At 36.2% G+C, this 72089-nt stretch overlaps 2 protein-coding genes, 1 long non-coding RNA gene and 1 pseudogene across 5 annotated transcripts; 3 read left to right on the top strand and 1 right to left on the bottom strand.

Moving 5' to 3' along the window:
• Nucleotides 1-763: 763 nt before the first annotated feature.
• LOC145961992 (proto-oncogene tyrosine-protein kinase ROS-like) lies at nucleotides 764-10228 on the bottom strand (annotated as a pseudogene). Its single transcript, XR_014435786.1, has 7 exons — nucleotides 10188-10228; nucleotides 8045-8677; nucleotides 6387-7820; nucleotides 2898-3035; nucleotides 2497-2714; nucleotides 1759-2232; nucleotides 764-1527 (listed from the first exon to the last, which is right to left on the bottom strand). The product of XR_014435786.1 is annotated as a proto-oncogene tyrosine-protein kinase ROS-like (transcript).
• A 27339-nt stretch (nucleotides 10229-37567) lies between these two features.
• LOC145961893 (uncharacterized) lies at nucleotides 37568-45785 on the top strand. Its single transcript, XM_083082492.1, has 3 exons — nucleotides 37568-41925; nucleotides 41999-43254; nucleotides 45760-45785. Exons 1-3 carry the CDS (start codon nucleotides 40847-40849, stop codon nucleotides 45783-45785), a joined length of 2361 nt encoding a protein of 786 aa, XP_082938618.1. The 5' UTR covers nucleotides 37568-40846.
• Nucleotides 45786-51191: 5406 nt separating this feature from the next.
• On the top strand, nucleotides 51192-53632 carry LOC145959847 (uncharacterized). Of its 2 annotated transcripts, XM_083079039.1 has the most exons (3): nucleotides 51192-53027; nucleotides 53105-53366; nucleotides 53442-53632. In XM_083079039.1, the coding sequence occupies exons 1-2, from the start codon at nucleotides 52935-52937 to the stop codon at nucleotides 53363-53365; spliced, it is 354 nt and encodes a 117-aa protein (XP_082935165.1). In that variant the 5' UTR covers nucleotides 51192-52934; the 3' UTR covers nucleotide 53366; nucleotides 53442-53632. The 2 variants fall into 2 exon arrangements, with proteins under 2 accessions (XP_082935165.1, XP_082935164.1); XM_083079038.1 differs by having other exon boundaries at nucleotides 53105-53632.
• A 10310-nt stretch (nucleotides 53633-63942) lies between these two features.
• Nucleotides 63943-66395, top strand: LOC145973617 (uncharacterized). Its single transcript, XR_014439517.1, has 5 exons — nucleotides 63943-64064; nucleotides 64571-64814; nucleotides 64906-65012; nucleotides 65207-65304; nucleotides 66205-66395. It is a non-coding gene; the product is annotated as an uncharacterized LOC145973617 (long non-coding RNA).
• Nucleotides 66396-72089: the final 5694 nt, after the last annotated feature.

The following is a 72089-nucleotide window of genomic DNA, read 5'->3' as shown; positions in this document are numbered from 1 at the left end:
TGATATAATATACTTAATATATAATATAATATAATATAAAAATTTATAATATTAATTACTTTATTATTTTAATTCTACTATTGTAATTTTATATACGACAGTTTTTATTATGTACCAGTGCATCCAATCAAATTCCCTCTTTCTCCCGCTATAAATCAATTACTCTATTTCCAAAAAAAAGTGATAAACACTTTAATTACGTGAAATATAATTGAAAATAATTCTGTGATGCTTCGGTCTCCTTTGTGACTTATTTAGTCCATTCATATATTAAATGATATACATTGTTATTTTCAAAAATGTTTTTATATTATTAAAGAGACATTCTGCATAAGAATATTTTTAATAATTTAAACTTTAATATAACGGTCTCTTTTTAAATTCGTGCATAATAATAGATGTATTTTCAATCATTTTATAAATTTATAAAAACATTTTACTCACCAACAAAGATATATGTACGTACAAGAATTTTTTCGAAATGATACATCGTACTTGTGTGTAAATATATATTTATACATTGTTAGCTTTATTAAATAGTTAATGGAGATAGAACGATAAATGTAGTTCATTTTTACAACTGCATACTTTAGTGAACATCAATATAATTTGAATATATAATAAGTCATTAAATATAAAGATAAAATTTATGTATATACTTATCTCGAATGATGTAAAAAATTCATGCATGATAACTGTTATAAATTCAAAAATACTTATATTATTATATTTACATATTCACAACTAATTATAGAGGATATTATTCGCGTTTCCTCTTTCACTCATAAATTTTACAATCAGTTTATAATTATCGGTCATACATAATGTCGAAAATTAATTATATTTCCATGTTGAAAAAAATATTGTTTATACATATATATATAATCGCAATCATTAGGTTTCGCTTCGATTACTCAAAAACACAAATTAGATATATCATTATATTGCATTGTTGCACAAACGTACAAAATAAAAACGGATGTGATATTTTTTTAATAATCAAAATTTTATGGAAGGTAAAATTAAAAAATTTCTTTTATCTTCATTAATACATCTAATATTAAGATTAAACCTGAAAATAACAGAATCAATTTAGAAATATTCTAGAAATATTTTTCCTACATTAAGATTTATTGAATCGTTCGGAAAAGAAGATAAACATTAATTTAATTATATCGGATAAATAGTATCGACTGGACTCAGTAAGGCATCTTCCATGTTCTCTCTTAATGCTATAATATTTTTCAGACAAAATTTGAAATTTGGTCTAGCATCCGCTGCACTCCAACAACGCAGCATCAACTGATACAATGGTGACGGACAGTTAAGAGTCATCGGCAACCTGCCTCCAGCACGTACATAATTTATCACTTCTTCATTAGTCTTGGCAGTGTAAGGTCGCTTACCCAACGATGTAATTTCCCACATTAATACCCCAAATGACCAAACATCGCTTTGAGAAGTAAATATTTTGATCATCAAAGATTCGGGTGCCATCCAGCGAGTAGGAAGGAAACATTCTTCATTCTAAAACATGATTTTAACAAAAATTTAATTTTCTGGTTCAAGTTATTCATTTTTAGAATATGTGTAAAATGAAAAACGTTCATTTATCTCTTGCTATACATAAATAAAAACTATTTATATTTTATATTACTTAAAGAAACAATGCACAATACTATTATGATAAAAAAATGGAAAGTATTTTCAAAAGAATTCATTTTTTAATCAATAATTTTTTTTAATAATTGTATTTACTACGCGATAATAATCATTCTTGTAGATATTTCTAGCTAGTCCAAAACCTCCAATTTTGATGACACGATTCTCGCGATTTCTCGCGGATACTAAGCAATTTCGACACGCTAGATCTCTATGTACGAAACGCAACTTTTCCAAGTAGCAACAACCTTGCGCAACATCTTCGCACATGGCGAGCAAATCCTGCAAACGCAGAGCATGCGTATCTGACGCTTGCAAATTTCGACAATCTCTCAAATATTTTGACAGATCACCAGTTTCCATCAATTCCAATATTAGTATCGGAGAATCCCCATCTAAACAAACGGCCAACAATCTTAATATATATTTGTGTCGAAAATGATTCATAAGCTCGGCTTCCTTTAACAATTTCTTTTTCTCATGGGAAGAAGCATCATTTCGAACCGTTTTTATTGCAACGGATATCTCTGTGCCCGATCTTTCTAAGTTCTTCACATTTCCTTGATACACCTGCGAAATATTTCACACAAATTTACATGCGTCATTAGAAAATGTATATAGTTTAATGTCAAGTAATATTATATTTTACTTTATATTAAATAATTCAACGAAAAATATATAATAAAGTGCATGTTTGTTGTCTCATCTAAATTTTATATTACTTATAATCTGTTATAAAAATTCATGTAATTTATATCTTTATTAGAAAATACATATCTGGTTTGTTGATCTAGAAATTAATTTGAAATATTGCTTGAAAAAATTAATTTTTACCATTTCGAATGCGCCGCTACCAATAAGTTTTGTAAATGTAATTTGTTTACGTGCGATTTTAGTTATCGCACAATCATCCGGATTATAATGTAACATAGGATTGTAAATCATATTGAATTGAGTGTTTCGGCAAGGTACTTCATGTAGAATCTCCAATTCTACATCGGTCATTGTTGAAGACAAAAATTGTTCATTATTACTTCTGTGTTGACGATACACTGTTACAAAATTTCGACTTAATTATGTAATAATACGTATTATAAAATTTTTCGTTTTTTAGTAAATTTATTCATTTAGTTTTATATAAGTAAATTACTATTTTCAGTAAATTCTTAGATATTATATCAGATATATATGTATAAACTACAATTCAAGTCGATACCTACATCAAATATACTTACAACAACAAAAGTAGCAGACGCAGATTATAGTAATTATAACGATAAAATTTAACATCAATAATAATATAATATCAATAAATATAATCCCAGTAAATATGTAATATTCTTTCTCTATTATTCCAGGAGTGCTCGAAATATCTATATTAAGCAAAAATATAATTTTAATATCTTCGTGTGTGTAAGTTTTTACAAATTTATTTTTACTTATGACTTTATTACAAAAATTTAATTTTTTTAAATTTTAGGCCTATTCATATCTAAAAAAAATTAGCACATAATATTATAATATCTATGCCAGCACAGAATGTTCAACTACTTTGCAACAATATTGCAATATTACAAATTGCAATGCAACATTACGGAAACATTGTAGAAATATAAATTAACAAAGTATGAATTAGATATTAGCAAAATGATATTTATATTTTGAAAACAGTGTAAAACTATAAAACTCTTTAATTTATCTATAAAAATAATGTAACAATATATTTTTTATATTTGTATAAATGCGATGAATTTTACTTTTTTGCAGAAGTCAAATGAATTAGTGACCCAGAAATAATATCAGTCGAGTAAATGTAATTCTAAGCTAAAGATAAGCATTGCTATTTTTTTATTAAAATATAGATAACATTTTATATTAATGTTACAATATATTTTCTGATATATTTTCACTTTATGTACGAATACGATGTTAATCTTCAAAGATAATATATTTTTTTATTATATTAAGAATAGATACTATTATATCTATCATTATATTTTTCTATGCATTTTTATGTATTTTTCACATGCAAATATATATAAATATAACGGATTTTTTAAATTTTTAAATAAAAATATAATTAGTAATGTTTAATTAGTTCTATAACTAATGTTTATATACAGGGCGATCCTGAAAAACGTTATGTCTTTAAAATGACGTATTCCTGACACCATTCTAAGACAATTTTTCCTTTACCAAAATTTGATTTGAAGCGTAGTTTTTGAATTATGAGCAAAAATAGTTAGTAAATCACGCGTCGGGTACAGAAGGCAGGCAGGAGCGGCGCGGCGTGCCGCGAGCGCGGGCGCAGCTGACCGCCCGACGGGTGATTATCACCGCATGAGTCGCTAACTATTTTATCTTATAACATAAAATTATGCTTTAAATAAAATTTTGGTAAAGAAGAAAATGTCTTAGAATTACGTCAGAAATACGTGTTCCTTAAAATAACGTTATTTTAATAATGAAAAGTTGTTCCGGATCGCCGGCCGTCCGACGTTGCAATCAGCTGATTGCTACACGCGATGTGGCGGAGTGTGTGCGTAAGAGAGAGAGAGAAAGAGAGAAAGAGAGAGAGAGGGAGGGTAGGAGGGACAGACATTCTTACACACGCACGCACTTTTTTCTCGCTCTCTTTCTCTCTTTTACGCAACACTCATACACTCTCTCATTCAGTCTCTCACTCACTCACTCACCTGCTTACTCACTTGCTCACTCACCTTGTAGCAGCGTAGCGAATCTTCATGCTATGTATTGTTGTTATCTGCTGCACGGTTATGATTGCTAGAGATGCGCGACACATCGAAATTTTTTCGATTATTAGTCTCACATTCGATTGACACAATACAGATTACACGATAACGAGTTTACTGTTTATTCACTCACTATTGATTTATCGATACCAAAAATTACTTTCAAAGAAACGCGAATGCAAACAGCACATGACTCGACGCGAAGCGACGGATCGCGGAGACTGCGCGACCACAAGAGTTATGTTGCCAGAAACGCGACACGCGACATCTAACAAACGACTTGAATGTAATTAAAATTACATTATTCTTGCGATTGACTTAAATCTTCGCATCGTGAATGCAATAATTTCGAAAACGTAATAACATACAACACATGCTTTTTAAAATAATAATTATTTATTATAATTAGAAATAGTTATTATTTATAATAAATAATTAATTTTTTAAGTATGTCATTATACGTTTCATGTTTTCTACCGCATTCGCAATGCGAAGGTTTTAGCCGATCGTTCGTCTTATCTCGCGTCAATCACGCGCCACGCGCAAGTCGTTTGTTAGATGTCGCGTGTCGCGTTTCTGGCAACATAACTCTTGTGGTCGCGCAGTCTCCGCGGTCCGTCGCTTCGCGTCGAGTCATGTGTTGTTTGCATTCGCGTTTCTTTGAAAGTAATTTTTGGTATCGATAAATCAATAGTGAGTGAATAAACAGTAAACTCGTTATCGTGTAATCTGTATTGTGTCAATCGAATGTGAGATTAATAATCGAAAAAATTTCGATGTGTCGCGCATCTCTAGCAATCATAACCGTGCAGCAGATAACAACAATACATAGCATGAAGATTCGCTACGCTGCTACAAGGTGAGTGAGCAAGTGAGTAAGCAGGTGAGTGAGTGAGTGAGTGAGTGACCGAGAGAGTGTGAGTGAGAGACTGAATGAGAGAGTGTATGAGTGTTGCGTAAAAGAGAGAAAGAGAGCGAGAAAAAAGTGCGTGCGTGTGTATGAATGTCTGTCCCTCCTACCCTCCCTCTCTCTCTCTCTTTCTCTCTCTGTCTTACGCACACACTCCGCCATACACACATCGCGTGTAGCAATCAGCTGATTGCAACGTCGGACGGCCGGCGATCCGGAACAACTTTTCATTATTAAAATAACGTTTTTTTAAGGAACACGTATTTCTGACGTAATTCTAAGACATTTTCTTCTTTACCAAAATTTTATTTAAAGCATAATTTTATGTTATAAGATAAAATAGTTAGCGACTCATGCGGTGATAATCACCCGTCGGGCGGTCAGCTGCGCCCGCGCTCGCGGCACGCCGCGCCGCTCCTGCCTGCCTTCTGTACCCGACGCGTGATTTACTAACTATTTTTGCTCATAATTCAAAAACTACGCTTCAAATCAAATTTTGGTAAAGGAAAAATTGTCTTAGAATGGTGTCAGGAATACGTCATTTTAAAGACATAACGTTTTTCAGGATCGCCCTGTATGTATAAAGTACCCATTATAAGAGTATATAAAACATTTAAAATAAAAAAAGTGATTCGTAAGCAAGAGTTTAAAGTAATTTTGTATAAAAATATAATATTTTATGTTATATGATTATGTTTAAATATAATTTTGCAATATATTATCTTAGATATGATTATCTTAGATATTGCAAACTTCTATTTATATCAAGCTTTTTAATTTAATTATATGTTTCCAAGATATTTATCCATCAAAAACAAAAATATTTTATACGTAATATTATTAAATGATTGCAATAACATTGCATTCTTTTCAATATATTACACTGTAATATTGCTACAATGTTTCATTGCAAAAAGCGGACAACTTAACTTTATCACATCTTATAACAATGACTCAGCAGAGTTTCGCAATCGATTTGCAATATTGCAATGTTTCAATGAAATTATTCTTCAATATATATGCAACCTTATTGTGCTGTATGGGTATTTTCATTTGCTTACCACGTTTGCTACCAAGTGTTGAAAAAATAAATCTTTCATCAGCCGGCCATGTAAAATTTTCCTCATATTCGAGGTATCTCAATATCAAGCAAAACTTGTATAAAGTACCTGATTGTAAATTTCCGATATGATATATTATTTCTTTGTATAATTCATTTTAATATAATTCGTTGTTTGCCACTTTTCTGTTGCAACGTCTTTGTACTCTAGTGTAGAAAAAACCGTCAGATTAATGTTTGAAATCCATGAGATGTTCATGCTATTTATGTTGGCCCCGCTCAAAGTAATATTGTTTGGTTCTGAGTATATGTGATCGATCTTGCTTAAACTCTCGTTGTAGAAATCGCTGAAATTACTTGGATACACACGCACGTATATCAAGTAATCTTGTACTGGTAGCGATAAGTTAATCTTTGTGAAAAATCTGCCGTTTGCCATACGTTTCGGCACATTGATAAATTGTTTGCTCTTTTGTTGCGTGCCGTTCACTAATGTAACTTACTTCCAATGCACTTCGTCACGGCCTCGCAGTTCAGTTTCTCGAGTGGCATCCAATGAACTACTGCTATAATAGGCGTCAAAGCTAGAACACTTATGTTTTCTGGTGCATTAAGCTTACTCGAATTAGCTTTTATTGGTATCACATTCGAATCGAATGGATTTATTGATAATTGATCAAAATAAAAATTGCTTAAAGTAAACTTCAACTTGTACTCTGTAAATGGTATTAAGTTCTGAATCTCGTAATATCGCTCGTACGTCTGCACATTGAATTCCTCAGACTTGTTGAGATTGTTGTCTAAACAGCTTACGGAGATAGTATATATAGTAGTTGGTAAATTATATTTTTTGCATCCACTCTTTACAACCGGCTCCGGAAGATTTACAATGATGGTGTTTGTCGTTGCAGTCACATTCTCAAAATTATAAACTTTTTCGTAAGGTGTCAGACATCTCATTGGAAGATATGGTTGTAAATATTTATCAAAAGCATAAATTCTATTTAAAGAATATTTATCTGAGTCTATTATTATCTTTTCATCATATTCGTCTACATTTATGCTCTTGAGACTTGCGTATTTCTTTTTCAAAACGTAGATATAAGTATATTGAAGCCGATTTTATGCTAAAATGTAAATGTTTGTTTTGTCAATCGTCATAAATCGGAAATCATCACTTATGTTTTTCGTGTGTAAAATCGTATTGCACATAGAAAGGTTAATGTTTGTGACAGTTATGTGATAAAAACCTATCCAGTAAATTAACGACTCCTCATTATTCATGTTATCAATTATTATATGATTAAAAAATAACGCAGGAAATTGGCAAAGGGATGAATTCATCTGAATAATTTGCACGTTTTTTCCATCGAAATGATATTTCATCATATCATATTCTTCATTCTTCCAATTGTATGATATGCCATATAAAATTCTAAAAAATATATAATTATTTTACTCATTATAAAACATTATTTTAACAAAAACAGAAACTTATATGTACTAAAAATTCGAAATTCTTATAATTATATAATAACTTATTATTATTTTTTACTTATGATCTTAATTATAAAACCATGTAAAATTATAAAAAAATTACAAATTTGTATAAATCTTTAATGGAAAATTATTTTTTCAGGTGAACGGTAGTAAACGTACCCCATAGACGGTGATAGCATTAAATAGTCAACAATAGCTTCTGCTTTGAAAATCTCATCAAATTTAATTATGCCATTTTCCCACATTGTTAAGTCAAACTTTACAATGAAAGAGTAGCCTCTATGGTGATAGTTTATATATAGATTTCTTGCTACCCAGTCAAGACAGAGATTATATAGCTCATGATAAAAGCCAGCTATTTTTGTGATATTATTTTCAGTAATCTCCAATGTCATTAGATTATTTTCGTGTGTCCAGTAAATTCTATGTTCTTGTGCCCAGTAAGCGACATTTCCTATATCCGATTGTTCAACGAGATTATTAATAGTCTTTGAATCTAAGTCCAATATGTGGATGCCAGCATTCGTTTCTAATAATAATTTAGGTATTGGATTTTCATGCGTAGTCGATACATCGATTAAATCCGAGTAAGGCCCAGCAATAACTTCAGTATGTGCACGTACTCGGAAATAATATGTCGTATTAGGTTTAAGATTGTGCACCGTGTGCTCCAATTTTGTAGTTGTGATATTTTTATCGTCGCAGATTTTAATCTCTTTTAAGTCCTCGATGAAAAAACATTGCACTGTGTATCCTTGTGTTATTTTATCGGTAAATTCAGATTGGTTCCATCTGTAAAAAAATAAAATTTTAGCCATTTTATATTTAACAAAATTATAACAGAATTAATATTTTGATATAGTTATGTCGTTGAATTTAAGAAAAAGAGAGAAAAATGAAAGAATACAAACTGAGAATTTAGATTCTTTACCTCAATGTCACAAAAATGTCGTTTACTTTTTTTGTGAATTGACTGTCGAATTGTACAAATGCTCTGAGAGATTGTTCAAACTGCTTTCTAGAGATTTTAAGATCGTACATATTAACATAATTATATATAAGATTAAGTGGATTATCTCAGTAAATCAGAAAGAACAATTTAATGTGAAAATACTCTGGTAGAAATTGCCTTGCCGGCGCCATAACACTTGTCAGCGCCATGTAAGTTTGCCACGTCACAGCCTTATTTTCAAAAACTGAAAGGATCCACACCAGAACCATGGTCGCGGCCGATATATAAATGGCGTAATATTATTATAAAATTAAATGGCCGCAGATTTGGATTTGACTGGGCTTCTGATGCGGTCCATACTTGCGTCACATCAGATGCTCAGACATCTTTTCGCTTTGTCAAAAAAGATAACATAAAAAGGACACAATATATGACACGTGTTTCTTCACTTGCCGCAACGCGGCGACACCAGACTTAACTAAACTCGTATTCAATTTTTTATGAAGTGTGTATAAAGGACTGGTACACACATGAGATCTAAAGTATATTTTTTTTCTTTTGTGAGTAGTATCGCCGAAAAGAGAACGCTGCTCACACGTACACGATCAGAGAGCCATGGCTCTCTGATTGTGTGCGAGTGAACCGCGTTTTCTTTTTAACATCACTTTATCAATTTAATTTAGTTTAATTTCTGACAAACTGAATTTTAAAAAAATTATTTAATAATGTGGTTTTCTTGTGGGATTCAAAATTTTTTTCCTTGTTGGATTTCAGAATTTTTTCCAGTTTTAGTAATATTTTTAGGCGACTTGGTGCTGTGTAGGAAGTTTTTTATCAATAGTCAAATAGTTCAGAAGTATTTTTTCGTAAAGCAATATTACGCTTCCACATCTGTCCTATAACAATACCTTACTAGGACTATGTTAATGCCATGTTAGTACCACACAAAATTCATTTCAATGTGGCGCCAGCGGGCAAAACGTGACGATTTCGAGGATGGCGCTTACCAGCGTGTCATGCCAGCTCCTTAAGTGGCAGTGTGGCACGCTGGCCAGTGCCATATAAACGCTCGATCAAAATTTCTACCAGGGTAAAGCAAAGAGAAAAAATAAATGTAAACTACAAAATATGGAAATTAGCACAGTATTGACCTTTAAAAAAATAATATAAGAATTTTTTGCGTCATTTAAGATTTAGAAAAGTAATCGTTAATTCATGGCAAAAGCGAATAAATAACTTTTAATAAAATGAGAAGTACTTTTCGAAAAATTCCTGTAACTTCAGAAATCAGAAGTATAATATTTGCAATTGCTTTGAAACAAAGTAGGAAATTAATAAAATTGACTTTACCTTAAATCATGACAATTTTTATGTACAATGTTATGTTCATATTATGCTTTTCTATTTCTTTTTGGGCGCAATTAGAATTTATATTCTTCTCACTACTGGACAAAGCTGCCAGATCTCCGCCGCAAGCAACATGCAACACGGCGTGGAGGGGGTAATGAGGATGTGAGCGTAAGCGTACGTGTGAGCTCGGCGCTTCGGCTAGCTTCGGATAGTAGAAGAGGACAGAATACAGTCTTCTGTCTCCTTCCTACCAAGCTGGCAACGAAAGACGGGCGACGCGCGACACTGCTCGCTTCTCGATATCTCAATGCGTGCGACAGCGTTAAATGTTTTTCCCTTATAGCTTTTATATTATACACATATTTTTTAACTGATAAATATTAGGCCCTGCGCACAATAGGAAAAATATTAAATATTAAATATTAAATTTATAGAAAGAGAAAAAGAGAAGAGAAGAGTTTCTTTCTCTTTCTCTCGTTCTATAAATTTAATATTTAATATTTAATATTTAATATTTAATATTTAATATTTAATATTTTTCCTATTGTGCGTAGAGCCTTAATCTATTTAATATATTTTTTAACTGATAAATATATTATACATTTATCAGTTGTAAGAAAATATCGATATATTTTTTCATGTGAAAAATTAAATGACATAATTCTTATAAACAAATGTATATATATATATATATATATATATATATATATATATATATATATGTATATATATTCATTTTTAAGAATTATATGATTTGATTTTTTAATATGAAAAGATATATCATATTTTCTTACGATTAGCAAATATATATAATATATTTACCAGTTATAAAAATATCTAATATAACTAGCTAAAAGAGAAAAACGTTTAACGTCGTACGTATCGAGATATCGAAACGCAAGCAGCGTCGAAAATTTATATGCTCGTTATGTATCGAGCGGAAAGAACGAATTGTCAACACTAACAGCGTAGCGAAGTGGATAAGGCGCCTGATCAGTACGCTGCCTGTCGCTGGTTCAAATCTTACCATTGAGTTTTTTTTATCTTATTATTGTGCTATATATTTTTATTATTTTAACAGACAAATTAGTAGATAGATAGATAGATAGATATTTATTGTTCCCCTTGGGGTTACAATCTTTTACAAAAATCTACAAAAATAATCCCACACAATATCTTGTTCGCAATCTGCCCCGCCCTTACATATTACCGCAAACCTATCCATACGCGCTTCGCATACAATACAATTGCTTATGAGCGCCATGAGTGCAGATTGTTTTTCTCCACCCATAGCTGCTCCGCATACACATCGCCTTTGGACTTCCGTTTCCTCTTGCTCTTTTCTCCATTCTCTGCTCCCACTAACCCCCCTTATCTCATTCACTCTCTCCCTCTCTTCTTCTCTCTCTCACTCTCTCACAGCCTCTCTCTCCCCCCAATCCTCCCTCCACCCTCTCCCCCATTCTTTCTCTTTTTATTCTCCTCATCCACTCCTCTCCCTCCCCCTCATCCCCCAACACCCATCTCACATTTTCCTGCCAGCCTCCTTCCACCTCCTCCTGCCTCCCACACCCCTCCCACATGTGATCCCATGTCTCCCTTTCCCCCCCACATATCCTACAAACCTTCTCCTCCTCCCCTTCCCAATACTTACTCTCTCTTACCTCACTCCCCAACCTAAACCTCGTCACCCTTCTCCACCTACTCTCTCCCCAGCCCTTCTTCAGATATCCTGGAATCCCCTCTCCCTTAACCTCCTTATACCATCTATTATATTTCGAGTCCTTTATTTTTTCCCACCTTTCCCTTCTCTGCCTATCTTTTTCCCTACTCTCTATTTCCTCCACCAAGATTCTCCACCATCTCTTTTCCCTTCTATCTCCTCTATCCTCATTCCCCTGCTCCCGAAGAAATCCTTCCTTTCCTCCTCCCATCTCGATTTTGTTTTCCCCTCTCTATATCTTTCCTTCATCTCTTCCCAACACCTCCTCGCCATTTCACTTCCTCTCCCTTCATTCATTTTCTTTTCAAACGCCATGGCCCTTCTCCTTGCCCTACCCCACAATTTGTCCCTTTGCAATTCTTCCCTTACTAAATACCCCGGTGTTCTTCCCTCTACCCCCAATACCCATCTCAAATACCTTTCCTCCAGTCTTTCCATTTCTTCCCTTTCCTTCCAACCCCATATTTCCGCCCCATATCCCAATATCGTCCACACCAGCCTATCAAATATCCAGAGTCTTCTTCCCCAGTCTCTCCCAAACCTCCTTTTCTCAATTCCCCATACCTGTCCCATCACCGCTGCCGCTTTCCTGACCCTTTCCTTAACATGAGCCTCCTGCCCTCCATTCCTTTGCAGTGTATATCCCAGGTATCGGAATTCCCTTACCTCTTCCACCTCTCTTCCCTTCCACCACCATTTCCTTTTCCCCACTCTTCCACCTCCCTTCCTAAATCTCATTATTTTTGTCTTTCCGGTATTCAGTTCCAACCCCTTCCTATCTAAATATCCTTCTAGCCTTCCCATCATACTTCTCATCTCGTCTTCCTCTTCCGCCATTAAAACTATATCATCCGCGTACGCTAGGGAATACACCCTCCCCTCCCCTAGTTTTATCCCTCCCCATTTTACTTTCCCCATTTCCTCCTCCAAGTCTGCTAACAATATATTAAATAAAATTGGGCTCAAGGGACACCCTTGCCTTACCCTCCTTATCGTCCAAAAACTTTTCCCGGTTTCCCCTCCTACCCTCACCCTGCTCGCTGTAACAGACAAATTAGTATTTTAATTATAAAATATATTTAAAAATCATTGAATTAATTTTTTTTTATGAAATAAACATTTATTTATAGTTCTCATTGCATAGCAAATAAATTAATTCAATGATTTTTAAATATATTTTATAATTAAAATACTAATTTGTCTGTTAAAATAATAAAAATATACAGCACAATAATAAGATAAAAAAACTCAAAGGTAAGATTTGAACCAGCGACAGGCAGCGTACTAATCAGGCGCCTTACCCACTGCGCTACGCTGTTAGTTGACAATTCATTCTTTCCGCTCGATACATTACGAGCATATAAATTTTCGACGTTGCTTGCGTTTCGATATCTCGATACGTATGACAGCGTTAAACGTTTTTCTCTTTTAGCTTGTTATATTAGATATTTTATAACTGGTAAATTTATTATATATATTTGCTAATCGTAAGAAAATATTATGATATATCTTTTCATATTAAAAAATCAAATTGTATAATTCTTAAAAATGAATATATATACATATGTATATATATATATATATATATATATATATATATATATATATACATTTGTTTATAAGAATTATGTCATTTAATTTTTTACATGAAAAAATGTATCGATATTTTCTTACAATTGATAAATGTATAATATATTTATTAGTTAAAAAATATATTAAATAGATTAATATTTATCAGTTAAAAAATATGTGTGTAATATAAAAAGCTATAAAGGAAAAACATTTAACGCTGTCGCACGCATTGAGATATCGAGAAGCGAGCAGCGTCGCGCGTCGCCCGTCTTTCGTTGCCAGCTTGGTAGGAAGGAGACAGAAGACTGTATTCTGTCCTCTTCTACTAACCGAAGCTAGCCGAAGCGCCGAGCTCACACGTACACTTACGCTCACATCCTCATTACCCCCTCCACGCCGTGTTGCATGTTGCTTGCGGCGGAGATCTGGCAGCTTTGCTACTGGAAGATATTTTTAGATTTGATTTCTACTCTCTCTTGTATTTAAATTATATTTACACTTTTTCGTCATAAATTTTGTTATTAATGTTTTATGCATTTTTTTGCAACTTACCGATAGATTCTGAGATGATAGAAATACTTGCAAGTGTAACTTCATCGACTTCTCGCTCATTTCTCACAGTACTATCAGAATGACTCCGGTCAGATTTGAAATTTAGTATATGATGATCACTTTTCTCGGACATTGAAATATCCTTCATAAAGTATAACATACGAAAAGAATTAAGTGAATATCGTTGAAGTGGTTGTTTCTGGTGCTTTTAATGATAAATTATATAAATTATAAAATTAAACGAAAAATTGCCATTCGTTTTTTGTTTGCTTAATAATACCAGTTTGATATATACACTGAAAAAATTGTATTCTCAACTTAAGAATATGCCACTTATCTTTAGAATATATACTAAAATAGGCGCCAAGAGGATCTCCTCTTGGCGCTATATTCTAAAGATAAGTGGCATATTCTTAAGTTGAGAATACAATTTTTTCAGTGTACTATTCCTAAATAATATATATTGAATGTGATGTAGTTTTATTCATATCGTAAAATCTATTATTTATTTATTTCTTTTAAGACATCTTGTATATCAAACATAACTCATATCAAAAAGAAAATCAATCAATAGGTTAACAAGAGTCAATGAGGATTCATAACAGCTTTTAGCAAATAGTACAAGCGAAAGTGTAGCTCTTTGCAATTATTAAAACAATTTTGTCTAACGATTTGATTCTTTCTCATGATAGGTTAGTTAACTCTTCTCAATTTTACCGTAACTCAAATTTCCTTTCAAAAATTTACCGATATTATTAAAAAAGTTATATTAATGTTTGTACTTCAAGAATAAAAAGGTTAAAAATATTGTTATTTTACAGTTATTAAGTATTAGTCATAGAAATTATATAAATTCTTTTATTTATTTATAACCTTGTCAAGTTTTTTCTCGATTGTCGTTATATTTTTAACAAACAAATCCTGGAAATAATAGTATAAACCGATAGTATAAATAATGCCTCGATAAGAATATGTGCATATAATTATATATACTCATGGACAGGAATATAGAAAAAATATATAATTTATTATCATTCATTTTTAGTCACACTACTAGCTGCAATAACATTCAATTGTTTCTTAATCAAGCGAAAAATATTTCTTACTTGCGTATTTAAATCCGGACACATGGAAACACTTTCTTTCTGGAGGCTGTTTGAAGTGGTATAATCGTTCGGCGTGAGAGTTGCCTTTGTTAGTACTAAACCTTTCAATAAAACACATAATATTGTTCCAAACATAATTTGCATTTTCATAAACGTGTGCACTCAATCAGTTCCCGTTAAATCCTCAGTTAATTGTTTTTTTCACTCTACTAATTCTGATGTGCTAATCGCGAATTGATATTAATTCATATATATATGTATATATATATATATATATGTTTTCGATAAATTCCTTCAAACTCAGTTTTAACGTATCACAAATTATTATTTTCTAATATTATTTTAGATTTTAGATTTCTCTTTATGGTCGATTACATTATATATCTTAAGATTAAATTAGGGAACTCTTAGTAAGCAAATAATTTCTATTTTTTTTTAGGAGAACAAATGACAATGCGAAATGATACATATTTATTTCATTATATCGCGCGAACACTGGAATATAATTATTATCAGCTTTCCTTTTTAATTTATTATATTACAAAAGCAGTCGATAAAAAGATAATAATCGCAATCAAATTACAACGATCAAAGAAGTTATAGAATTACAGATCTTGTAACATTTTCATCCATATATTTAAACGCACGCAGCATGTAATCGAATTCACTTAAATATTTGCTATATCTTTTTATTATAAATGTAATTATGACAATTTGTTTGTACGATTGTATTACTACGTACAATTGTGTTACTACGTATGTTTTTCAAAATCCACTATTCGTACACAATTTTCTATGATATTCATATGATATTCATATGATGCAGTTTGAATCAAACGATAAGTAACGCGGTAGCGTGTTTTGGCTAGCGATCACAATAGTAACTGACTTCGAATGGTCAATCTGATCATGTGTTGCCATGACGTCTTATTAGTTGCATTTCGTGGTAATTTATTTATTTTTCTCTGCGGAGATACTCGGCGTTATTCCAAAAAGAATTAAAATCTTTAAAAATTGTTTGACAAAATAGTTATATATATAAAACAAAAATAATTCTATATATAAATAAAAATAGTTATATATATATATATATATATATATATATATATATATATATTATATATATATATTATATTATTATATATTATTATATATATATATATATATATATATATATATTATATTATTATATATTATTATATATTATTATATATATATATATATTATATATATATATATATATATATATATATAAAATTGTTTAATAAATTTTATTAAACTTTTTATATTAATTTATTTCTGAGTATCTTTTCTTTGGCATAAGAGGCACGTTTACTATATAAAAAGATATTCTAATTACAAGGAAAGTAATAATGGATTAAAAAAAGTGATTTATATGTTTTCTGTGACATTCATATAATGCAGTTTAAATCAATACGTAACGCGGTAGCGTTTTTAGTATAATTCTAGTAGTTTTAGTATAAATAAATACAAATTTCCAATAGCACATAAATAACTAAAATAAATAAAATAATTATACGAGTTATTATTATCGTTATTTGCATTGATTAACCTTATAATATAATAACGTATATAATATAATTTTACTTAATATTAATTTAACATAATATACTTAATATAATATAATATAATATAATATAATATAAAAAACTTATAATATTAATTACTTTATTATTTTAATTATACTATTGTAATTTTATATACGACAATTTTTATATGCACAGTGTGCATTAGTGCATCCCATCAAATTCTCTCTTTCTCCCGCTATAAATTAATTACTTTTTCCAAAAAAGTGATAAACACTTTAATTACGTGAAACTAATTTTGTAATGCTCCGGTCTCCTTTTGTGACTTATTCAGTCCATTCATATATTAAATGATATACATTTTTATTTTAAAAAAGATTTTTATATCATTAAAGAAACTTCTGCTAAGAATAATTAAGAATAATTCTGTTAAGAATAACTAAAAATAATTCTGTTAAGAATAACTAAAAATAATTAAATAAGTATTTATATAATGGTCTCTTTTTAAATTCATGCATAATAATAGACGTATTTTCAAATATTTTATAAATTTATAAAAATTTATTTCCTCCACAGCAATGATATATGTATGTACAAAGATTTATATGTATAGTTTGAAATAGGAAAAAGCGCCAAAACATAATATAAAAAAAGCTTGAAAAGAAAATTACAATTGTATGTTAACATTTATGAATTTACAAAATAGTTAATATTACATTAAAAAGTGCAGATCTTATATAATATATAAAATACAAAAGTACACATGTTGAATATCTAATAAGTATCGTAAGAAAGCAAACATTCAAGTATTAATACATGCATATCCATCTACAATTTCTTCTTCATTAATTAAGTTATTTATATCAGTTAGATAATACTTATAACAATAATATTTATTGGATTCAATATATCATTTTTTCTATGTCACTTCTTAGAACTATAATATTTTCGAGACAACATTTGAAGTTTGATTTCATTTCCGCTGCATTGCAACAAGACAGCATTAATAACAAATGGACAGTTAACCTTTAATTACGCATTATCAATAGATGACGAAACGTTTTATAACACATGGTTGTCGTCAATAAATAACTTTAAGATATGCTATGATGCCCCAAGTAGCACACATTCGTTTTATATGTATACGTTTCTTAAACGTATCCAATATTTTTTAACCGTAAAACATTAATAAGAAACGTTTCTATAAAAACGCTTTTAAAACCATAGTTATGGAAACATATTTGTCACGTTTCTAATATAGACAAAATAAAATCTAATTTTTATTAATTTCAAATTATATATACATATATACATACATACATACATATATATATATATATATATATATATATATATATATGTATGTATGTATGTATATATGTATATATAATTTGAAATTAATAAAAATTAGATTTTATTTTGTCTATATTAGAAACGTGACAAATATGTTTCCATAACTATGGTTTTAAAAGCGTTTTTATAGAAACGTTTCTTATTAATGTTTTACGGTTAAAAAATATTGGATACGTTTAAGAAACGTAATTATATATTGTACATACATATGTATATATATATATATATATATATATATATATATATATATATATATATACATATGTATGTACAATATATAATTATTACGAAAACTATAATAATTTCTATTTACAAATATACATTGACATCTGAATAGATAGACGGAGTATTAGCTATCGATTAAGACGAGGGAGGCTTTGATATTCGCGGTAAGAGGGGACTCTATGAACTTCGGTTGAATTCGATTATTCCGGATAATGATCGGTTAATAATTCGACTCCAACTTCTTTCATTAACATCAAAGTTCAGCTCACATGTATTGTGCGAAGTTGTGTTGTGATTAATGTCATATTATTTTTATATTTATTATATTATTTTTAAATTTATATAGTATACACTACTCAAAAGAATCTAGGGAACACTCTTCAAACCCTAAAAATTGGGCTATTTTCAAACCGCTGAAACTCGTCGAAAAATCATCGTAGAAAAAAAATTAAAAAAGCATTTTGAAGCATGAAGTTTCAACTTTAACGCGCTATCGGTGGTTTTTTAAAAATCTTTTATCTTCCTTATTCTGCGCTTTAAAAAGGAACACACTGTTTAGTTCCTTAAAATTATGTATTTTTAACACGCTGCAACTTGATGAAAGAAATTTTTTTCGAGAAATTCAACTCAAGCTCTATAAATTACAACATTTTCTCTGTAAAATGCTTTTTTAAAAATCTTTCTACTATTTTTTTTGACCGAATAATGCGATTTTGAAAATAAACATAGCAGAGATAAGGACCCCGCAGTTCGTCACTCCTGCAGTATTTAATGACTCCAAACTCTCTCTGCTCTCTCTCTTTCTCTCTCTCTGTGTGTGTGTGTGTGTGCGCCAGCACGCGTGCGCGCGTGAGTGCATATGTGTTTAATAGCGTGTGTTACCTCCTCTCTGATCAATTACCGCTTGTAGACGCTCTTCTTCATATTGATTTCGAAGTTATGTAGCTCGGTCAAAAAAAATCGTAGGAAAGTTTTTAAAAAAGCGTTTTGTAGATAAAATGTTGTAGTTTATGGATCTTGAGTTGAATTTTTTGAGAAAAATTTTTTTATCCAACTGCAGAGTGTCAAAGAAACGTAATTTTAAGGAAAAACACAATGTCCTTTTCTAAAGCGCAGAAAAAAGAAGATAAAAAATTTATAAATCTAACGATAGCGCGATAAAGTTGAAGTTTCAAGCTTCAAAATGCTTTTTTTATTTTTCATCTACGATGATTTTTCATCGAGTATCGATGTCATATCTAAAAAATACTGGTTTATTTTCAAAATCGCATTACTCGGTCAAAAAAAATCGTAGAAAGATTTTTAAAAAAGCATTTTACAGAGAAAATGTTGTAATTTATAGAGCTTGAGTTGAATTTCTCGAAAAAAATTTCTTTCATCAAGTTGCAGCGTGTTAAAAATACATAATTTTAAGGAACTAAACAGTGTGTTCCTTTTTAAAGCGCAGAATAAAGAAGATAAAAGATTTTTAAAAAACCACCGATAGCGCGCTAAAGTTGAAACTTCATGCTTCAAAATGCTTTTTTAATTTTTTTTCTACAATGATTTTTCGACGAGTTTCAGCGGTTTGAAAATAGCCCAATTTTTAGGGTATGAAAAGTGTTCCCTAGATTCTTTTGAGTAGTGTATATTATTTAATATTATTTAATATATAATATTTATTTATTTATATATTAAATAATATATATAAATATTATATACAGGGTGAGTTTTAATGGTTGTGTCAATCTTTTTATCATACGGGAGGTTATCGATTGCAATTTTAATAAATTGATTGATACATAGATGTCAGTTAATTGAATCGACCGTATCGAAGGCCGAAATATAATGTGTACAATTAAAGCAAGTTAAAAGCTGAAATTATGTAGTGTGGATTTATTATTATTATTAAAGCTATGCATTTATTATTATTATTATTATTATTATTATTATTATTATTATTATTATTATTAAATATATATGTTATTACATTTATTATTATTATTATTATTATTATTTTACTGTGATCAAATTAGGGATTTATTATTATACATATTTGATATATTAAAGCGGAAGAAATACATATTTAAAAATTCAATTCAAATTTAACACTTTAACGTTTTATGTAAAACTTTATTTCAAATTTCGCATTTATTTTTATGATAAATTTTTATTGTTTTATATGCTAAAAATATGCAGCAAAAAATTTTCTTCCTTCTTAAAATAAAATTACGCAATTGTTTCATAAGAATGTATTTCTTGTAGAACAATTGCGTGATTTTATTTCAAGAAGGCAGAAATACTACATACCTTTAGCGTATAACAATAATAAAAATTTTTATCATAAAAATAAATGCGGAATTTGAAATAAAGTTTTACATAAAACGTTAAAGTGTTAAAGAACTGAATTTTTAAATATGTATTCTTACTGCTTTAATATATTAAATATGTATACGTAGCTTTAATAATAATAATAATAATAATAATAATATAATAATAATAATAAATATAATAATATATATATTTAATAATAATAATAATAATAATAATAATAATAATAATAATAATAATAATAATAATAATAAGTGCGTAACTTTAACAATAATAATAAATCCATACTACATAATTTTAGCTTTTAACTTGTTTTAATTGTACACATTATATTTCGGCCTTCGATACGGTCGACCCAATTAACTGACATCTATGTATCGATCAATTTATTAAAATTGCGATCGGTAATCTCTCTCATGATAAAAAGATTGATACAACCATTAAAACTCACCCTGTATATATATATATATATATATATATATATATATATATATATACAGGGTGGGCCATTTTAATCTATGCACCCAAATTTCTTTGTACCTAAGACAGATACGGAAAAATGATTCAGACAAAAGTTTTATGGTTTCGAGGGGGCCATAAGATGGTATCATTGGTTTGACCTTGAAGAGTTATTTGAAGGTCACATGAAGGTCACCTTTAATTTCTTAAATGGAACCTACTATTTGTCATTGCACATTCTTGTAGCTTATCTCGAGAGCTTTCCAAAACACTATAATTAAGTACTTTTTTGTTAAGTACTTTTTGAGTTATGAGGCTTGAAATAATTTCTTAATTTTACATAAACCGTAAAATATCTTGTAAAATATTCATTTTTCGATTATCTTACCTTAATACTTTTATGTACAAAATAATGAGAGGAATCAATTGGTGTAAAGAAAAAACATAGTTGTTTTTAAAAAAAATATGTAATTGTTAATTGCAAATTACATATTTTTTCTTAGAAACAACTATGTTTTTTCTTTACACCAATTGATTCCTCTCATTATTTTGTACATAAAAGTATTAAGGTAAGATAATCGGAAAATGAATATTTTACTAGATATTTTATGGTTTATGTAAAATTAAGAAATGATTTCAAGCCTCATAACTCGGAAAGTACTTAATGAAAACTAACTTAATTATAGTGTTTTGGAAAGCTCTCGAGATAAGCTACAAGAATATGCAAAAGCATATAGGGTGTCCCATTTAAAAAGTTGGAGGTGACCTTCACATAACCTTGACAACGCTATTCGAGGTCATAATAATGTTGCTGTGTAATGCGCCACATAAAACCCTATAACTTTTGTATGAAACATTTTTTTTAAAAATGCGTATTTTTCGAAATATTAAGGGGTTTCCACACTTTTGGCAAACCCTGTATATTGTTGCGTCCCTGATTTATCGATCCCTGAGCGCCTACTTTCCTGCGATCTCCCGTGTATCATCGCTAAGTGGGCTGTTTATTAACAACCGTCGTGTTGTTGTTTTCCGGCACCATATTGGAGTCCGGAGCCAGCTGTCGTGCTGAGCGGACGCGTTTCGGTTCGCGGCTCTCTATTTCATAAATCTGTGTTCTCCGAGTTATGTGTTGTGTTCTCTGGTGTTAATAAAGTTCCTGAGTTCTATTTATAAATACGTGTCATTATTTTCGAGTGTCGCGAGATTAGCGTGAGCCGATCGGTTGTGTCGCGCGCGATTCGAGAAATACCGTTCCGCGGGCGCAACATTTTGGGGGCTCGTCCGGGATAGACGGACATGCAGTGTTTTTCTAGTGCGATGGCAACGCTAGCCGCGAAGAGGAGGAGGCGCGAGCAATCCGAGCCGCCGTCAGAACCGCGACGGAATCGGCGGCGACGGAGTCGGCGGCGTCGGAGACGGCGAGGGCAACGGAGACGACAGCTCTGCAGACCGTTCTGCTTGAGATGCGGCGTATGCGCGAGGAGCAAGCACGGCGAGATGAAGAAATCGCCGCAACGCTTCGCCGGCAGGACGAGGAGCTGCAGCTTCTGCGGGGGAGCCGGTCTCAGCCACAGCTAAGTCCTTCCTATAATAGATCTTGCGGGGATGTAGCGAGTAATGATTTTCGTGCGAGAACGGGCTTTAAATTGAACCCCGATATTTTTGACGGAAAAGTTCCGCTGCGAGATTTCCTCTCCCAATTTCTTCTGATTGCGCGCGCTAATAATTGGGATGATTCGACGAAGACGATTGCTTTGGCCGCGAGTCTAAGGGGAAAAGCGCGTACGGTCTTAGAGAACGTAGAGAATTTCGAAAGTCTGAGTTTCCCGGAATTGAAATCGAAGCTTGAACTTCTTTTCGGAGAGGGAAATTTGACGCAAAATTACTATTCTCTTTTCACGAATCGCAAACAAAAATTCGGGGAAGATTTGGCTTCTTTCGGTGCCGAGTTGGAGAGATTGTCGCGATTAGCCTACCCGGAGTGTCCTTTCGCGGTAAGAGACAAAATTGCGTGCGCACAATTTGTTTCGGCTCTTTCGGATAACTTTTTTAGGAGAACTCTACAATTAGAGGGAATCACCTCACTGAATTTGGCCGTCGAGAGAGCAAAAGCGGTTAAAATCGTTCAAGGGGAGAGTTTTGATAGAAAAAAGGAAAATTTCGGGAGGTTTAATAAAAATTCTGAAAGCGGGGATTATCAGAAGGCGGAGAGGAACGACGCGCGAAAAGAGAAGGGAGAAAAGAAAAACGAGGAAAAAAAAGAGAAAATCCTTCGGGAGGGAGATGGCGAAGGAATAATTTTTCCTCAAAAGGGAAGGAATGCTGGACTTGTGGGAAAGCAGGACATTTCCGCGCAGAATGTCCTGAGGAGAGGGGAAACGCGGTTTAGTCGAGCTGCCCCGATTGTTAATCGTTTCGTAGATCTAAGCATTTGTAGAATAGAGCAAGATGATTTTTATTATGTTGGAAAGGTTAATGGTAAAAAGTGTTCTTTTAAGATAGATACGGGCTCCGATGTTTCAGTCTTAAATAAGAAGTTGGTAAATAAAAATATTAAAATGATTCGAATTAAAAAATGTAATCTGAAGTATCCGACGGGAGAAAAAGTATTAGTCGAATTCCAGGTTGAAATTAAAATAGAAATTGGAAAATATTCTATTTTGATTCCCTATTTTGTTCGTTGCCAAAATAAATAATGATTGTTTATTGGGAGCTGATTTTCTTCGAAAGATTGGTTTGCAAAATATTTTTGATCGTAAATTCAACGAATCGAGATTGAGTGAAAAGGAAATTTTTAATTGTTCTCGGATTATTGATTCTCCTACGGTTCCTTCTATCTTGAAAGAACTTTTTGAAAATAATTCTGTGAATTTGGAAATTGCTCAAAGGAAAATTTTTGCTAACTTCTTGAATAATTTTCATGATGTATTTTCTGAGGAGATCATGGCGGGTAATTGTCATATTGTTGAACATGTTATTATCAATGTGAAAGACTCTTCCCCCATAAAGCAGGTGCCACGTCGAATTCCTATACAAATGAGGAAAGAGGTAGATAAAATTCTTGAGGATATGAGAACGCAAGGAGTTATTGAGGAATCGCAGAGCCCCTGGGTTTCTCCAGCTGTTATGGTGAGGAAAAAGGATGGTACTTTGAGATTTTGCGTGGACTACCGGAAATTGAATAATGTGACGGTAAAGGACTCGTACTCTCTTCCCAGAATTGACGATATTTTAGACCAGCTATCAGGTAATTCTTGGTTTTCTACGCTTGATCTTAAGAGTGGATATTGGCAATTGAAAGTCCGTCCTGAGGACAAAGAGAAGACGGCTTTCTCTATCGGCAGGGATCTTTGGCAATTTACGGTAATGCCGTTTGGCTTATATAACGCTCCTGCTACATTTGAGCGTTTGATGGAAAAAGTTTTACATGGGATGTTATCAAAGAAATGTTTAGTGTATTTAGATGATGTAATTATTTTTGGAAAAAGTTTTGATGAAATGTTGGAAAATTTAAAAATGGTATTTTCGCGATTCAGAGAAGTTAATTTGAAAATTAATCCGAAAAAATGTAGTTTCTTTCAAAATGAGGTAAAATATTTGGGATATAATTTCTGAGGAGGGCATTACTACGGATCCGGAAAAGATTGCTGCCGTGAGGGATTGGCCGACGCCCCATACGAAGAAACAATTGCGAAGTTTTCTTGGGTTTTGTTCGTACTATCGCAAATTTGTAAAAGGATTTTCTTCTTTGGCAAAACCCCTGTACATGTTAACGGGAAGTCAGTTCAAATTCGTTTGGGGAAGTGAATGCCGAAATGCTTTTGAAAAATTGAAATTTATGTTAACCTCTTCTCCGGTGTTATCTTTTCCTAAGGGGGAAGATGGATTTATTTTAGATACGGATGCTTCTAATGTCGGTATCGGTGCGGTTTTATCCCAGAAGCAAATGGGGAAAGAAAAAGTGATTGCTTATTTTAGTAAAGTACTAAGTAAGGCCGAGCGAAATTATTGTGTAACTCGTCGGGAATTGTTAGCGGTGATTGATTCTTTAAAATCTTTTCGTCATTACCTTCTAGGTCGTAAGTTTGTGATTCGTACCGATCATGTGTCATTAAAGTGGTTGATGTCTTTTAAGGACCTAGAAGGACAATTAGCTCGTTGGCTGGAAAGACTACAAGAATTTAATTTTGAAGTAGTTCATCGAAAAGGACAGTCCCATAAAAATGCCGACGGATTATCGAGGCGGTTTTGTGAGTCAAACGGTTGTGCGTATTGTGCCAAGGTCGAAAGGAAGAGCACGGAAGAGACCGGAAAGGTGGTTGCTCGCATCGTATTGGAAGGCGAAGATCTTGAGGAATGGCGTGAAGCACAACGAAAGGATTCTAGCATTTCGTTTATTTTGCGAGGGAAGGACACAGGAGGGAGGCCTTTGCATTCAGAAGTTCCTGTCGGAGACGACTCTGCTCAGATTTATTGGTCTTATTGGGATTCTCTGGTCCTAAGGGATGGAGTCCTTTATAAGAAATGGGAAGCCCCGAATCTTAAAACTAGTTTTCTTCAACTGATTGTTCTTCGTGATCGAGTTAAGGAAATTTTAGAAGAAGCGCACGATTCTCCGTCGGGAGGGCATTTTGGAGTTAATAAAACTCTGGAGAAGATCCGAAAGAGATTCTTCTGGGCTAGCTGTAAATGAGACGTGGAGAAATGGTGCAGGACATGTAAGATTTGTGTTTCGAAGAAAGGTCCCTTGGGAAAAGGGAAGTCCCCATTACAAATTTACAATGTCGAAGCTCCGATGGAAAGGGTTCAGATGGATATCCTTGGTCCTCTTCTGTTGACTAAGTCAGGGAATATCTACTTGTCATAGTTGATTGCTTTACGAAGTGGGTGGAGGCTTTCCCTGTGAAAAATATTAGAGCTAAGACAGTGGCTGAGGTTTTTGTTAATCAGTTTGTTTCCAGACACGGGGTGCCTATTGAAATTCATACAGATCAGGGGAAGAATTTCGAGTCGCAGTTATTTTCAAGATTGATGCGACTGCTCGGAATCAAGAAGACAAGAACTACTGCTCTTCATCCTCAGTCCGATGGCCAAGTAGAACGTCAGCATCAGACGATAATTAATTATTTGGCGAAGTACATTTCCGAAAACCAGAGAGATTGGGATCAGTGGGTATCTATGTTTCTCCTAGCTTACAGATCTTCTAAGCATGAAACTGCTGGGGTGACTCCTGCAGAATTATACTTTGCTCGAGAGCATAGATTGCCTGTAGATTTGTTGAGAGGAAGTCCTGAATCTTATGAAGAGAGATTGCCTCCAGGGGGAAATTATGTAGAAAAATTAAGAGAGAAATTAGAAGAGATTCATTCCTCTTAGAGAACGTATGATTTTAAAGTCTTCTCAGATGAAAACCCGTTACGACCGAAAAGTTAGAAAGGTTCTTTTTCAAGAGGGGGACAGAGTCTGGTTGTTTAATCCTCGAAGATGTAAAGAGAAGGCTCAGAAATTGCAGAGCAATTGGGAGGGCCCTTACTTGGTAGTGAAGAAATTAAATGATGTGTTATTGTATTCAAAGAACTCTTAGACACAAGAAGAAGGTGGTACATGCTGATAGGTTAGCTCCTTTTCTTGAGAGGACTTAGAATTGTTAGAATAGATTGGAGCCCGGAAAATTTCTATCTATTGTAATTAGTTCTTTTTCTAAGAGGTTCGGAGGAAATTTTATTGCTGGTAAGGATAAAATAAGTAAATTTCTTTTCTAGAGCCCTCGATCTACTGAACATCGATCAACTTGTTTGGCTGAACAGCGAGCTGAATCATCTTGGGAGTGGAATCGTTTTTTTGAAAGACTGCCTCGCCCACGGTATTTGAGCCGTGGTTTTCCCGTGGGCCGGAGGGCGAATGCCGAGGCAGGGACTTGGGGAGTCCTTTTAGGACGATGGGTCCACGGAGAATACTCCCCCCCCCCCCTTGTCTGAAGATTCCAAGATTGGCAGGAAGACTGGGACTCAACGAGAGGGACTTGAAGGTCGATTGGGTTCGTGATGGCGAATCGCTCGGTAACCTGAGGCGGGAGCCCAGGGTAGAGCAGGATGGTTCGTCGTAGCCCTGGAGTCGACGATTCAGGAGGCTGACGGTCGGCTGGGACTATGTAAACGAAATCGCTCGGTAACCTGTGACAGCAGTCCAGGGTAGAGCTGGAAGACTCGTCGGTGCCCTGGGTCGGCGAAAACTTGTGCGGATGTGCGAGTGGATTGCGAATTGTTCGGTAACCTGAGGCAGGAGCCCGGGGTAGAACAAGGGAATTCGCTGGTATCCTGAAATCGACATCGGAGCATAAAGTCCTGAGTCAGCGTTGGATCGCCCTCTGTTTTTGATTGTCGGGACGACAATCTTGGAAGACGGGGGGCAGTGTTGCGTCCCTGATTTATCGATCCCTGAGCGCCTACTTTCCTGCGATCTCCCGTGTATCATCGCTAAGTGGGCTGTTTATTAACAACCGGCGTGTTGTTTTCCGGCACCATATTGGAGTCCGGAGCCAGCTGTCGTGCTGAGCGGACGCGTTTCGGTCCGCGGCTCTCTATTTCATAAATCTGTGTTCTCCGAGTTCTGTGTTGTGTTCTCTGGTGTTAATAAAGTTCCTGAGTTCTATTTATAAATACGTGTCATTATTTTCGAGTGCCGCGAGATTAGCGTGAGCCGATCGGTTGTGTCGCGCGCGATTCGAGAAATATCGTTCCGCGGGCGCAACAATATATATATATATATATATATATATATATATATATATAATTATATACTATAGAACTATAGAGTTATAGATATATATAATTATGTACATAGATAAGTTTTTTCTGCGTAATCATAACTTGTATGAATAGGTTACTTGTAGGAATAAGATTGAGATGTTTCATGGAAGTAGGAAAAGAGTAATATCATATTTGTAAAACTGGAAATATATTTTGAATTATGGAAGGATAGACTAAATATATGTTGATAATGCTGCCTTATAAAATAATATTTATTACCATATCAAACTTTTATGGTAATTATTTTATTATTATTTACTTATTACATATATCTGTTTAAGTTATTTCTAATTTTTAATCTAGTAATGGCTAAATTTCAATTTTGTGTAAGATGTAATACAATGATGGAATTTCAACATGTCTTTGTGTTGTTCAATTAAATCTGAACTTCTAAAATTTTTTTTAATTCTTTATACGTGAAACAAAATTTTATTTTATAATCAATAAGGAATAATGCAATAATAATGAAATCTATAATAGTAAAGTATGGGCGTATTCCGATTGGACACGTAACGATTCGACACCGCTCGATTGGACACGCATTATTGGACACGTTTTATTGGACACCGCTCGATTGGACACCGCACGATTCGACATCGCACGATTCGACACTGCACGATTGGACACGCACATTGCACGATTGGACACGGCAGCATTGGATACTGCACGATTGGACACGTACATTGCACGATTGGACACGGCAGCATTGGATACCGCACGATTGGACACAGCACGATTCGACACCGCACGATTCGACACCGCACGGTTGGACACCGCATGATTGGACACCGAACAATTGGACATCGCACGGTTGGACACCGCACGATTGGACACCGCACGATTCGACACGCAAGATTCAACACCGCACGATTCGAAACCGCACGATTGGACACCGCACGATTGGACACCGCACAATTGGACACCGCACGGTTGGACACCGCACGGTTGGACACCGTACGATTATGCAATATTGCGGCAATATTGCAATGTTGCTGCAATGTTACAACAATATTAATAATATTGCTGCAATATTCGGTGCTGTATGGGTATTGCAATAACATCGATTGCATTAATCGCCAATTTTAAATTTAAAAGAGAAAAACTAATCGACTTGTTTTAAGATCATAAGTTTTATTAAGTAGACCTGGAACTAAAGGATTTAAGAAATTAATAAAATTACAAAAATTTGACCCGAGTCGTATTATAATTTACACATTTTTATTTTTTTATTATTAGGAAATATTTAATTTTGAAATTAATCATAAGCTTTGCCAAGTAAATTCGGAACTAAAAAAATTAAGACCAAAACAAGTTAGAAAAACTTGGCGTGCTCGGGTCACATTATAATACACATATTTACAAATTTACAAATATACATAATTTTACAAAGTTTGCGAATTATATACATGTAATTAATTTCAATTATAGAAATATGTGAATTATACGACCCGAGCACGCCAAGTTTTTCTAAGTTGTTTTGGTCTTCATTTTTTTAGTTCCGAATTTATTTGGCAAAGCTTGTGATTAATTTCAAAATTAAATATTTCCTAATAATAAAAAAATAAAAATGTGTGAATTATAATACGACTCGGGTCAAATTTTTGTAATTTTATTAATTTCTTAAATCCTTTAGTTCCAGGTCTACTTAATAAAACTTATGATCTTAAAACAAGTCGATTAGTTTTTCTCTTTTAAATTTAAAATTGGCGATTAATGCAATCGATGTTATTGCAATACCCATACAGCACCGAATATTGCAGCAATATTATTAATATTGTTGTAACATTGCAGCAACATTGCAATATTGCCGCAATATTACTGCAATGTTCTGTGCTGTATGGGGTAAGTATTAAATAGCTTTATGAGTTTGTAATCTGCAATATAAAACCCGCAATATATTAATGCTATTTCATATATTGTACAAATATTTATTTGGATCACACATAATAATGTATTTTTATATATCATGCAAAGTATTATTTATTTATTTTGAAAATCATTTTCATTTTGTCCAGAATCTATAATACATAAATGCAAGATTGAATTTGTGACAAATATTTTAAATTATCAATTGCTTCAATGTACTTGGCTAATTAATTATTGATTTCATATTTAGTTTTGATTTTTTTTTAGGAAAATTATATATATTTTTTGAGGGAAAATTTTTATAAATTATTTTTAGGGATATTTTTTAAACGTTTTGTTGCATATAAGGTAGAATATTTTTTATGTACTTGGCGTATATTATGTTTGCTAAAATCATATTATATACTAGGAAGGAGAAATTCTGCTTCTTATTCGCTGGATGGAATATTTGTATTCGAAATATTTACTTCTAAGTGCAATGTTTGAAAATTAACATCCTTAGGTGATTCTACATTATGAAAACTTATCATCGGTATGACAAACTTTGTATGCGCGAAGAAGATTGTCGATGCTACTTAACACTTTAACTAGGGGTATATATTCGTAAGATAAATAAATGAAATGAATTATTAATAAATAAAATAAATAATTGTAGACTCGAGATAACAAAACGTAAGAAAAAAACTAATGGAACTAATGGAATTGTCAATAAGCAATCCCCGCACCACAGCATATCTTAAAGTTTCTTATTGACGATAGCTTATTGACGATTGTTTCATAAAACGTCGTGACATTGACAACAGCCATAGTTAAAAGGTTAACTGTCCATTTGATATTAATACTGTGTTGTTGCAATGCAGCGAAAATTAAACTAAACTTCAAATATTATCTCGAAAATAATATAGTTCTAAGAAGTAACATAGAAGAGATGATTTATTGAATATAGCAGATGTTATCTAGCTGATATAAATAACTTATTACTAAGGGATAAATTGTAGACGGATTAATACGAGAATGTTTGTTCTTTGCAATATTTCATTCATTAGACATTCGACATGTGCATTTTTGTATCTTATAATTATGTAAGATCTGCGCTTTAATGTAGTATTAATTATTCTGTAAATTCATAAATGTTAACATATACAATTGTAATTTTCTTTTCAAGCCTTTTTTATATTATGTTTTAAAGCTTCTTTCTATTTCAAATTATACATATAAATTTTTTTAAATACATATATCATTGCTAAGGAGAATAAGTTTTTATAAAATATTTTATTTTATAAAATACATCTATTATTATGTATTTAAAAAGAGGCCGTTATTTAAATACTCGTTTAAATTATTAAAAATATTCTTATGCAGAATGTCTCTTTAATAATTATAAAAATAAAAATGTGTTATATATCATTTGATAAACGAATGGAGTGAATAAATTACAAAAGAAGAAGGAACCAAAGCCTCACAAAATTACTTTCAATTTCACGTGTATTTCACGTGTATTTCATTTGTATTTCACGTAATTAAAGCGTTTATCAAAATTTTTTTGAAATAAAGTAATTGATTTATAGCGAAAGAAAGAGAAAATTTGATTGAATGTACTAATGTACATTGGTGCACATTAAAGACTGTGTCGTATACAAAAAAATTACAATATAATTAAAATAATAAAGTAATTATTACTATACGTTGCTATATTATATTATAAAGTTATATAATATAAGTTATTGTATTATTAAAATTATTTACAAATAACGATAATAATAACTCGTACTTTACTTATTTATTTAATTATTTATACTACTGTGTAAATTTGTACTTATTTATGCTAGTATTTACGCTACTTCGTTATGTATCAGTTGACTCAAATTGCATCATATGAATGTCACGTAAATCATTTTTTTTTAATCCATTATTATTTTTCTTAGAATATCGTTTTATATAGTAAACGTGCCAAAAAGTGTCTTGTACAAAAGAGAAAATTACGTAAAAATAAATTAATATAAGAAGTTTAATAATTTATTAAACAGTATAATTATTTATATTTATATATAGAATTATATATTTTTAATATATATAACATTTTGTCAAACAATTTCTAAAGATTTTAATTGTTTTTAAAGTAGTGCTGAGTATCTCCGCGGAGAAAAATAAATTAAAAGGCAGCTAATAAGATGTCATGGTAACATATGATCAGATTGATCATTCGAAGTCAGTTATTATTGTGATCGCTAGCCGAAAGACGCTACCGCGTCTTACTTATCGCTTGCTTCAAACATCATATGAATATCACAGAAAACGTGTAATTGTGTATCAATAGTGGATTTTAAAAAGTATACGTAGCAACCCATACGAACGAATTTTACAAAAATTACATTTTTAATAAAACGATATAGCAAAGATATAGCAAAAATCTAAGTAAATTCGATTACACTGTGCATGTGAGTATGGACAAAAATGTTACAAGATTGATAATTCTATAATTTCTTTGATCGTTTATAATTTGATTGCGATTATCTTTTTATCGACTGCTTTTCTACTATAATATTAAAAGAAATTTAAGAGGAAAGCTGATAATAATTATATTCCTGTGTTCGCGATACAATCAAATGAATATGTATCATTTCTCACTGTCATTTATTTTCCTAAATAAAAGAAAGACACTATTTACTTAATAAAAGTTCCCTAATTTAATCCTAAGACGTATATTATATATTGACCTCTTATAGAAAGAAATTAAAAACATAATATTAGAAGACAACAACTTGCAATTCGTTAAAACTGAGTTTATCGAAAATACTATAAAAAAAAATATATATATATATATATGTATATATATATATATATATATATATATATATATATATATATACATATACATATATATATATATATATATATATATATACAGGGTGATTCAAAATAACCCCTGTGTCCCTGAAATGACATATTCTTGAATCAATTCTAAGACGATTTTTCCTTCGGCAAAATTTCGTCCGAAGCTTAGTTTTTGAATTATTAAAGGAAGTAGTTAACGTATGACGGGTCGAATACAAGAGGCAGGCAAGGGTGGCGCGATTCACCGTCAGACGTGGGAGCTTACGCGGGGCGCCTGCTGCGATCAGCTGATCGCTATACACATACAGACACACATGCGAACACATACATTCTCTCTCTGTCTGTCTGTCTGTCTGTCTGTCTCTCTCTCTCTCTCTCTCTCTCTCTCTCTCTCTCTCTCTCTCTCTCTCATTCGCTCACTCACCTGTAAATTTTTTTTTTTTTTTTTTTTACGAGAGAGGGGAAAATGCATTTTATGCATACCCACCGGTCGATCCAGTGAGTTATGTGGGACTCGAGTACCAAGTCGAATTACCAACTCGGTACTCCCTACCCACTAAAAACCCCTCTCTTTTCAGGAATTTCCTTTAACACACTGTCCCTCTGACTCCCCGAGATCTGTTTTCACATAACGTCAAAAAATAGTTATTATTACCTTGTTCGATGACTTTTGATGTATTGCTGTAATTGCTTGAAGGAGAAATGAATTTTCCGATAGATCGTACGTTCTCAAATTTAACGTAGATATCACGTTGCAAAAGACAAGAAATCCACACTAAATTATTAACTGAAAGTTTTTCTTCTTTCATGAACTGTATTCTTTTATTAAACTTTAACATAATCACATTTATTTACTCACTCGATGAGACGAGAAATTTACTAATGACTCTATCACTAATCACTATTAATCACTGTCGAATAATAATATTAATATGTTAAATGTTTATTATGTTTACCGCATTCTTCAATCGAACACATGATCGCGTTCGATAGCGCCAGTAATACCTTAACCTACCGCAACCTACCATGACAAAAAACTGCTTGCAGTCGCCGAGTCGTAATTATCGTCACATTGTCGCGTCGTCGCGTCGTCGCGTCGTGTAGTAACGTGTCCGCGCGTGTTTCTTTCATCGAGTGATTTTTAATCGCCAACAATTATTATTCGACAGTGATTAATAGTGATTAGTGATAGAGTCATTAGTAAATTTCTCGTCTCATCGAGTGAGTAAATAAATGTGATTATGTTAAAGTTTAATAAAAGAATACAGTTCATGAAAGAAGAAAAACTTTCAGTTAATAATTTAGTGTGGATTTCTTGTCTTTTGCAACGTGATATCTACGTTAAATTTGAGAACGTACGATCTATCGGAAAATTCATTTCTCCTTCAAGCAATTACAGCAATACATCAAAAGTCATCGAACAAGGTAATAATAACTATTTTTTGACGTTATGTGAAAACAGATCTCGGGGAGTCAGAGGGACAGTGTGTTAAAGGAAATTCCTGAAAAGAGAGGGGTTTTTAGTGGGTAGGGAGTACCGAGTTGGTAATTCGACTTGGTACTCGAGTCCCACATAACTCACTGGATCGACCGGTGGGTATGCATAAAATGCATTTTCCCCTCTCTCGTAAAAAAAAAAAAAAAAAATTTACAGGTGAGTGAACGAATGAGAGAGAGAGAGAGAGAGAGAGAGAGAGAGAGAGAGAGAGAGAGAGAGACAGACAGACAGACAGAGAGAGAATGTATGTGTTCGCATGTGTGTCTGTATGTGTATAGCGATCAGCTGATCGCAGCAGGCGCCCCGCGTAAGCTCCCGCGTCTGACGGTGAATCGCGCCACCCTTGCCTGCCTCTTGTATTCGACCCGTCATACGTTAACTACTTCCTTTAATAATTCAAAAACTAAGCTTCGGACGAAATTTTGCCGAAGGAAAAATCGTCTTAGAATTGATTCAAGAATATGTCATTTCAGGGACACAGGGGTTATTTTGAATCACCCTGTATACACATACATATATATGAAATAACCAGAATTTATCGAAAACATATGTATATATATAAATTAATATCAACTCGATTAGCAGAATGAATTATTAGTAGAGTGAGAAAAACAATTAATTGAGGACAGAAACTGATTGAGTGCAAACATTTACGAAAAAAGCAGATTATGTTTGGAACAATATTATACGTTTTATTGAAAAGCTTAGTACTGACTTGAAAAGCTTACTGACAAAGGCAACTATCGTTTATGCCAAAGGGTTATACCACTCCAAACAGCCTCCAGGAAGAAAGCGTTTCCATGTGTCCGGATTTAAATTTCACACAAGTAAGATATATTTCTCGTTTGATTAAGAAACAATTGAATGTTATTACCTTAATAGTGTAATTAAAAATGTATAGTGTAAAAATGTATAATAATAAATTATATACACTATATATATGATAATAAAAAATAAAACTATTCAACATAAAAGTACTCTCTAAAAGTGAATCAGTGTATTATCACTGTAATCAGTGCTGTACTTATAACCGCTTGTAATCAGTGAGTATTGACTGTTTTTCAGTGATAATACACTGATTCACTTTAGTGAAAGTAGTATATATACTACTTTCACTAGACTGAATCAGTATATTATCACTGAAAAACAGTCAATACTCACTGATATGGTTATAAGTACAGCACTGATTATAGTGATAATACACTGATTCACTTTTAGAGAGTACGATTGTAAATTTTTATGTAAATTACACGAAAAATTATCGAAAGTATACGTATAATGATTACATAATAGTAATTAACATAATAGTAATTCATTAAATTAAAGTATTTGTTTCTGTAGTATATATTTTTGGAATATTCATAAAAGAGTAATTGTTTGTATTTTCATGTCAAAGAATCATTAATAAATTCGGAAAATTTTTATATAAAATGTAAAAATTCGATGCTAAATTAATGATTAAATATAAGCATTATAAAATTTGACGGACGCCTTCGTTACAGAATCGCGAGTCAATTATTATAAATATTTAATGATATGCTTTCCGTTAACTTTATTTATTTATGAATTCCATATCGCGCGGAACTAAATATTCTTGAAATAAATTATTAAATTATGATTGCGAAAATACCGTGTTTTTTCCGCGTTCTCTTCGCGTCCTTATACAAGATTATCATTTTAACAGAAGAATTTTATCGCTGTTTCTCTCGTCAGATAATATTCCTAAATATTGCTAATTAAATATAAAGAAATGTCGAATAAGAGAGTGAAGATTCGATGTGATAAGTCAGCGATTAAATATTAGCTTCAAAAAATTTAACGATCACTTTCGATATTATAGAATCGCGAGTTAATTATTATGAATTTAATAATTTGTTTTTTCAGTTATATTTGTATTTACGAATTTTTTTTTTCGTATCGGAAAATATTCATAAATAAATTAATAAATTACCGTTGCGAAAACACCGTGTTTTTCTCACATTCTTTTTCGCGTTCTTAGACGAGATTGTCGTTTTAATAAAAGAGTTATCATTGTTTCTTCCGTTAAATAAACGTTAATGAAAGTTGCGTGGCTCGTACCGCCGAGGAGTCGAAACGATTTTCATCATAGAGAATTATTTCTCACCGCTTCTTGTGAGATCCATTCGCGACATCTAGTTCGGTGTCCTGTTAAAAATTGAGAATTTTTATTCTAAGATTGAAGGAACTAATCCCAGGTTTTCCTGGCAATTTCCGAAAGCAATGATTTCGTAGTAATTCAACGACGATACGCTTCTTTAACGTCGAATTAATTTAAATAATATATATTTAGATGAGAGAAATGTATCTTTTCTTTTCTTCGTTAAAAATGTTCTATCATTATTAGGATTGGTATTATTATTGTCTATATATATAATGCCAGAAAGATTTAATAGTAGATTAAATATGGATATGGCGTTGTGTATAAATTTTAATTTTTCAAGTAATTTCGTATTGTAATTAATTTGTATAAATTTTTTGATAAAAATGATTACGAACGAATATATTTTTAATTAATATAATTTGTCTCTTTTGAAAAATTATTTCTAGGTGCTGGGGATATTAACATTAATTTTTAGTTTCTTTTAAGAAACTATTTGCAGGTATTAGACATCCATCGCCATTTTGAAATATTAGTTTTTAGGTATATACCATTTTATATATATATGTATAATAAAATACATGCACAAATTCACGTATCCAAAATATTTTTATAATTTTTAATAATGTTATATATTATATATACGCGAAATTATACATGAATACATAAAATGTGCGAATAATTAAAAATTTCGAGACAAATCGAAAGGGTACTCCTATATCAGTAAGATATTGATTAAAAGAAAAGAAATTATTAATTTCAACGTTATAAGAATAAGAATCTAAAGAATTAATCTAGAATTAATTGATTTATTTTATTTTGCACATTGTTCGAATTGAAATTTTTTAAATCTTGCTGATATTGGGTTTGATTCGTCTCGCGCGCGCGAACGGTATCCCAAATTATATGTGTTCACACATTTAACACAAACTCCAATAATGCATGTATTTTATTATTTATAAATATAATCGTTCGTAATCATATTTCAATAAATAAGGTCGTTATATCAGTAGTAAGACTATGAGGTTTCTAACGCAGGGGCTCCGAGGGGGGGTGAGGGGCGAGGGGGAACCGCGGGCGGGGGGGTGACGTCACGGGGGGGGGTGACGTCACGGGGGGGTGACGTCACGTGCGGGGGATGATGACGTCACGCGGGGGATGATGACGTCACGTGCGGGGGATGATGACGTCACGCGGAGATGATGACGTCACGCGGGGGATGATGACGTCACGCGGAGATGATGACGTCACGCGGGGGATGATGACGTCACGCGGAGATGATGACATCACGCGGGGGATGATGACGTCACGCGATGGATGAGGGGGTCCGCGCGGGTAGGGGGGATCCGCGGCGCGAGCGTTGGACGAGGGGGTCCGCGCGGGTGGGGGGGACGGGTGTGAGAAGAATAGCGCTACGTGTGGGAAAAGGATAGCGTAAAGTGTGTGAAGAGGACAGTGCGACAAGGATGACACGTGACATCATCAACATGTGACAAGGATGGCGTCAACGTGGGACAAGGACGACGCATTATAAGATGCCACATAGGTGGGAGCAGGACGACGCAAAGGTAAGTGAGTGATAGCGACGAGCTTGTGAATGAGAGAGAACGATAATAGCGCGAAGAGAACGCATACGAAAGAGAACTATAATATCGCGAGAACAACGTGTGCGAGAGAGAACGATAATAGCTAAGATAACGCGTGCGAGCGAGAACGAAGATATCGCGAGACTTACAACTAACGCGAGACTTATTGTTAGAACGATAGCGCGTACGAAAGAGAGAGAGAGAACGATAAATTCTTACAATTAGCGCAAGAGAGACGCAAGGGATGGGAACGCAAGGAGAGGCGCGTAAATAAATACATTTCTTTTCAATACTAAATATAACATTTATTTTAAAATGTGTGCGTGTATTATACAATTTGTGTGTGTGTGTGTGTGTGTGTGTGTGTGTGTGTGTCTAATAAAATAATAATATAATAATATAAAATTTAAAATTTAAAAAAAAAATAATAATAATATAATAATAAAATAATAAGAATAATATATTTGGGGGGAGTGCGCCGGGCTAAGGAGGAGGCCGCTCCTAGAATGCTAAGGGGTCGATGTGCCGGGCTGAGTGGAGCCGCTCCTGGAACAGAAAAAGACATTTGAATAGTTTTTAATAATTTATTTTAGAACTTTTGATATATTATAAATTGAAAGTTACTTACAAATTATGTTTCTTGAAAGAAGAGTTCGTTACGCGTCGCCGAATTTTCGCTCTGAGTAGGCAGCATGTAATAAGGTTCCAGCAACTCCTCTCGTTGCTCTTCTATACTAGGAGGTTCAGATGGTAAAAAATGTATCTTCCATATTTCCATTCGGTCAGTATTATATACTATGATGGACATATTATCTACATCATATCCTTGTCTCTTGAGGGTACGGAACGTATGACAATATTCCTGGTAACAATCCTTGCAGTCTAGGACAGATCTTATCACCGTTACCTCCGTGCCGCAGTGACAGCACCTAAACGGTGTAAACGGTCCCTCGAAGAACCCGTGGAAATAATTATGTTTTAATGCATAATTTCGATAAAATCCGTACCGACAATCCTTGCAGTAGTGTCGGTTTCGACGTTGGTAGGATTCGGTCCAGAAACATTTTGCAATGTGTATTCTCGGGAGATCAGAGTAAAAGCGAGGATCGGACCTCGGTTTGTATGGTTTAGGAATACACATAATTTTGTTCACTTTTCTTCCTCACACACTCTCCACAACTTTGTGACAAGCACAGAACAACGAAAGAAATAATATTCTAATGTCGCAGGCTCCTCTTCATTATATATCTTTTAATATCTTTTGTCTCATTCCAACTAGAGCATCACGTCTCATCTACCTCAGCATTTCTCTACATCTTTAGCGGAGCGTGTTGAGAAAAGTATAACTATTCTTATTCGTATGGAAGGAAAGAATTAAAATCATAGATGGAATAAAAATAATTATTTATTGCACGCATCGTAAAGAATATCATTTACAGCACATGTTAATAATTCGCAATCGATTAATGATTCGCTGTTAAAGACGTCACTATCACGTATCGTTTTTACAGCATCGCATACAGTAGTAATATTGTTACGTCGTAAAACAGTTTCAAATTGTTTAAATTTTTCATTTACGAGATACGTATTCTCGCATAACCAATTATGCATATGATCGATACAATTTTCAAAATTAAATAAATGTAATAATGTCGGTGGTTTCATGTACAAAGAATTGTCACATAATGTGAGTTTTACAATTTTCGATTGATACATTTCGATCGATAAATCTCCAATCCTTAATGCGAGAGCAGTCGATTGTAGAAATTGTTCAATGTCTGCTTGCTTCTGCATCAACAAATTCCACGTTGAAAAAGGCAACACTATTTGATTGCCTCGATTATCACCGAGAATCAGTTCCACGTACGACACAGCTCCAACGCTTATTCCAATGTCCAAATACTTGTACGACGTTGGGGTTAGAGCGTATCTTCTTCCAAGTATGCGAGTCGCACGACGAGGCTGAATGCTATAAAAATATATAAATTAGATCAATATTTAAAAAAAATTAAATAATTAAATATTTAAAGATCGAAACTTACGTGTCACATTTTTGCTTCTTACACGGTGGAGTTTCACCGTTTCGAATCGGAACGTAAAAATTCATGTTGATTTCTTCAGTGAACCTTTCACACGCGCGATTGATGCAATACTGATCGTATTAGAATTAATATCAATTCAAATAGTATCGCAAATTGCAATGTAGAGGGGATTATTGCTGACACGACATTTTAATTTCCTCTAAAATTTTGTCGCGCCGATATACGGCTGCGATGACATCATCATCCCTAGAACAAAGATTTAGCTGAATTCGCTAAAATCGAGCGCCGGTGTACGGCTGCTCCCGACGCAACCACGTTAGATTTTTCAAATGTATGTGACAAAACGCGAAATTATCAAGGTTAAATTGCAAACGTTACTCCGGGAATTTTTTAAGATGAAATCATTCTAGAATGTTCGATGATATGCATGACAGTATATAAATCATGCCGTCAAGGTTAAAACACACATCACCCCTAGACAAAGATTTAGCTGAATGTGCTAAAATCGTGCGCCGATGTACGGCTGCTCCCGACGCAACCACGTCAGATTTTTTCAAATGTACGTGACAAAACGTAAAATTTTCAAGGTTAAATTGCGCATCAGAACAAAGATTTAGCTGAATGCGCTAAAATCGAGCGTCGATGTACGGCTGCTCCTGATGCAATCACGTCAGATTTTTCAAATGTACGTGACAAAACGCGAAATTTTCAAGGTTAAGATGTGCATCGGAACAAAGATTAACCGCCAAGGTTAAAACGCACATCACCCCTAGACAAAGATTTAGCTAAATGTGCTAAAATCAAGCGCCGTTTTACGGCTGCTCCCGATGCAACCACATCAGATTTTTCAAATGTACGTGACAAAACATGAAATTATCAAGGTTAAATTGCACACGCTATTCCGGGGAATTTTTTAAGATGAAATCATTCTAGAATGTTCGATGATATGCACGAGACAGTATATAAATCATGATCAAGAGGCACGCCCCGCCAGTAATTTTGCTAAAGTACATCCGGAACTATCATTGGGAAGCGCATTTCGCAAGTGTGTTACAATATGGAGGAACAAAATTTGCGAGAGCAATCCACATTGATTGATTCGCTGGAAGATTACATTGTGTGGGAACAACGATGCGACCAATACATCGAGTCGTTGGAAGAGCAAAGTCGCATCAAGCGACCGCGATTATCGATCGGAAATCGACAATCGCTGATTGCTCGGATCGCGCGCCTCGAAGGGTTGAAAAATTCGGTACGTGGACGTTTCGTACACGCGGGTGCCGGATGTAGCGCGCGTCAAAATAGACTTGTGTGGCGCGAGATTGATACGGCGTTCGAGAGTCGCGTATCGACTGGTGCGGTGATAAACTATAATCACATTGAACCTCGCCAATTTCTCGATGACGCCAAAGACATAGTGATAGAACATGTGCAGGACGTTATGAAAAAACACTGTAATGTGAAAGTGAACACTATATTTAACGGTGAATTCGTGGCTGGGGATAAACACGCCAACAAAAGTATCAATACGCGAAACTATGAACTCTTTCGCACATCCGATTTACGCGAGTGGTACGAACGGCGTGTTATCGAACCCACCCTAGCGTCTCTGGAAGAGTTTCAGGAACGCGATAGCGGGTGGGCTTTGTCGCGAATACTAAATTTAACTGTAAATATAAATAAGTATAATCCTATGCGTGCGGGGTGTCACATCAAATTATCGCGGGAGATTATGTTGAAAAGAGCGGTGATTAATGTACAATCTAAAGACAATGCGTGTTTCGCGTGGACAGTGGTCGCCGCCCTATACCCCGCCGAAAGAGACACGAATCGGGAATCATCGTACCCGCATTACACGACAGTGCTGAATCTCCAGAACATTGAGTTTCCAGTGACTGTGAACCAAATAAAAAATTTTGAACTTGCCAATGACATTTCTATAAATGTGTACAGCATCGAAGACAAGAACAGCATTGTCCCGATGCGTCTTACGGAGCAGAAGCGGGATAAGCATATCAACTTGCTGTACATTGAAGACGACAACAGCGTCGGACATTTCACTTGGATTAAGAATTTATCCCGGCTCGTGAGCTCACAATTGAGCAAACACAAGAATCCAAAATATATCTGCGATCGGTAAGTTTAATTTGAATAATTATAAGTTATGTAGCAAATTGTATATAAATCTAAAAAAATTTTTCTTTTACAGATGCCTGCATTATTTTAATTCGGACACCAAGTTGCAGTCGCATACGGTCGACTGTGGAAAGATGAATGATTGCGCTGTCCGATTGCCGAGCGATAAGGACAAGTGGTTATCGTTCAACAACTTTAATCGGAAGGAGCGGCTTCCATTTGTGGTCTACGCCGACCTGGAATGCGTTCTGGCCAAGACGGAAGAAGAGAAAAACGCATATCAACATCACCAAGTATTTAGTTTAGCTTATTATGTACATTGTTCATACGACGAATCTTTATCGGCATATCATTCGCGTCGTAGCGCCGATTGTATAGCATGGTTCGCCGCAGACCTCAAAAATTTAGCGTTACGTGTAAAAAATATTTTAAAAACAAATGTCCCCATGGTAAATTTGACGTCCGAAGAGTGGGAGAAATTCCATAGCGCCACTCAATGTCATATATGCGAAAAACCGTTCGTGCAAGACGATACACGCGTTCGCGATCATTGCCATCTGACCGGGCGGTACAGAGGTCCAGCACACTCAAATTGCAATTTAAATTATAAAGAATCTTTTTGTATTCCCATAGTTTTTCACAATTTATCCGGTTATGATTCACATTTCATTATCGAGGAAATAGCCACATCGTTCGAAGGGAAAATCGAGTTACTTCCGATAACAAAAGAGAAATATATTTCGTTTACAAAAGATGTTTGTATGGATGAAGAATCAAAAAATCATGTAAAATTACGTTTCATCGATTCATTCAAATTTCTCGCATCGAGTCTCGACAAATTGGCATCGTTTTTGGACAAAGATAAACTCAAAATTTTAAAATCAGAATTTCAAAATTTATCAACAGAAAATTTCAATTTGTTAACGCGAAAAGGTGTATTTCCGTACGAATACATCGACTCTGTAGAGAGGTTGCAAGATACGTGTTTACCACCGCGCGAATCGTTTTACAGTTCCTTGACCGGTGACACTGTATCCGAGAGCGATTACGCGCACGCCGAGAACATCTGGACGCGATTCTCCATTCGAACGCTAGGAGAATATAGCGATTTATATCTTAAAATTGATGTCTTGTTATTAGCCGACATTTTCGAAAACTTTCGAGATAAATGTATCGAAAGTTACGGACTCGACCCCGCGTATTACTATACTCTCCCCGGATACACGTGGGACGCCATGTTGAAACATACCAAGATCACGTTCGAGCTGCTTACTGACATCGATATGGTTATGTTCATCGAACGTGGTATACGCGGCGGTCTGAGTCAATGTTCGGGTAGATACGCTCGCGCTAATAACAAGTACATGGAGTCGTACGATCCATCGAAACCATCATCGTACTTGATGTACTTTGATGTAAATAATTTGTACGGATGGGCAATGTGTCAACCGTTGCCTTACGCCAATTTTCAATGGGTCGACGATGTGACCAATTTTGATGTATCATCCATCACGCTAGATTCGCCTACAGGCTATGTCCTCGAAGTGGACCTCGAGTACCCGCAACATCTTCACGATGCGCACACTGACCTGCCGTTTTGCCCGACACGCGACAAACCACCTGGCAAGCGGGAATTTAAACTGCTTGCAACGCTATACGATAAGAAGCGTTACGTGATACACTATCGCAACCTGCAGCAGTGTACGCGTCACGGTCTTCGCGTAACAAAAATACATCGAATTTTACAGTTTTCACAATCTCCGTGGCTTCGAAATTACATAGAATTAAATACACATTTTAGAACATTGGCTAAAAATGATTTCGAAAAAAATTTATATAAATTAATGAACAATGCAGTGTTTGGTAAAACGATGGAAAATGTGCGCAATCGTGTCGATGTTAAATTGTTAACAAAGTGGGATGGTCGGTATGGCGCAGAGGCAATGATCGCGAAACCAAATTTCCACAGCAGAAGCGTTTTTTCAGAAAACTTAATCGCTGTGGAATTGCGCAAACTCGAGGTGAAATTCTACAAACCGATTTACGTGGGTATGTGCATACTCGACATATCCAAGACATGTTTGTACGAGTTTCATCACGAGTATATGACGCCAATGTATCGCGACAAATGCCAGGTAATGTACACCGATACGGATAGTCTCATATATCACATTGAGTGCGCGGATGTGTATGAGAATATGAAGCGCGATATCATCAGATTCGACACGAGCGATTATGCAGTGGATAATGCGTATGGTATACCGCTTGTAAATAAAAAGGTACCGGGCCTGATGAAGGACGAAAACAACGGTACCATAATGACCGAATTCGTCGGGCTCAGAGCAAAGATGTACGCGTTACGAGTGAATGGAAAAAAGGACACGAAGAAAGTTAAAGGTGTCAAGAGTAACGTTGTTGCGAGAACGATAACGTTTGACGACTACATGCGGTGTTTGAAAGAAGAAATTGAAATGACGCGTCAGCAGTCGTGTATACGATCTAAACTGCACCAAGTATACACGATCTGCGAGACGAAAATTGCTCTGAGTCCGTACGACGATAAGCGGTATATCGTACCCGAAACCACCGATACGTTACCGTGGGGACATTATAGAATACCATTGTAAATAAATGTATATTTTATTTATTATTAATTGTATATTTTGTACATAACCATGTATATATTTTTATATTTAATACACTTTATATATTTTTATATTATTAAATATTTATATATTAAATTATTTATATAGTTTATATGTATATTATTTTAATAAATATTTATAATACACTATTTTTATGTATCCAAGAGTTGTATGATTTATCCATTCCCAACCATTTCACGTATACGTCATCACCCTTTTCCCGCAAAATTTTTTCCACGAGATATACGTCGGGATTAGCGACGCGTTGTAATTCGTATTCGTAGAATCCTCCAGCGACGGGATCTCCACGCGAATCTTGGAGTATGAATGTCGCGGGATTAGTTTTCTGCACCTCGACAATCTTAAAAACTTCGGTCGTCCAATTAGGTGTGAAACCTTTTTCAAAGATGGTCTTGTATTTGCTTACGCGTACCGAATCGCCTACTTTAAATTTTGTCGGAGCCGCAATTTTTACGTTGCTATACACCGTATTTAAAAGTTTTTCGGCGATCGCTGGAGTGACGTCGGCAGGTCTCATACCGATGGTGCGATGTTTTCGCGTATTGTACTCTGCAACGAGTCGAGATAGCTCGTCGATCCATTTGTAATTTCCGTTGAGCGTAAACATTTTCCACATATTGTTTTTCAAAGTACGATTGAATCGTTCCACGACCGAGGCTTTCATAATGGAATACGTCGAGTAATGATTAATGTTGTGTTTCTTCATGAGTTTCTGCACACTCGCGTTGTAAAATTCTTTTCCTCTGTCGGTTTGAAAATTTTTCGGACACCTTTTATCGTCTCCAATAATCTTTGCGATCGTTTCGGACATTTCGTTTCCGCTCTTGCTCTTGAGCGGTACGGCCCACGCATACTTGCTCAACACATCGATAACTGTGAGTATGTATTTATGACCCTTGTTGAGTCGAGAATACGAACGCATGTCGACCACGTCCGCCTGCCACAGATCGTCGTATCCGCATACAATGACGCGTCTTCGTGGAAAATTTCTTCTCGCCGGAGCATGTAGTTCCTCGACAAGTTGTCGCTTTTCGGAGGTGTTTATCTTCTTTCGCACGTTTGATCGAGGCATAATTAATATTGCGATATTAGTATGTCTCGTTTACTGTGTCGAGTCAGATGTTGCATATCTCAGCACATTCTTTATCTCATCCATCATTATTCGTAGCGCCTGCACGTGTGTTTCAAGCGTGATAATTTTTTGCTCAATTTCTCCCTGTCGATCTCTCAAAAGTTTATCCACATATCGTTTGTTGACGGCGTCAGTATCAGTTTCCGGTTGCGCTACACGTTGAATCTTGCGCGACCTTGCGTCAAAGCCGGTAGTAGTCTGGCAGAGAGCATTATCGCGAACGTAATTTCTCAATAATCCATTCCATTGATAGTACAAATTATTCGACGTTCCGAGCGATAATCCAAATTTATTAATCGACATTTCGGTACCGAGAACTTTGACGGAATGACATGTATCGTTGACGCATAGTTTAATTTATAATAATGCCAGCCTAGCGAAGTTCTTCGATAATTGACAAGATTTCATTGTCGTGAGCATTGTTGCCGGCTCGACGCGAGGCGTCCAGCAATCGCAAACGATCTACCAATTCGTTGGGATCGTTCCAATGCACGTAATCGATCATGTTGTCGCTTAGCGTCATGGTGTGCAGCGCGTCTATACCTCTTCCCACCTTTCTATCGGGGAATAATGGTGCAATTATATATTTGTACTTGTATCCTTTGTTACTTTTAATAGGATTATTAACTTTGTTGTCACGTTTATGCGCATTTGTTGCTTTTAATATACTTTGATATTTATACAAATCGTCTTGAGTGTATTTTTTATGATTGGGAAATTTTCTAAAAATCAAATCGTAGATACCTTCGGATCCCGTATATTTTATTCCATCGATAATTATATTATCTTCCATGTCCACATCGAAACGTTTATCACCGAGCATCATTCCTTCGCTGGTAAATTTAACACCGTAGACGTAATCCATACTCTTATTTTTATCAACACTCATGATAGCTCCTATATATTTTTGCGCTAGTGGACCAAAATGATCTCGGAACGTTTTCTGACCTTCGGACGTTTCTAATTCATGTCGGACCGATGTTACAAACGAATCGGGCGTGGTCTCATAAATTTCTTCGACGGACGGGGATGGTATTGTTTGACGCGGTTGTACTTTTATCGGAGTAGAAACAGTAGCCATATTAGAAAATTGTTTCCTTCGTTTCGATCGATTCGGTGTCGAATATATCGGCGAATCGTTTATCGGCATATTTATCCGTGCTCGCTTTATTCCTTGCTTCGACTCTTTTATTTTTTCCTCGTGCTTCTCTCCAAACGTTAAACTCAATGGTTCAATTTTCGGCGCATCAGATTCCACAGTATTTTCGATAAGCTGTTTTAAAGGTTCGGTAATTGGCTTAAATTGTCTTTCCAATGCAACGTCTTCCTCCATTTTATCAGTTTTCAAAGCGCGATATTTTTTGCGAATTGATTCGCTCATTTTTGCAATCTCTATCGCAATCTTTTCACGATCGTCGTTCATGATGCTTGATCAATGTGTCGATGACGACTGATCGCTTTACGGTATCGCGAAATCATTAAATCCTCTTCTATATCGTCCATTGATCAACGTGCTGTCTTTATCAATGACTACGAAGCCATATTTGCGTTGCCAACATTTCTGACACAATGCGCGGAAATCGTCGTAAGACATGTCGGTATTTACATGATCGTTGTATACATGTTTCAAGTTTGTGCCGTCTTGTTTAAATAAAATCAAAAGATTCGCATTATCGCGTATAAGATGCTTAGGTATCTTGGCATACGTTTGACAAAGATAGAAACAGTCGACGCTCGAGTGTCGACCCATTGCAAAGTATTCTCTTATCGTATCTTGCTTGTCACATGCCACGTCATCAAAGATAAAGATGGAATTCGGAAGCGCCTCGCTCGGTGGAATGACATCGCTGTTATTAGAGAATGTGAAATAGCCAATTTCGTCTATAGGTGCTAATAAATTTTCCAAGTATCTATATTTCGGTTGTTGAAGCGATTTCGAGTATACGTACGCGTTCTCGAAACGTACACCGTACGGACTTTCTATCAAACTAATCAACACGTTTGTCTTACCGCAGTTTGAAGGGCCGCAAACGATACCGCGTATAGTAGTCGGTAGCATGTTTCCATGCTTGCGTACTTTTTTCTCCGATATTAGTCTATCGTCGAAATTTGATACTTTGATTATCCGCGCTTGTCGCACGAACCGCATGTTTTCTCTTTCGAATCAATTTTGCGAATGATCACGAGGGGGGAGACCTATTTATAGAGGTGTCTCAACTCGAAACCGTTCAGTATCAAAATGTTTCTCCTTCTGTCGGATGAAAGAGACATTTTCCGGCTTACCGCCGAACAACTGCAGTATATCCCAAAGATTGTTTTACTACAAAATTTTGGTGATTACGTGGAACGATTGTGGGACAAGCTTCCAGAATATATAAAGGCTGATTCGGAGGTTCGACAATATCGTTCGTGCATGCGACATTACAATCAGCCGTGGATGCGAACACACATCGACGGTCCACCACCGTTAATAAAAAATTGCTACGAATGTCAGCGAGAATCGTAAGAGGTAGCGGTCTCTTAAATCGTGCGATAAACGCTCTTCCCATCGAATTACATATTCCCGGTTATCAGTTTTGCGGCCCGGGAACTCGATTAGAGAAACGATTGGCTAGAGGCGATCGAGGCATCAATCCATTGGACACCGCTTGTCGCGAGCACGACATTGCTTACTCGCGAAGCAACGACCTCGGTCAACGACACGTCGCGGATCGCATACTAGCTGCAAGAGCGCGAGAACGCATTACCGCGAGGGATTCGACTCTTGGTGAAAGAGCAGCCGCTACGACTGTTTGGGCGACAATGAAGGCAAAGACAAAACTCGGCATGGGGATGAAAAAGTCATCGACGACAAAGAGGAGGAAAAAACGAATACTTCCAGTAGCGAAACGCGGTGGTATTTTACCACTTTTACCGTTGTTGGGAGTTGTCGGTTCTTTGGCCGGCGGTGCGGCGGGAATCGCAAAGGCGGTAAACGATAGCAAGGCGGCGCAACGTCAGCTGGAAGAGTTGCAGCGTCACAATCGCGCTATGGAAGGTCGCGGACTTTATCTTGCTCCGTACAAGCGTGGACAGGGATTCTCAACAAAGTCTAAGAGAAAAAAAAAAACGTCGAAAAAACATTAAAAATGCCTACGGGTGCGACAACTAACGTGCAATTGGAACAATTGGCGAAACGTATGCACATACCGTTCTTTAGAGGTGTTTTCATGCGCAATAATTTACCAATAAGCAGTGTACGACGAAACGAGAGCGGTATCGTCAATTTGGATGACGTTGATGGTCCCGGTACTCATTGGGTAGCGTACGCAAAGAGGGGAGATCGTATCGTATATTTCGACAGTTTTGGAAACCTTCGACCACCCAAGGAACTTGTGCGATATTTCGGACGAGTGAAAATTGAATACAATTATGCATCTTATCAAAGTTACAATCAGAGCATCTGTGGACAGTTGTGTTTAAAATTTCTTCAAACAGTCGACGATCAATTTAAAGCCTGACAATCCATCGTCATGACTCAGTATTCGTTCGACATGTCACTGACACTTACGTTGACTGGCAGAAGCAGCGTTCTCGCTGTAAGCTATTTTCCCGCTATAGATTTGACTGATGCCGATTACGAGCTTGGATTAACGGATTTTGAAACTTATCATACGATTCCAAACGTAAATTTTTTGAATAATAAATTTTACTTTGGCAACGACGACAAGGAAATTACGATTCCCGAAGGATCGTACGAATTGCACGCTATAAATGACTATCTCAAACGTGCAATTTTGCAAGATGAACACCTTTCCAGAGATGTTGAAAACGATTATGATGAGGAATATCCAATAGCGCTCCGCGCCAATCATAGCACGCTAAAGAGCGAAATCAAATGTGCCTACAGAATAAACTTTACCAAACCCAACAATGTAGGATCCTTGCTTGGATTCTCATCGAATCGTATATTGCAACCTCGCGAGTGGTACGAATCGGACGAACCAGTTAATATTATAAACGTAAATATTATTCGTATAGAATGTAACATGACTACTGGTGCGTACAGCAATGGCATGCGCGTACACACAATACATGAATTTTCACCGAGCGTACCACCAGGATATAAGATATCGGAAACGCCGGCACAGATCATTTACCTGCCGATCATCGTACGGAGCATTACGGATTTAACAATACGTATTGTGGATCAAAGAGGTCGATTGCTCGATTTTCGAGGAGAGGAAATTACCGTAAGATTGCATATACGGCGGCGACAAACATAGTATGCTCGTGCTGAACGAAACGGAGCACGCGAGAGACAATACTTTTACGAGGGACAATACTATTGCGGTATCGGGTGACAATAATAAGATAGCCATTAAGAAGAAGCTGAGCGCGTTGAATCGTGAATTTTTAAAATCATTGGGATTCATCGTACGAAAAGAATGATTGATATTTTGAATATCGGAGGTGAACCAGTCTTTGACGATCGCATCGTCAAGATTGAGACTCATACATACAATCCGTACGCCAATACGATGCTTGGATACAGCGACGAGATACGAATACCTATACAACATCAGGATTTGTACACGTTACCGTGCGAAAGCTTTCTTTACATCGAGGGAAGGTTTAATGTGCGTAAAGCGAATGACGAAATGAAGGTTGTATTGGGAAACAATTGCGTCGCATTCATGTTTGATGAGCTTCGATACGAACTCGACGGAGTAGAGATTGATCGCAACAGAAATGTTGGAATAACTTCGACGCTCAAAAATTATGTCTCTCTAACGCACCAGAAAAGTATAAACTTGAAGAACGCTGCGTGGGATTTGACGTACAATGGTGACAAAAATTATTTCAACTATTGTGTACCGCTCAACATGCTGCTGGGATTTTGCGAAGATTATAAACGCGTTGTGATTAACGCTCGTCACGAATTGATTTTGATACGTTCGCGCAACGATAATAATTGTCTATTCGGACACCCATCGTCGGAGGCAGAGATTGAATTACTCAAGATACAGTGGCGTATGCCTCATGTAATATTGAACGAGATTAATAAATTGTCGATGTTGCGAATGTTGGAAAGCGGACGATACTTGAATATGAGTTTCAGATCTTGGGATCTATACGAATTTCCTCTGCTGCATAGCACGACTAAGCATTCATGGACCGTGAAAGCCGCCTCCCAGCTAGAGAAACCACGATACGTGATCTTTGCATTGCAAACTGGTAAAAAGAATTCAGTGTCACAAGATGTTACATTATTCGATGACTGCAAATTAACCAACGTTAAACTCTATTTAAACTCGGAATTTTATCCCTATGATGATTTAAATTTAGATTTTGAAAAAAATAGATTCGCCGTTCTATTCAACATGTACTCTCGTTTTCGCAAATCTTATTATGGATGCGATGATAATGCAACGCTATTAACCATTTCAAAGTTTCTACATTGCGGTCCTCTCGCTGTCATTGATTGCTCGCGACAAAACGAGTCTGTCAAAACTGCTACCGTGGACGTGAGAATAGAGTTTGAATGCAGGGAAAATATACCGGCGAATACTACCGCCTACTGTCTCATCTTGCACGATCGGGTTGTCGAATATAATCCATTGACCAATGTAGTCCGCAAAATTACATAAGTCAGCAAATATCCCCTCCATTGCATATGAAAAAATATAAAAGATTGAGATGTTTGACGATCGACATCAGTCTGCGATCGGATCTTGTCATCATGGCTGTGCCAACGTTTGTGGATCTACAAGGATTTATCGTTGGGAAAAATTTTGTCGTGAAGGAAGCTGCTGTTCTGAGAAAGGGATCCGTACTTTCTCATTATATTTTTACATGTCCCGAACCATGGCACATGCTCACAAAATCTGAGAGATGTCAGGTTTTATGGTTGATGAAAAATCACCATGGATTATCGTGGAATGATGGACACGTTTCATATTGGAAATCGAAACGTTTAATTACGACAGCGGTGATGGGTGCAACGGGGGAGGATGATGATGCGTCACCTCTCGTGTACGTTAAAGGGCATGAAAAACGGCAATGGCTAGCCGATATACTGGACAATGATGCAAGAAACGATGTGATTATCGAAACTTTGGATGCAGATTATGAGGATGTAGCTTCTTTAAATAAGTTAGATGTTAAGAATACTGTACGTTGTGAAAATCATGTAAAAAATTGTGCTTTAGAAAATGTATTTAAGATTTATAATTGGTGGTTGAAACATCATGATTCATCGAATCCATATTTATAATAAATTGATGATGCAATATATTTTTATCGTCTTTCTTATTCTCTCCTTTCTTTCCTCATCTCTATCTATGTACGTGTGCAGTATCGTGTTTCCGTACGCGACACAGCTGCCACAGATATTGTATTTCGATACTACATTGTGGTACATGATAAAACATTTAAATATTTGATAATTGAATATAGTTTTACGTTCGATGACCGTTCGACGAGCGTTCATTCCCGTTCAACGAGCGTTTGTTTCCGTTCGACGGGCGTTCGTTTCCGTTCGATTACCGTTCAATTACCGTTCGACGAGCGTTTGTTTCCGTTCGATTACTGTTCAATTACCGTTCGATGACCGTTCAACGGGTGTTCGTTTCCGTTCGATTACCGTTCAACGGGCATTCGTTTCCGTTCGACGGGCGTTCAATTACCGTTCAATTCCGTTCGATTACCGTTCGTTTCCGTTCGATTACCGTTCGACGGGCGTTCGTTTCCGTTCGACGGGTGTTCAATTACCGTTCAATTCCGTTCGATGACTGTTCATTTCCGTTCGATGATCGTTCAATTACCGTTCAACGAGCGTTCGTTTCCGTTCGATGACCGTTCGACGAGCGTTCGTTTGCGTTCGATGACCGTTCGAGCAGGGTTGACACATTATAATGTTATATTATATCATGCATACTTTTGTCTTACGACGCGTTTTTGGTAAAGCGATAATGATATGTCCCTATTCTAAAGTTTCGTGTCGAGACCTCGTTGTCTCCTCACAAAGTAGCGATATGATAATATTAATATTATATTATATACCACGCTGAGAGTTGCATGGGACCGCGTATACTTTTGTCTTACGACGCGTTTTTGATATGGTGATAATGTCGCATCTCTGCTATAAAATCTCGTGCCGAGACCTCGTTCTCTCATCAGAAAGAGTTTAGAAGTGCGCGAGTAAGAAGTGTGTAAAAGTTTAAAAAACAATGGATCATCTTGCATCATTGTACAAGGACTGGAAGACGAAATTGATGGACATATTATGTATCGTAGCACTCAACATGACTTTCACGTGGAACGTAAGTAGTGTTTTGTGATTATTTTGTGAAAAAGTGTAAAAAATTTTGTATTTATATTAATTATACTTTTTATGTAGTTCCAGGATGAAGTCCGCATACCGGGCTTCATGAACATAGAGCACCGCCAGTGGGTGCGGGCGGTGCGCCGGGCCGAGAGGGAGAATTTTGGAGACGTGTGGGGCGACACCCCGGAGGGCCTAGATGGAGATATATTTGATCTGCGGCGGCTCTTCGGGGAAGAGCCCTACGAAGAAATAGAAGAAGAGATATGGGTCCAAGAAGAGGAAGATTGGGAAGAAGAGGAGGAGTGGGAGGACTTAGTAGCCCCAGGGGGCTAAGGTATATCTATTTTTTATAATTTTTATTATTAATTATTAAAATAAAGCTAATGAAATGTCTCTTTTTCTGTTGCAGGAGCGGCCTCCCCATGTATTTTATATTTTTATATTTTTATTTTATTATTATATTACTATTCTTATTATTATTATATTTTTTAAATTTTAAATTTTATATTATTATATTACTATTCTTATTATTATTATATTTTTTAAATTTTAAATTTTATATTATTATATTATTATTTTATTAGACACACACACACACACACACACACACACACACACACACACAAATTGTATAATACACACACACACATTTTAAAATAAATGTTATATTTAGTATTGAAAAGAAATGTATTTATTTACGCGCCTCTCCTTGCGTTCCCATCCCTTGCGTCTCTCTTGCGCTAGTTGTAAGTATAGCAATATCGTTCTCTCTCTCTCTCTTTCGTACGCGCTATCGTTCTAACAATAAGTCTCGCGTTAGTTGTAAGTCTCGCGATATCTTCGTTCTCGCTCGCACGCGTTATCTTAGCTATTATCGTTCTCTCTCGCACACGTTGTTCTCGCGATATTATAGTTCTCTTTCGTATGCGTTCTCTTCGCGCTATTATCGTTCTCTCTCATTCACAAGCTCGTCGCTATCACTCACTTACCTTTGCGTCGTCCTGCTCCCACCTATGTGGCATCTTATAATGCGTCGTCCTTGTCCCACGTTGACGCCATTTTTGTCACATGTTGATGCCATCCTTGTCGCACTGTCCTCTTCACACACTTAGCGCTATCCTTTTCCCACACGTAACGTTATTCTTCTCACACCATCGCTCACGCCGCGGATCCCCCCTTCCCGCGCGGACCCCCTCGTCCATCGGTCGCGCCGCGGACCCCCCCTTACCCGCGCGTGACGTCACTCCCGGCACGTGACGTCATCATCCCCCGCATGTGACGTCATCATCCCCGCGTGACGTCACCCCCCCGCGTGATGTCACCCCACCGCGTGATGTCACCCCCCCGCGTGATGTTACCCACCGCGTGACGTCACCCCCCCGCGCGTGACGTCACCCCTCGCCCGCGGTTCCCCCTCGCCCCTCACCCCCCCTCGGAGCCCCTGGGTTAGAACCGGCCTAGACTCACTACTTTATATCTATTTAATTTTCAATAAAGAAATATATTTCTTAATAATGGAAAAACATATTTTTTGATGTGCATATCAATTTCGTGAATTGAAGATAATGACGAGGGATAATTGTCGTTGATTTATTACTGAAATCATTGCTATCGGGAATAGTCCGGAAGATCCAAGATTCGTTCCCTCCTTCAGTGAAGTTCCCGACGTTCAATGGATCACTTAACTTTTCTTCGCAGATTGATCTTGCGAAATCTGATATAGAAACAAGATATTAATCGTTCTCCATTTTTAAGATCGCTCCTGTTTTTATCGGATTACCGGTATGTCACTTGCGTATCTGCAATTGAATATTTTGAATATTATCGATTTATTTATTCGTCGCGTTTTAGCGCGAATTTTAAATCGCGATTTATCTTATAAAAATTCGCAAGTAAATCGGTTGGTGAATTGCATATTCACAAACATTACAGACCTCAAATGTTTGTCGAAATATTTTCGATTTTCTATATTTACGTGATAATAATTATATCGTGCACTATTGAGAGCTTCGATTATTATATTACAAAAATTATACGTATCGCGATCAAATATTCCGCATATTATGGACTTATTTATTCGTCGCGTTTTCTCGTAAATTCGAGTCGCGATTCATCTTATAAAGATTCGCAATTGACTCGGACAGTGAGTACTGTATTCGTAAATATTACAGACATCAAATTGTTTGTCAAAATATCTTCGCATTTATGTGATAATTATATCGCGCGCGATTATAATGTCTATTGAGTCGCTACGATTATTATATTATAAAAGGTATACATATCCCAATCGGATATTCCGAATATTATCGATTTATTTATTCGTCGCGTTTTCTCGGGAATTTTAAATCGCGATTTGTCTTATAATTTAATCGTTGACTTATACATTGAAGCTTTATTTATCTTTCCACGTCTTTGAATATTGTTTATAATAGTTCGTGCAAAATGCTGGTAGTGCAAATATTTTCTTCTATAATTTAAAAGACGATCGATAACTTTATTAATGATTGTTTTAAACGTGATTCTTTACATTATTTAAATTTGATTAAACTCTATAATTACATCGATTATTAGAGGGACTTTGAAAATCATTAGTTCCGTTATTTTCTATTAAATGTGGCCACAACGCGATTTTTAATTATATTTTAAAACTTATAGAGCTCATTTCATCTTATTCACCTAATCATGCGCGAAATAGGATATGTATTTTATTCTCAATCGTGAAATTCATATAAAGTCGCGTATTAATCACAAATAAATCGGACAGTGAATTTTATGTTCATAAACAATACGGATCACAAATGTTTGCCAAAATATCTTCGTCTGTCATCATTTGTGCGATAATAATTATATCGCACGCGTGTCTATTGATGGTTTCGATTATCATATTATAAAAGTTATGCGTATCTCGCAATCGAATAGTCTGATTATTGTCGATTTATTTATTCGTCGCGTTTTCTCGCGAATTTTAAATCGCGATTTATTTAGTAATTTAATTGTTGATTTCGAAGTTTATTCTATCTTTTTATTTTGAATATTTCCTTTGATAATTTATACAAAATGCGCCAGTAATGCAAATACTTTCTTTTACAATCGAAGAAACGATCAATAATTTTATTAATGACTCTTTTGATCATGATTATATACGTATTAAACTCTATTATTAAACTTATTAAACTCTATTATTAAACTTATTAAATTCTATTATTGCATATCTATTATTAATAATAAATATCGCGTAATTTATCTTCGCTGATCAGTCTCGTCTGGAGATTCTAAATTTCGTCTAAATTTCGAATTATATTTTATATCAAATTTGTATTATATTTTGTCATATATTTTGGGTAATTATGCAGATATACGGAGCCACTTCCGATTTCAATAATTTTCACATATGTTGTCAAGGTCAACACTCTGAATAATGTTATAAAGATTTTAGCCCGCGCTCGTTGTTTATTTAAAAATTATTAACAAAAGAATTTCACAATTTTAATGCTTTTTATCTCCGAAAATATTGATTTGAGAAAAAAAATTTTAAGCAAAAAATAAAGCCGCTGAAAAACTACAAAAAAAGTTGTATGCATTTTTTCCATAAACCTACTATTTTAGCTGTTATATAAAAAAATAATAATTTTAAATACATTTAAGACAATTTAAATTTATATAGAATTTAATACAATTTAATACAATTAAAAATTATCACAAATGTATGTGTACACACACACACATGCACGCGCGCGGGGAGTGCAAGGGGGGCCTTCGGCCCTCCTCCCGCAACCACCCCGCCGGTAGGCAAGATGGACCTCGCTTTATAACTTACAGCATATATCCATTGTGATTTAACTCTTCGCAATGCGTCCCCTACCGGCGGGGAGGTTGCGGGAGGGGGGTCGAAGGCCCCCCTTGCACCCTCCGCGCGTGTGTGTGTGTGTGTGTTTGTGTACACATACATTTGTGATATTTTTTAATTGTATTAAATGTATTTAAAATAAAGAATAATAATTTTAGGAAGTAGCATAAATGTTTATCTATTGTAATTTATAATTCATTTATATTTTCATTGATAGGATACATAGCAGCCATTATTCGAATGAAAGCATCTAATCGGTTTATCGGTTATGTAAAATTAAGAAAATTTACTAAAATTTGGTGGATCACGTCATATAATCATTCTATGACGTAAAATTGTGTTCTATTCATTAAACTCTTTTGGTTAATAATTTATTAATAAACAACGAGCGCGGGCTAAAATCTTTATACCATTACTCAGAGTGTTGACCTTGACAATATATGTGAAAATTATTGGAATCGGAAGTGGCTCCGTATATCTGCATAATTACCATATTTTGTAATATATATATTTGTAATGTAATTATTTTTATGTTAATTAATAATTTAATATGTTTATGTTAGTATGTTTATGTTAATATTTTTTATGTTAGTTAATAATTTAATTTGTAATTTATTTTGTAATGTTTTTTTTATGTAATTGCAAATTAATTGTAATTTACGTTGCATATATTATATTGTAATTATGTAATATATATTTTATATGTGTATTATATTTTCTGTTTGGAAACTCTGTATTAAAAGAAAATAAAAGTAAAATAAAAAAGAAATAAAAAAAAAATTTTTCCTCCTCGATGTTTCTCTACCTTAACGAAGGCATTTGCCAGGTGGGGAGGTTTGAGTACTCTCGTGAACCTGAGACCTATGCCGGCGGTAATGTACGCCGATATTCATATAGATTATTCTTGTATTTAAGATCATTTTAAGTGTGATCTTAGATTGCTTTTTAAGATTCCGTTTAGTTAGTAAAATAATTATATTCCAACTTACTTAAGACGATCTTAAATATAAGAGTGAATTATGAATATCGGCCGTAGTTACTGATAGGGTCAGTCATGCCGGACAAGTCGAAGGGGAAGAGACTAATAGAAATACCAAAATTATATAAATATATATTATATTATCTTAATATTTTTGAATAAAATGAAAGGAAAAGAGACAATAATCGAGAAAATAGAAAAAGACAACTACAGTGATTTGAATATCTATACCTGAGAACAAAGTATTCCAATGGACTCCATAGGAAGGAATAAGCATGACAACTGGATGGTAATCTTTATGATATTAACACAAAGGAATACAATAAATCATAATAATCCAAGAAGAAGAGAATATATTGGATAGAAATGTATAGTGATTGGAAATGATTAGAAACTAAAAGACAGTATGCATACAACCTATTTATTAATAGTAATACTATTTTGTAATTATATTAAATTTTAAATTAATTATATTAAATTTTATAATTTAGTACATTGTATTATATAAAGTATTAAGCATAAAAATGTTATACTGGTATGAAAATTATAATAAAAATATATAAAGATAATGTTAGCTATATTAAAATGGAACATATTCCCTCAGGGGCATCATAGGGCTTGTCTCTATGGTGTACGGGCATTTGCGATCCCGAGGTACCCGAGCTTGGTGAAGGAAAACACCATGTAACACCCGGAGTGGAGGCTTCGTTAGCCGGGTAAGGTCTCCTCCTAAGGGAAGGAAAACCCCGACAGAAAACCATTTTTCTTTGTTACAGACATGGACGACGTTACAAAGGAGACGAACTCCCTGGGTTCGGATACCAGGGGCCGGCGGGAGGGTGGTACTGTCCCGGTCACCCTCTCGTCGTCATCATACGACGGGCCATCTGGATTTTTGCCGGCGGGGAATCCAGAGGAATGGACTACCGCTTTGGGCTGTGGTGAGGACTGCCGGGTGTGCTGGATCTACGCGCTATTGCGTACGCCATGTGCGGATGCGTGTGGGATCGCAGGACTTTTGGACTATGTGTCGCTCATTAAGGACGAACCGACCAGTTATGATCGCGGGTGTCCGCGATATAGTGTGGTCGTGAACAGGGAGCACTCGAGACTTTCCGAGCTTGTGAGTGGCATTGATGTGGCGAGGAAGGACTCAATCGAGCGTCCTCGCACCCCCGAAGTAGTTCGCGGAGACAGTGGAGACGGGGAGGAGGAGGAGAGGGATCCCTCCTTCATGACTATCTCCTCGCCGAGTTCTCCGGAGGTCGTGGAGCGTGTGTCGTCGGAATGGACCCCGAAGGACAAACGCCTGCTTACTGGGAGAAAACAATATCCCAAAAGAGGTAAGCCCCAAGATCCTTCTTCCTCCGGGAAGAAGGAGACGCGTGGACGTCCCGCCACGACTGGCGATTATATAGGTCTTGCCGAGGCTAAAGAACGCCTCAATGCGGCCAAGCGGGAGGAGCTCCTCTTGGAGGACATTGAGCGGATTTTGGACCCTGCATCGGGCCCAATCTTAACTGCGGTCGGGAGGAAGAATCTTCCTCCCCGTGGAGTTTTTTCAGCCAGCCTAAAGGGGATCACTTCGCTGGAACTCAGGAAGCTGGCTGGGACATTCTGCTCCCAAGTTGAGAGAGTTGCGGGAGCCTCTGGGATGGACGAGGTCCTCTCCAGGGAGCTTCTCGTGTCCTCAATGAAACTTGGGGGCATCGCTGAGGAGTTCGCTGCGAGGGTGGGTGCGGCTGCGGATCCCCAGATGGACGCTCTTCGGAGTGAAAACCAGGGGCTAAGGGGCCGCATATCCTCCCTCGAGCAAGAGCTTGAGCGTGTTTCTGGGGATTTGGCCGCCCTTCGTGCGGCGCTCCCCACTATAGAGGCCTCCATGTTTGAGAAGCCAGGGAGGAAGAGACCTCGTGCGGTTTCGCCCGGGGGGTCTCCGTCGACTGTTGTTGCGGGTGATCCTGCCGTCGCTGGGGCGGGGGATCGACCTGTCTCGTTAGCCGAGGTATCGTCCCTTTTGGATGGGCGACTTGCAGCTCTGAGAGGAGACATCGCTTCTATCGTCTTGGCTACCTTACGGTCGCCTCCTGAGGAGGGTGCTGGGGCTTCTCTTTCGAGAGGGGCCACTCAGTCTATCCCCCTTCCATCGGATGCGGATGATCGCGCTGTTGAGCGCGTGGCTGCTCCTGTTTCCGGGGGCTCCGCCGCCCCCGCTGCCGCGAGGGTTTCGGCGGATGCTTCGGGTTCGGGGGCGGTTGTTGTTTCAGGTGGATCCCGAGGAAAGCGTCGGCCTAAAAAGGCAAGTGGGAGAGCTGCTGCCCGGGATGGGCGTAACTTAAGGGTTCCTGCCCCCCCCCCTCGACGTCGGTGGTGTCGCTCACCATTGACAAGAAAAAGGGAGGAGAGGACAGAACTTATGCCTCGGTTCTGGCCGAGGCTAGGTCTAAGGTCAGTTTGTCTGCTCTGGGCATCGAGCAGTTGCACATGCGTCGTGGTGCTACCGGAAACCTTTTGCTGTCCGTAACTGGGAAGCGGGCAGACGAGAGGGCGAAGGCTTTGGCTGATTCCCTTTCGCAGACTTTTTCTGCGGTTAGGGAGGTTCGAGTGGGTCGTCCCATTCGTAAAGGTGAGGTGCGAATTCGTGGTCTCATGAGTTTCTTCTCGCGGGAGAAAATTCTTTCGGCTGTGGTGTCTGCTGGAGGATGTAAGCTGGAGGACCTTCGTGCGGGTCCCATTAGGCTCCCTTCGGGATCGGGCGTGGGAACGATGTGGCTCCGTTGCCCCGATCATGTGGCGCGGAGTCTCGTTCGGGCTGGTGAGCTGAGGGTGGGTTGGGTGGCCCTTTCGGTTATCCCGCTGGGTCGCCGCCCCCTCCAGTGTTTCCACTGTTTGGCCTTCGGCCATACATCAGCGAGGTGCGGATCGACGTCGGATCGTAGCAACTGCTGCTACCGTTGTGGCAGGGAGGGCCACAGCGCTTCTGGCTGTACGGCGCCTCCGCACTGTGTGCCGTGCGCTGATAAAGGCAGGCCTGCGAACCACAGAGCAGGCTCAAAGCTTTGTGCTCGCCCATTCGTTCCTCCTAAGAAGAACACGGGCGATCGGGAGGACGCCTCTGAGCGGAGACGTCAGGTGCCGGGTAGACCGGATGGAGGGTCGACCCCTGGAAGTTCGGCGGTATTGGGTGAGGGCAGTCGGGAGGGGGTTCGAGCTGCGTCTGAGGACGCTGTCGGGCCCCTTCCTGACTCGCAGGGCTCTACGGAGCCCATGTCGTCGTCCCCTTGAATGGAGTTTGTCTGGTGACGTCTAATGTAGCTATGGGGGCTGCGGCCATGCTCTCCGGAGAGATCCGGAATTGTTTGGTTCGGATACGCCCTCTGTCCATAGTCTGGTGTTGGTACCTTTACCTTTACCGTATGTTGGCGTGATTCTGTGCCCTATGTTAGGTGTTACGTTTAGTACGTGTAAATGTGCTCCCCACCCTCGGGTGGGTTTGTCGTTGCTCGTTTCCTTATTGTTTCCTCGTGGTTTCTGCGCTTTGGCCTTTATGTGTGGGGAAGGTGCTGGTTGCCTTCCGTTCCGGGGAGCAGCGGGTGGGAGTGAGGGCTCCCACTCGCATTGCACGTCTCCCTGGGGGCGAGGGGAGAATGGCTAATAGCTCGGCCGTTCTCCCTACAGACTCTTGAGTCAGGGTTGTTTGTGTAAGGGGGGCGACTCCCTTCGGGAAGGGTCCTCACAGACCAGGCTATAGGGTTGTCCACTGGATGTTATGCGCGAGCGGTTCCCGGTGGACGTAAATCCCTATTAACGGCCAGGGGCTATAGACAGGTTTTAGGGTCCGGTGCTGACATTTCGGGTCAGTACTGGGTGGTAAACCGGCCCAACCCACGTGGGTTGGGACAAACCGGGAGTCCCCCACGACGGCGGTCAGTACCTCCCTCGGGTCTCACCGCCAAGTGCGCAAAGCATTTCCTGTCTATAAAAAAAAAAAAAAAAAAAAAATGGAACATATAAATTCTTTATATTTTATATAAAGGAAGAGACTTAAAATATTTTACAACATCTATATTTTTCGAGTTTTAATTATAAAGACTTTAGAAGAATCAGTGATTAATTTGACAAATTCTATACATGTATTAATAATTAAATTTATAAATAATTAAAAAAGATTGATAAATATCAAAGATCAATTTAATACTAATTAAGAAGATTTATAGAAATACGGTTAAAAATGTTTTTATCCCACAGCAGGCATTTTGTGTTTTGTTAATAAAAAGATATAAATATGACGATGAATATAGAAAAATATTTATTTTATCTTTGAATATTACAGTATTTTTCGCGATTGAATAATTTACTATCAATTTACATACATAAGTATCTTGTTCTACAGCACTGGTGCTACCGACATTTTGTGCACATAGGACGGAACAAAACCAGAAATTGTGCACATTATATATTACTCTCCGAGAATATTCATGGACTTTGGCTTTGTAGTTCATGTCCACGTTTTCAAGTCCATAGAGGGAGTATCTCTTTCAGGGATCATCTAAAAGCAGGCCATGACATCTCTCAGTCTTTTCTCTGGCGACACAGAGGACACCATGGACGTAAAAACGCCTTGGTAGAAAAGCAGAAAACAGAAAAGCAGGAGCCAATCACAGAAGAGCAGAATGCACTGTTTACTACCAGTACGAATTGTGATTGGCTTCTAATTTTCTGTTTCCCGCTTTTCTGCTAAGGTCTGAATGCGCCCTAAGAAATACATGGATGGAGCATAAGCTCTCTTAGACGCGAGGTGTCGAAATCTGAAGGGTGGAATGGGAACTGAAGAGCTTTACGCGAGCCGAGAGAGAATACTCATCAGGGCTAGATGTCTCATTTCATCCTTTTAGATCTGCTTGTACTGTGCAAAATGTGCACATGTGCGTAGATGCGTGTGAGTGAGACACTTAGCCCTGAAAATCTATCTCAGGCCCGTTATTCGCTTATGTACATACATACAATGACAGTTTCCAATTCAGTTTATATATAGTTCAGTGGATTGAAATAAAAAAATTATATCAATATTGATAATATTTAAATTAGCAAAAAAAAAAATGGTGCCAACAGTACATGGTGTTCCCAAGCGGTCACCCATCTAAGTACTGACCATGCCCAATGTTGCTTAACTTCAGTGATCGGACGAGAACTGGTGTGTGTGTATAAGTTGTTTATTGAATGCCCATTTCAGTTACAATAATTTTTTAGAAACCAATAAACGAGTTTTTACATTTTATCTTTTAAATGTCACTGTGGTCTCCGAGGAGAATCTCTCAGGACTTATTAGTTATTTATTATAATTGTTCTATGGTCGGTATGGTAGTTATTTTTATTATCGAGGTGATTCGCGGACGGATCTTTACAGGTCGGTATTATGTAATGTTTATCCAGAGAAAAAGGCGCAGGAAAAAACTCCGGAGATCTGTTTTACGCTGTTATAACATAGTATAAACTAAAATAGTTAAAAAAGAGAAACAAAACAACGCAAATTATCAGTCTATGTAGACATTATTCTATCCGCTATTCTTTTATATACTTAGGCACTAACAGTTTTGTAAATATCCTTAGAGGTTATAATATGTACATTGGACGGGGATACTGTTATACTGACTTATTATTACGACTTGTAAATTTTATTAGTCTAAAAGGTTAGCTTACATTAACTTATATACATTACTAGTAGCATAAGACTAGTGGTCTGCGCTTTGGTACATTGTCATTAATATATATATATTTATTTGTTTGTGTGTTTTAATGGATTTTTCCTTACTTTGCACTAATCGTAGGAAAGAGAAAGAAAGAAGGAAAGGAAGGAAGGCTACTTATCTCTTTCGATCCACCAGTATTTGGAATTTTCACGGTGTTTATCCTGTATATCTCTTTCTGGAAGGTCCATGCAATAACGTAATTCAATCTTATCTCTTAAGCAGTTTACATTTGCCGGATATTTTATGGTTTTTATATTTTTATGTCTAGGTATGTAATAAATGGTTGGAATACCATTTATGTCTTGTATATAGCTATTAGCGTCTAAATATGGGAAAGCTTCAGGAGGGATAAAGCCAGAGGTTAATGTTTTTGCGTGGTACTCTGGGTGTGGATATAATGCACCAAAGATTAAGCTATTGTGTTTAATGAGGCTTGCATTTGCAAAATGGTCTCGTGTGAGTTTTATTATAAAATTGTCTATTCTTGGAATATTTGCTTTATCATATATTTTTTTGTTACTGTAATGTTTGCAGTAATCATGTTCTGGGTTTGCGAACATTCTCAGGCAAACTCTTAAGCATTTACGTTCAAACTGTCTGACTTTTTTCAATTGTGAGGCACTGACGTTATACCACACAGGGCATCCATATGTAATAATAGGTCTAATTAGAAGTAAGTAACATATTATTTTTATTTTTGTATTTAATATTTTTGAGTAAAAGAGTCTTTTTTGTTGAAAGAAGGCTTTTTTTGCTTTTGTTAATTGTGTTTCTATATGTTTGTTGAACTTTAGCTTTTCGTCTAAATAAACTGCTAGATATCTTACACAACTCCTGTGTGGTATAATCTCATTTCCATCTTTTATGGAGAATGTTTTATAATTCTTTCGTACGTTTTTGTTCGCATATTCTAGGTTCTGTCTGAATAAAATGGTTTTACATTTGTTTATGTTTATTTTCAGCTTCCACGATTTATAATATGTATTGATTCTTTCGAATCCATCTTGAAGCTTGCATTGTATTCGTGAGGGCCATGAATCCTCGTGATAAATTATTAAGTCGTCCGCAAAGGCGATGGATTTTATGGGGCAGACCGAATTTGTATTGCAAAATTTCAGCACGTAACATGTGTATATATTGAAAAGAATGGGAGAGTTTACTAAGCCCTGTTGCAATCCATTTGTTATAACGAAGTCATTTGAAGAAGTAAGCTTTCCTATGGCGGTCACGAAGGATCTTTCATTTATCATGCTCCAGATTAATTCTATCATGTGATCGGGGAATTTGTTTTGACTAGGCTTGACAATGAGGCCTGATAGCCAGACCGAATCAAACGCTTTTTCTAAATCTATGAGACAGGCGCCTACGCACTTCTTGTCATTTATGACCCAACAGATGTCTGAGGTAAGTTTATTAATAGCGTGTAAAGTGGAGTGTTTGGATCTGAAGCCGAATTGATTTTCAGGTAAGACGTTTTTTTCCGAGCACTCTGCTAATATCGCGTCATTTATTATCATTTCATATACTTTACTTATATTCGGGAGTAGACTTATGGGTCTATAATTTATTGGGTTTGTGTCTTCTTTATTTTTTTTTAGGATCGGTACTACAAAGGCTTTTTTCCAGTGCAGTGGAAAATATCTATTGTTTAATAAATTGTTAAAGAGGATCGCATAAGCTCGTATCATGGCTGAAGGTAAGTGTTTGAGTACTATATTTGGTATTTCGTCTATACCTGATGATTTTTTGTTATTAAGATGTCTAAACTTTTTTTCTAAAGAGAAAACATTAGTAAAGTAGCTTTTCGGTCCTTCTTCTGTTGATGGGTTGTCAGAAGTGTTATTTTCATTGAATGTGCATATTACTTCGTTATTTTTACGCTTTATTTCTGCTGTGTTAACTAATTCGCGCGCTTTGTTTTCTATTATCTCTTCAAATCAAATATTGCTCGTCCTCTTTTCGTTATTTATGTTTGCAAGAAAAGCACCAATTACATTAAGTTTATCTTCAATGTTGCTAACTATAGTTTCATTATTTTCATTTATGGACATATTCCCGGTATTTATATTATATTTGTCTAAAATATGCTTACTCTCGCGCGGGATTTTGAGCTGTGATATTTCGGCTGTTTTTTTTCCGAATATTGAATTTACTTGCGGGAACATTGACGCGGAGTTATTAACAGGGATGTTGCGAATCTTTTCCTCCCAGTATTTGTTTACCGAGCTCGCGAAGTCTACTTTCAGTCTACTCTTGACATCTCTCAACAGATTTTTTAGTATTCTAATCGCATTTTCATTTGCATTGGACCATTCTCTCTGTTTTTTATGTAGTTGTGTTAGTATATGGCTTTTAAATTTTTGTAAGTTTATGATATTTGAGTTTAGATAGGTATCTACTCCGTCTTTAGGTTTTATTTTTGGAATAACTTTTTTGATTCCTTCATTAATAATATTATCTATTTGTTTTAAGTATTCTGTTGTTTCTTGTATAGTTAAGTTTTTGTCATTGGGGATGTCGAGTTTAAAATCTTGTTCTAATGTGTTAGCGAATTTTTCCCAGTCTGTCATTCTATAATTGTATTTTTGTGTTGCAGTGTTATTTGGGAACGGTATTTGTGTGTCTGCTGTAAAAGAGACATGTGCAAGAATCGCGTTATGATCGCTATCATATGGGACGCTTGGTAGTTTGCACTTGGCACTTGAAGATTGTGGTCATTTGAAGAAGTAAGCTTTCCTATGGCGGTCACGAAGGATCCACGAAAAACATTAATTACAAGTAATTTAAGTTTGGGTAAGTTTTTTTTATTTTGATTAAAGTTAGTCATTATTTTGGCATATAGAGTCGATTATATTTAAAACGTAATCTGTTTTTTTTCCGCTTTTTCAACTAGCTGTGTAAGATTGTTTATTTGTTACTGTTGCTTTTATAGAAGTGTCATTACTTGAGTTTTGAACATGTTTATGATACCATTGATACTAGACGCTAAGGGTGCATTTGGAGATGTGTTTTCGTGTGGTGCAGGGTTTCGTTCTGCAGGTGAGGATGTTGTGTTATTATTCTTTACTACGTCTGCGAAATTGATATTTTTCTTTACGTAGTTGTTTAGATTTATTATCTTTCTTTCTCTTTTCTCTTGTAGCTCTATTTTCTTTTCTTGTGCTTTTTTTTCAGGTTAAGGAGTATTGGACAACCACGATAAGATGCGGGATGGCCGTAACTTTGACAATTTGCGCAATATAATTTGGTTTTATCCTGTATGCTATTTGGAGATAATTTGCACTCTCCTGGATCATGCGGATCATTGCATTTTACGCATCTATATTTGAGGTTGCAGTTGGATGCTACGTGCCCTAATCGTTGGCACCTTTTACATTGTATAATGCCTTTGTTTTTTAATTTATCCCACGATATAACGTGGTGACATAGTCTATTTATTTTGAGAAGATTTTGTATTTTACTTCCTGCCTCCAACTGCACTAAAAAGATAAATAATGGGATATTCTCGCTTACGGATCTTTTTGTCTTAAAGAGAGTAATTTTATGAAAGTCTATACTTTCGACCTTTAGCGATTTTAATTCACTTAGAATTACTGCGGATCATACGAGTGATGTAATCCCTTTAGTAGTACTGAGATAGCTTTATCTTTTTTTGGTGTGAAAGTATAAAAACACGTATATACCGATTCTAATAATTTTTTAGCTTTATGGAAATCTGTTAGCGAGAACATCTGTAATATATGTTTATTATTATTTATACGCTTAATTATAAAATTTGCCTGTTTCATTTGGCTAGTTATAAGCTGTTCTGTGTCCTTTGGACTTCGATAAATGATGTTGAGCGGAGGTGGCTTTTCTTCTTTTTTTTTATCCTTTCCTTTAGGCCGATCCTTGTCGTCTTCTTTGGATAGATAGATAGATAGAATAAGTACTTTATTATGCCCCGAAGAGGCCTTAAAGGGCGTTTTTAAGGAACGTACCCAAACCTTTACAATTGGCGTTTTGAAGGGACGTACCCAACCCTGTACATTAATCGTGCTTCCTATCCCGCCCTGGCCTCGATCTCTCGCTCTCTCGCTCTCCCGCTCGCTCGCTTACGCTTATACGCTTATACGCTTATACGCTTATTCGTTCTTATATCTATCTTATCTCTAAGGTTGGACTTCCGGTTCCTTTGCATCTTTTCAATCATTCCATTCTCTCATACATTTCACTCATACCGTTCTCTCAACCACCACCTCCATTCTCCTCCTCCCCTCTTCTCATTTTCTCTATCGCTTTCATCCATTCCTCCCCCTCTCCCTCCTCTCCCAATAACCTCCCCACCACTTCCTGCCACCCCTCTCCTTCCCACTTCTCCCATCTCGTACACTCTTCCCATATGTGTTCCCATGTTTCCTCTTTCCTCCCACACATCCTACACCTTCTATTCTCCTCCTTTTCCAGTACAGTCCCTCTCTAATTTCATTACCGAGTCTGAACCTTGCAATCCTACTCCACCTTGTTTCCTCCCAGCCCTTCTTTAAGTAATCCGGGATCTCATCCTTCCTTATAAACTTGTACCACCGGTTGTATCTCGAGTCTGCGATCTTTTCATCCCTTTCTTGCTTTTGTTTTAATTTCTCTCTGTTCTCCAAACTTTCGGCTTCCAATTCTTCCTGCTCTTCAACTCTCACCCCTAACTCTTCTAGATAACTCTTTCTTTCTTGCTCCCACCTTCCTATTATCATCCCCTTCCTCCATCTCTCCTTCATTTCTTCCAGACATTTCCTCGCTATTCCCTCTCCGTTGCCTTCTTCTAGCTTCTTTTCGAATTTCCATGCTCTCTTACTCGCCCTGCCTCTCATCTTCTCCCTTTCCACCTCATCTCTCACCATATATCCAGGTGTCCTCCAATTTAGCCCCAATACCCATCTGAGGTATCTCTCTTGTATACCTTCAACCTCCTTCCTTTCCTTCCATTTCCATACTTCTGTCCCGTATCCCATCACTGTCCATATCAAGGTGTCGTATAGCCAGATCCTTCTTTTCCAATCCTTTTTCCACATTCTTTTCCCTATCCCCCAAACTTCCCTCATTACCCTCGCCGCCTTCCTTCTTCTCTCTCTGATGTGCGCCTCCTGTCCTCCATTTTCCTTCAGTGTGTATCCAAGTTATTTGAATTCTTTAACTTCCTCTAACTTCTTTCCTTTCCATCTCCATTCATACTTTTTCTTCCTTCCTCCACCCTTTCTGAATCTCATTATTTTTGTTTTCTCTACACTCAAGGTTAAACCCTTCTTGTCCAGGTATCTCTCCAGTCTGCTTATCATCGATCTCATGTCTCGTTCTTCCTCCGCCATCAGTGCTATATCATCCGCATACATTAACGTGTAAATTTTCTCTCCTCTCAGTTTTACTCCTCCCCATCCTCCCTTCTTCATATAATCTTCCAAGTCCGCGATTAATAGGTTAAAGAGTATCGGGCTTAGTGGGCACCCTTGTCTCACGCCCTTCGCTATCCAGAATGTTCCCCCACTCTCTCTTCCCATTTTTACCTTACTCTTCGTTTCTCTCAATACCTCCTTTACCCTATCTACCAATCCCTGCCTCACTCCTCTCTCTATCATCACCCTAATTAATACTTCTTTATCCACTAAGTCGAACGCTGCTTTCAAATCTATGAATAATACAGTCATCTTTCCTTTCTCCTTTCCCAGTTGTCTGTTTACCAAGTAGTTCAGTGCGAATATTTGGTCCATCGTCCCCATTCCTTTTCTAAATCCTGCCTGATTATCGAGAATCAAATTCTTCGTTTCGACCTCCTTCCTTGTTCTTTCTGCTAGTATCGCTGTGTAGATCTTGTACATCGAAGACAATTGTTATTCCTCTATAATCCTTCACCTCTCTCCCTTCTCCTTTCTTTATTATTGGAATTATTTCCCCTTCCTTCCATTGTTCCGGCCACCCTTCCCCTCTCCAGACCCTTTTACAAATTTCCCATATCCATCTCATTATTTCCTCTCCTCCGAATTTCCACGCCTCGTTCGGTATCCCATCATTACCTATTGCTTTTCCTGTTTTCAATTTCTTTATTACGTTTCTTACCTCCTCCAGTTCTATCTCCTCCTCTTCTTGTCTGTCCCTTCTTCCTTCTCCTTTCACTACCCTATTCTCCATCCCACCCATTAATTCCATGAAGTACTCCTTCCACTCTTCCAGCTTTATCTCTTCCTTCTATTTCTTACTCTACCTATCAACTCCCATACCTTTCCTTCCGTTCTCGCTTCCCCTATTTCTCTTATCATCCTTTCCTTTTCCTCTTTCTTCTTTCTTTTGCACATTTCTCTGTACTCTCTCATCCCTTCTCTGTACCTTTCCACCTCTCCTTTTCCTTTCCTCCACTTTCTCAGCTCTTTCCTTACCTCTCTTTTTTTCTCTTTGCATTCTTCGTCCCACCATCCTCTTCTGCCCTTATTGACCATTCTCCCTCCCTCATTTTCATTCTCCTCTATTACTTTCCTTATCCTTGCCATTCCTACTTCTATTTCCTCTTGTAGTTCCCCTTTTCCTCCCTCTATCATCCCTAACCTCTCTTTGAATTGTGTTCTTCCCTCCTCGCTCCATACTCCTCTTCTTCTTATTCTTTCTCCCTCTCTCTTTCTCTGCTCTCTCTCAAGTTTACCCCTCACCCATACTATTAATGGGTGATGATCTGAGTCCACATTTTCTCCTACTTCCAATCTTTCTACCCTTTCTCTGGCCTCCTCCTCCCCTATCACGTAGTCTATAACTGTCTCGCCTCTCCCTCCTGTGTACGTAAATTCACCTTCCTCATCTCCTTTCACGCCTCCATTCAATATCATCCAGCCTCTTTCCTCTATGAATTCCAGTAGCTTTCTTCCGTCCCTATTTATTTTCATGTCTTTTGATCTCCTCCCTCCTCCTTCCATCCTCTTCTCGTCCTCTACTTCCCAACCTCCCTCTTCACCCGTTCTAGCATTAAAGTCTCCACCTATTATAGTTATTACTCCCTTCTCTCCCTCTTCCATCCTATCCCTCAAGCCTTCTAGTTTCCTGTCAATAGTCATTTACATATAGTCCTATTATTCTCCATATTTCTTCCCCCATTCTTATCTTACATTCGATTTTTCCTTCCTCTTCCTCCACCCTTCCTTCTTCATTTATCTCTTCTATTCTCCTCCGTATTCCTAATAACATGCCTCCACTCGCCCTTCCTTTTTTGTTCTTCCTGGTCGCTATCTGTACTCTCCATCTATATTCGCCTGGGATTTTCTCTTTCATCCTCTCCCAACCCCTCTCATCCAGCCATGTCTCCATCATTATCACTACGTCCCATTCCTTTACCCCCTCCCAGAACTCTTTATCTTTGTTTGTTATGCCTGCCACGTTCCAGAAGACTACCTTCCAAATCTCCTCCTCCCTCTTGTCTTTCTTTTTCACTCTCTCTTCATTTCTCTTATCCTCCTCTCCGTTTTTTCCTCCTTTGTTCTCTTCTTCCTCCTCCTTTTTACCCTCTTTGACCTCCTCCTCTTCCTCCTCTTCCGGGTTGTCTCCATCCTCTGCCTCTTTTATTCTTCCCCCTTTTTCTTCCACACTTTTCCTTCGTTGTCTCGCAATATCTCCTCATCCTCCTCCCATTTCCACCATTTTCCTTCTATTTGCATTTTTCCATATCCTACCCTTACTCTCTTACCATTTCCTCTCTCCTGCCTTGCAATGTCATCTAAATTCCATCTCATCTTTCTCTCCTTCCATGTCAGGTCATCATCTATTCTTATACCTTTTTCTCTCAGTCTTCTTCTCTCTATCATGACCTTTCTTTTCTGTTCCAATCCCTGTAGACCTATTATTGCCATCCTTATACCTCCCTCTCTGCCATCTTCAATGACCCTCTTACAGCTCACTTCCGCCTCTATTCCTCCTTTAGAATTTCTTTTATCTCTTTTTCTATTTCGTCCCTCTTTCCTTTTGTTCCTCTTATAACTATGTTTTTTCTTCTTTCCTCTCTCTCTCTCATCTCTAATTTCTTATCAATTTCTTTTAGCTTTCTCTCCAGACCCTTCTCTCCTGTATCTTCTTCATTTTCTATTCCCTCCTCTTTCCTTTTTGTTACCGTCTTCTCCAATTCTCTTATCTTCTCTTCCATCTCCTCTTTCTCCTTCATCCATTTTTTTCCCTTTCTTCCATGTTTCTTCTTAAATCTTCCACCTCTTGTCTAATTTCCCTTCCCTGTTCCCTCATTATCTCTATCATCTCCTTTATCCCTTCTCTCATCTCCGCTTTCACCTCATTCTTTATCTCCTCTATCCAGCTTCTTTCATCTCCTGTAATTTCCTTGCCTTCTTTTTGCGGTGATCTTTGCACTTTCTTGCTCCTGTTGAAGGCCCATTTTTCCGACTCTATCTCCTCTCTCTTTCTCTTTATCAAATCTACATTTCCTGTACTTCCTCTTCTCTCCCTTCTTCCTCTCTCCTGTTC

This window comes from Camponotus vicinus, unplaced genomic scaffold, assembly GCF_025532165.1.
Source record: "Camponotus vicinus isolate PSW18456_S1 unplaced genomic scaffold, iyCamVici1.0 SCAF_1, whole genome shotgun sequence".
In the NCBI taxonomy this organism is placed as follows: Eukaryota; Metazoa; Arthropoda; class Insecta; order Hymenoptera; family Formicidae; genus Camponotus; species Camponotus vicinus.
Note: the sequence above shows the minus strand (reverse complement) of the source record. Positions and strands in the feature narration are given on the sequence as shown.

Excerpts from the sequence above, each read along its gene's own strand:
- LOC145959847 (XM_083079039.1), top strand. The coding sequence starts at position 52,935 with ATGGATCATCTTGCATCATTGTACAAGGACTGGAAGACGAAATTGATG. Across the intron at positions 53,028-53,104 it reads ACATGACTTTCACGTGGAAC|TTCCAGGATGAAGTCCGCAT; the intron begins GTAAGTAGTGTT and ends CTTTTTATGTAG.
- LOC145961893 (XM_083082492.1), top strand. The coding sequence starts at position 40,847 with ATGGAGGAACAAAATTTGCGAGAGCAATCCACATTGATTGATTCGCTG. Across the intron at positions 41,926-41,998 it reads CCAAAATATATCTGCGATCG|ATGCCTGCATTATTTTAATT; the intron begins GTAAGTTTAATT and ends TTTCTTTTACAG. Across the intron at positions 43,255-45,759 it reads ACGCGGCGGTCTGAGTCAAT|CGCCTGCACGTGTGTTTCAA; the intron begins GTTCGGGTAGAT and ends CATTATTCGTAG.